Below are 61,076 nucleotides of genomic sequence, written 5' to 3'. Positions count from 1 at the left end.
CACATATTATCTCTGGATACTCTTCTGTGTCACATAGTCTCCTTTTAAGAATCAGTATTTTTGGACGCATACGAACGGGAGGCATCTGTTGTCTTAATTTAGTGGCGAATGCACAGATTTTTTTCTCGACCAGGCAGAAAACATTTTGCATACGTTATGTCACATTGTAACGGGCGGTAAAAATGTCGGTTAACTTTCTCTTAGAGTTTGAAGAAGTGAACCTATTCGTCAGTATGTCAAAATGTGACGTAATTTTGACTTGTTGAAATAATAGCGACATTTCGAAGGTTTCGGGAATAAGCAAAAACTTTCTAGCTTATAAAAAGATCTATCTATTCATATATATACACACATACATATGTACATCGCATGTGTCGATTGAATTGAGAAGTGCCCGAACATTTTGTTTACAAACAAAATAATTTAACTATATACATACTTTACGAGTTCGGATTGAGGAAAAGAAAACATTGTTTTAAAAAGAAAGAAATGGCTAAAAAGTGTCCGGTTCGATCGCTCAGCGACAGTGCTCTGGGAGAGTTGGCAAATCTCATTGTCTCGACACTGGGCTATGCGAAATATGGTCCCGATGTCGACATGGATATTAACATTGTAATGGTAGATATTAATGAATACCTGGAGCTGGCTGGGGCTACGTCCAATATATACCAGGACTTGCTGCGTGTAATCCTCAGTTCCAATTACTTGGATGCTAATATGCGGTTCACATGCCTACAAATGCTGCTCAATTGCGGAGTTTCGTTTTTAGTAACGGAAGTTTTTCCGCTGTCGTACTACGAAAAGATATTACAAGTTATAGCGGCCCAAGGACGGGATTGCGGGGGTGCTAAACCTAAAGGGGGTGTGGGTCAAGGAGGAACACATGTCTATATGTTTGACATAGTAAAGAAGTGTAAATATCTCACCAAACTATATGTGCCCTTTATAGCGAACGACGATTTGCTAGAGGTGATTTCCAAGCACTGCAGCCACTTACAAGTTTTGGATATATCGGGCGAGACCGATATTACCGAAATAGGAATAGAAAGCTTGAGTAAGGGCGTATGTGCAGATCGTCTGACCATAATCGACGTTGGTATGATGGGTGAGGAAAATATTGTTATTCAGATATTGCGCTTATTTTGGAGCATTGCCCGAATGTGGAGACGCTTTCGACGTATTCGTTTGTTGGGCCGTCATTGAAGTTTGTCCACGACAACGTCGACGAGAACTTCCAGTGCAAATTAAAATACCTTCATGACACTTCCACAGATGAGGAAACGTTGCGCGTTATTGTCAAGACATGTCCACAATTGCAGTCATTGTATCTGGATACGCCGAAATCGGGTTGTCTAATTGCCCTCTCTAATACATTCTTGCGTAAGCTCAAAATCTATAAATTCTCATGCTCAGAATTAATGGAGCTATTGGAAACTACTGGCCGATATTTGGACCACCTTACAATGATCAAGGGTAATGGCGAAATCGAATTGGGAGTTTTGGCTAAAATGTGTCCAGGTCTGATTGACTTGGATTGCTACATGATGGAAGGTCTCTCCTACTTTAGTCCAAAACAGCATCGTTTTAGTCGCCTAGAGGGATTGGAAATGCTAAGTAGTCCGATCGCCAATACGGCCCTAAATCTCTGATTTGCAATACGACCCAACTAAAAAGACTGGCAGTAGACAGCGTCTCGTTGACCGATGAAGACGTTGTAAGGTACGATTTGTATTTCCTCCCATGAATCAAAATAAATTGTATATTTAATAGCATATTTATACAGCATCATTTCTATGCACTTGAGGATGTCTGGTTTACTCTGGCACCGAACTTAACAATCCAATCAATACAGGTAATTACAGCACAGTTAATTTGACAGATTCTAGTCGATAAAGCGAATTACAATGAAGTTATAGATCATGCATCGTGAATAATATCTCCTAGGTAAACAATACAGGCAATTATTTTAAATTGGAGCTGTCCTTCTGGATATTTTATTCCAAAAAAACTGTGGACAATATTGACTCTTTTGAATGGGGCTTTAAAGTGTGGAGTGCATTTTGCAATTCTTTATCAAAAATTTGACAAAAAATTGACGTGTGTATATGCCATTGTAAAGAGCTCCCAAATTAAATATGATAGAAAATACTTTATTTCACTATCTTTCCCAGAGTATATGTAAGATACATTGGGTGGGCATCCCTTCCAAAGCGAAATCTGGGAAAAAATGTTCTGCCACTATCTGCAAACAAGTATATATTTTAAGTAATTGTAAATAAGACATTGAGCCAAATCTTTATGTATTATACTAGCAAGTGTCCGCTACTTAGTTAGTGAACATTCTACATAAATAGAGTTAGTTTTACCAATATCCACAATTCCTCTATCTTTAAAGCGCTCCCACAAGGTACTTTCCATTAATTTTGCAAATTTTTGTTTTATTTTATTTTTCAAACAAAAAATACAAAAAGGAATTAACAGAAATCGGTCACACTCTGCAAAAAAATGTATCAGCCGATAGTTCTGCCATACCATGGATTTACCCCAAATATCTATATTTGGTATATTTAGTTATTTTCGTACACTTTCAATACCAATTTCCATTTGTACATATTTTAAAATTGTACGAAAATATACTAAATATCGTGTGTATGGTGTAAAGTAATCCGAAAGAGCTTTGGGTTAAATTCATGGTACAAAATATAATAATTGGGCATACATGGGTTCGGAAATGGCTATGTTTATACGATTTCACATTTAAGTCGCCGACATCCGTAACAAGCACTCCATAACAATGATATGCGGACCATGGTCATGGTAGAATAATACAGGTAACAGCAAGTGTTGTTGTACAACAAACGTAGCAACAACCACATACAAAATTTGTTTTTGTACGTAATCCAAGTGTCATAGGTTCTATGTTCAATAATGTAAACAAAATAATTATTTTTATACCTACACACAAGGTGGTCAGGGTATTATGTCTTTGTGCATTTGTTTGTAACAGGCAAAAGGAAACGAGATAGAACCATAGTTCCTTTTGATGATCTGCATAGAATCACATTTTGAGTCGATTTATGCATGTCCGTCCGTCCGTCCGTCTGTCCATGTATTTTGTAAACAAAGTACGGTTCGAATTTATTGCCCGATCCAGATGAAATTTTGCACAAATCATTTGTTTGGCCCAAGGACGAACCCCATTGGAGAATTGGAGATAATCGGTCAAATTTAGATATAGTTCCCATATATATCTTCGACCGATTTGGCTTTTATTGTGCACCAAATGCGTAATATCTGCCCGAATAGTATGGAATTTTGCACATACAACCAAATTAGACCTGAAAATAAGTAGGCCAAATTTGATCGAAATCGGTTCAGATAAAGCTATAGCTCCCATATATATATGTTCATCCGATTTGTTATTTTAGTCCTCCGCAGCCTTAATATGCACTCTGTAACAAACATATTTGGGGAGATATATCAAATGCAGCTCAGACATACCTTTGCAAAATTTTATCGAGATCGGTTCCGATTTGGATATAGCTCCCCACATATAACTTCGTCCGATTTACATTTTATGTGGCATCAAACGTTTAATGTTTACCCAAATGGGATGAAATTGGCACATACGACCGAATTGAGTCTAGAAGTAAGTATGCCAAATTTGGTGAAGATCGGTTACCCACAGACGTAATATGCACTCCGTAACAACGATATTCAGGAAAATATATCAAATACAACTCAGAAATATCTTTGCCAAATTTTATCGAGATCGGTTCAGATTTGGATGTAGCTCCCATATATATTTTTATCTGATTTCAAATTAATTTTGCACCCAAATAGGCAATACAAGTCCGAATTTAAAGATACAATGCTTTGGCAAGTCCTTTTGAACTTTAAATTATAATTATAATCATAGCGTGTATGATTGAATTCTCCCATAAAAACTTATAATTGTTATGTGGAGCTCTACTAAATTAGTAAAGTGGTGTAGGGTATTATAAAGTCGGCCCCGCCCGGACATTAGGACTTTTTTTACTGGTTAATTAATTATTCATGGTAGAACTGAGAATGTAATGTCATGTAATCGTATGTTTACCATTTTTATACCCTCCACCATACATAGTATGGAGGGTATATTAAGTTCGTCACTCCGTTTGTAACTCATCGAAATAATTATTTTAGACCCAACAAAGTATATATATTCTTGATCAGCGTCTGTCCGTCTGTTGTAATCACGTTACAGTCTAAACGAATTAAGATAGGAAGCTAAATTTTGCACAGATCTCTCTTTTGTCTGCAGGCAGGTTAAGTTCGAAGATGGGCTATATCGGTCCACGATATCGTATAGCCCCCATATAACGGTACCCCCGATATTCGGTATTTTTATGAAGTTAGGCCACATTTTTTAATGGAATGTCTGAAAATCTACACAAGTAGTTCCTTGTGAGCATTTAACCCCCTGAAAAAAGAATGTCTATATAGGTCCACGCTATCGTATATCCCCCATATAACTGTACGCCCCGGTATTCCGGTATTTTGATGAGTTAGACACATTTTTCAACGGAATTGTCTTAAAATCCACACAAGGAGTCCTTGTGGGTACTTTATACCTCGGAAGAGAATTACTCTATATAGGTCCACGATATCGTATAGCCCCCATATAATGGTACCGCAATATCCGTATTTTGATGATTTTAGCCACATTTTTTCAACGGAATGGTCCGGAAATTGTACACAAGGGGTTCTTTGTGAGCACTTTACCCCCCGACAGAGAATTCTCTATATGGGGGTAACGATATCGCTATAGCACCCATATAACGGTACCCCCGATATTCGGTATTTTTGATGAGTAGTCACATTTTTCAATGGAATTGTCTTAAAATCCACACAAGTAGTTCCTTGTGAGTACTTTACTCTCTGAGAGGAGAATTGTTTATATCGGTCCACGATATCGTTATCCCCCATATAACTGTACCCCCCGATATTGGCTATTTGATGATGTTAGCCACATTTTTCAATCGAAATTGTCTTTAAATCAACACAAGTAGTTCCTTGTGAGTACTTTACTCTTGAGAGGAGAATTGTCTATATAGTTTCACAATATCGTATATCCCCCCCTATATTCGGTATTTTGATGATTTTAGCCACTTTTTCCAATGGAATTATCTGAAAATCCACACAAAGAGTTCCTTGAGTACTTTACACCCAGCATGGATTTGTCTTTACAGGTCCACAATATCGTATATCCCCACATATATCGGCACCTTCCTATATTAGATTATTTTAAAGATTTAAAAGAATTTTTAATGGATTTATTTATTTATTTATTTTTTTTTAAATTTTATTTTTTTCTAATTCGTTCCAAATGGTGGAGGGTATTTAAAGTTCGGCCCGGCCGAACTTACTGCTTTTTACATGTTTTTTTTTTCAAATTTATATATTTGACAACATATCATTGTCAAAATCTATATTCATAAATCCATTGTTTACACACAAAATCAGAGATGGGAACTATTTTTTATGCCTTCAAATTTGACAAATAAATTACAGAAATGCAGCAATGCTGGGAATGTTAATTTGAAACGAGGTACCTTTTTTTCATTGTACCAAGTTAAATATTTTAATTTCAAAATTTTAATTTTTAGAATAGTTCTTAAAATATTAATTTAATGCTTTCACATCATCCTCTGAATGTATAGTTCTTTGCTGTAGGTCCAAATATCTCAACGATTCAAACAATCGCTAGAAAATAGTGGGACAAAGCAACCCCCCTTTCAAATTGAAACATAATTAAAGTATTCTACATTTTGCAATTTTTAGGAAACATGAAATATACGACTATGTTACCCAATGTGGTGTCGCCGTTCCTTAACCGCAAAAAAGGTTTTCGCACCATCGCCGTTGGTGTTTTGTTAAGTATAACAGCAAAAAATATGTTCACATTGTCCTTAGATTTTGTATGCACATATCTATTGATCAGTTATAGATACAGTTTTCAAATTTGGAATATTTTCGTCCGATTTCATGTACTTGATGCACCAAACACGCTGTGTATGTCAAATTTCAATGAAATTTGGAATGTGTGATAGAATTTGCTCTGAAAAATAATTAGTCAAATTATGTTGAAATCAGTTGAGATTTGGATAGATCTCCCATCTCCGATTTCAAATATTTGACGCACCAACACGGTATGTATGACCGATTCAAATGAAATTTGAAATGTGTAATGGAATTTGGTAAAAAAAAATAATTTGTCAAATGTATTAAAATCCATTCAGATTTGAATTTAGCTCCCATATATTTTTTCGGCCGACTTTTTGTATTTTATGCACAAAACACTATATGTCTTTCACATTCAATGAAATTTGGACTGAGTTACAGAGTTATATAGAAATTGGTTAGGTTTGGATGTAGATCGCAAATATAAATTCGGTCGATTTCATTTATTGATGCACTAGATACGCTATATATCTCCAATTCAATGAAGTTTAAAATGTGTGACGGAATTGGGTCTATAAAAAATATGTCAAATTATATTGAAATCGGTTCAGATTTGGATATTTTTTTTACTAAGAAATATAGACCCATGGCAAAATTACAGAAGGTAGAACAAAGCTACATCCTAAATACAATTTTTTTTCTTTTGGTTACACATTATATGTGTGTATTGTTTTGAACAAAAATACAAAAATTTCAAATTATTTCAAATTCGGTTGGAAAAGTAAATGTATATTTTCGACGTTAATAGGCAACACATTGTACAATTGTACAATAGGCAACACATTAACAATTCTGTTAAAAGCTTTAAAATAACTAATATCAGAAGGTGCCGATATATGGGTGGATATACGATATTGTGGACCTATATAGACAATTCCCTTTCATGGGGCAAAGTGCTCACAAAGAACTACTTGTGTAGAATTTCAGACAATTCTGAATTACAGAGTTATATAGAAATTGGTTTAGGTTTGGATGTAGATCGCAAATATAAATTCGGTCGATTTCATTTAAATACGCTATATATCTCCAATTTCAATGAAGTTTGAAATGTGTGACGGAATTGGGTCTATAAAAAATATGTCAAATTATATTGAAATCGGTTCAGATTTGGATATTTTTTTACTAAGAAATATAGACCCATGGCAAAATTACAGAAGGTAGAACAAAGCTACATCCTAAATACAATTTTTTTCTTTTGGTTACACATTATATGTGTGTATTGTTTTGAACAAAAAATACAAAATTTCAAATTATTTCAAATTCGGTTGGAAAAGTAAATGTATATTTTCGACCTTAATAGGCAACACATTGTACAATTGTACAATAGGCAACACATTAACAATTCTGTTAAAAGCTTTAAAATAACTAATATCAGAAGGTGCCGATATATGGGTGGATATACGATATTGTGGACCTATATAGACAATTCCCTTTCATGGGGCAAAGTGCTCACAAAGAACTACTTGTGTAGAATTTCAGACAATTCTGAATTACAGAGTTATATAGAAATGGTTTAGGTTTGGATGTAGATCGCAAATATAAATTCGGTCGATTTCATTTATTTGATGCACTAAATACGCTATATATCTCCAATTTCAATGAAGTTTGAAATGTGTGACGGAATTGGGTCTATAAAAAATATGTCAAATTATATTGAAATCGGTTCAGATTTGGATATTTTTTACTAAGAATATAGACCCATGGCAAAATTACAGAAGGTAGAACAAAGCTACATCCTAAATACAATTTTTTTCTTTTGGTTACACATTATATGTGTGTATTGTTTTGAACAAAAAATACAAAAATTTCAAATTATTTCAAATTCGGTTGGAAAAGTAAATGTATATTTTCGACGTTAATAGGCAACACATTGTACAATTGTACAATAGGCAACACATTAACAATTCTGTTAAAAGCTTTAAAATAACTAATATCAGAAGGTGCCGATATATGGGTGAATATACGATATTGTGGACCTATATAGACAATTCCCTTTCATGGGGCAAAGTGCTCACAAAGAACTACTTGTGTAGAATTTCAGACAATTCCGTTAAAAAATGTGGCTAAAATCATGAAAATACGGAATATCGGAGGGTACCATTATATGGGGGCTATACGATATCGTGGACCTATATAGATAATTCTCTTTCAGGGACTCACAAGGAACTCCTTGTGTATTTTCAGACAATTCCGTTGAAAAATGTAGCCAAAATCATCAAAATACAGAATATCGGGGAATACCATTATGTGGGATATACGATATTGTGGACCTATATAGACAATTCCCTTTCATGGGGCAAAGTGCTCACAAAGAACTACTTGTGTATTTTCCGACAATTCCGTTGAAAAATGAGGCCAAAATCATCAAAATACAGAATATCGGGGGGTACCATTATGTGGGATATACGATATTGTGGACCTATATAGACAGTTCCCTTTCAGGGGATAAAGTGCTCACAAAGAACTCCTTGTGTAGAATTTCAGACAATTCCGTTGAAAAATGCAGCTAAAATCATCAAATTACAGAATATCGGTGGGTAACGTTATATGGGGGCTATACGATATCGTGGACCGATATAGCCCATCTTCGAACTTGACCTGCCTGCAGACAAAAGAGAGATCTGTGTAAATCGTCATAGAATTTTACGCTGATCAAGAATATATATACTTTGTTGGGTCTGAAATGTTTATTTTGATAGTTTACAAACGGAATGACGAACTTAATATACCCTCCATACTATGTATGGTGGAGGGTATAAAAATAAACAAAACCAACTATTGCATATTTTAAAGTCTATTTGACACTATAAGACTCCGTTACAGAGTTGCATTTTCCTAGTTTCTTTGAGGTTGAGCAACCTTTCTTATTGAGCCATGCATAGACCAATCTCGTCTTTTGTATAGTACCATTCTAACAGTACAAAAAAGCTACACAACAATTCAATAGAGGCTACAACTATTACGGGGAAGTATGTAGGTTCATATGTATTGCTACCTCGATTCCCTATTCTAGCAACAAAAATGCCGTTCAACTTTAAATATCGCTGTTTCCTGTACGCATGGCATTTGCTATGACAATTAATAAATCCCAAGGACAAACTCTTGATGTATGCGGACTAAATTTGGCATGTTCCTGCTTTTCTCACGTGGAGGTATACCGAGCGATTTGTTTGTTTACGCTCCTGAAGAAAAAATAAAAAAATGTATTTCCAAAGCATTACAATAAATAGATTCTTAAAATTCTTGAACTTGTTTTATTTTTATCATAAACCACAAAATATAGGTATATAAAAACCGAAGTGTAGCGAAGCGTTCTGGGTTTAGCTAGTTTTATATTTGTGTAAGTATGGAGTTGAACTTTTGAGCGCTCCTATGAGAGTAACTGTGGGTTAGACAATGGACTGTTTTTGGAACTGTGTGGTATATGATGTACGGAAAGTACTACATTTGGTAGGGTGGGTAAGAACAGAACTGGAAATATAAATTTTTGTATTAGGATCACAGTGTAGGGTGTAGGTTTTATATAAGTAGGTCGGCTTGCAAATGCCTACTAAACGTGTACGAAAAGTGCACCACACTGTGGTCTGGATATTATGTCTTTGTGCATTTGTTTGTAACATGGAGAAGGAAGCGAGTTAGACTCATAGTTCCATTTGATGATCTGCATAGGATCACAGTCTGAGTAGATTTATGCATGTCGGTTCGCTCGTCGTCTGTCCATGCATTTTTGTAAACAAAGTACAGGTCGCATTTATTGCCCGATCAAGATACAACTTTGCACAACATTTGTTTGGCCCAAGGACGAACCCTTTTAAAATTCAACATTTAGATACAGCTCCCATATATATTTTGCACCAAATGTGTAATATTAGCCCAAATACGACGAAATTTGGCACATATTACCAAATTGAGTCTAGAAATAGGGGTGTCATATTTGGTGGAAATCGGTTTTGATATAGCTATAGCTTTCATACATATTCTTCATCCAATTTGTTAAATTTCTCCTCCACAGCCATAATATGCACTCCATAACAACGATATTCGAAGAATATTTGCCAAATTTTATCGAGATTGGATTAGATTTAGATCTAGCTCCCATATATATTATCTCGATTTCAAGTTTATTGTGCACCTGAATTGAATGGATTTTGGCACATACAAACGAACATAGGCTGGAAGAAAGTGTATCGAATTTGGTTAAGATATAGCTATAGGTCCCATGTACATATATGTTTCATCCGATTTTGTATTTTGTTCCCTCACACCCGTAAAATATTTTAACAACAACGATATTTGGTTCCAACCATCAGATACAGCAAAGAAATGCCTATGCTAAATTTTATAGATTTAGATATAGTCCACATATATATCTTCATCCGATTTCACGATGGAATTTGTAAGAATATCGGTTCAGATACAAGATCCTTCGTCAAGTTTTCCGGCTTTAAATTATAACGATCATAGCTGGTATGTTTTAATTGTCATAAATTCCCCATACAAAGCTTATTATCATAAAGTCGGTCCAGCGCTACTTTGGCCTTTCTTTACTGGTTGGTATTAAGATCACAGTGAAATATATGAAATATATTTATTTTTACTAAGGAAGAAAAATACAAAGCAACATGTATTTATGTACCCATTTTAGACATTTAATTGACCGAAAAGTACGATTTTGTTTAACTGTACGAATTTATCATTTTCACTGATATAAACCTTAGCTTACCTTTTTGGTTAGCAAAGGTAAGGGGAAAAAAGGTGAAACTGCCAATCAAAAGTACTTTTAGGGTTTCAAAACTATTTTCGAGGATATAAATCCCTTTGTCACAAAATTTGCAGTAAAATTCCACTACTTGCTTTATTAGCTATTCAGCAGTTCCTCTTGATATCTGTATATCTGACTCACTGTATATAAACCCCATATAAACAAACTCTCTGTATAAACCCCATATAAAAAATTAATAAAACAAAAAATTAAAATTCAATATACGATATCAAATTCAAAATATTTCATGCAATTTAATCACAAATGATTTTTATTCGCTATTTTATTATACCCTCCACCTTTTTTATTATACCCTTCTCTATTTATTATACCCTTGGAGGGTATATTAACTTTTTCATTCCGTTTGTAACATCCCCAAATGTTCTTCGTAGACCCAATAATGTATATATATTTATAATCAGCATCAAATTCTTTTGCTATGTTACGTTAGAACTTTTTGCAGGGTTAACCTACTTCAAGAAGATTTATTTGAAGTATAAGTAATGGATAAGATAATTTTAATCCAAATCCAGTGGGTTAACCATTTATAAAGGTACTGTAAGACGATTTAACGATGTCCTTCTGTCTGTCTGTTGAAATACACGATACAGGCCACATTATTATTTGATTAGCAGAACAATTTGTATTGTGTCTAGGATGGTTGGTATTGAAAATGAGATATATCGGTCCACGTTTTGCTATATGTATTTTGATGATTTTTGCCATGATTTATCTGAAAATTTGTATTTGTAGGCCATAATGGGTTCTAGCTCCGGTGGCGAAACTTTGCATATGTAGGTCCTCGCTTTGGTATAGCCCCATATAACGGTACCTCCCGATATTTGGTATTTTGATGATTTTTGCCACATTTTTTTCATGGATTTGTCTAAAAATTGGTATTTGGTATAGCCCCATATAACGGTACCTCCAGATATTCGGTATTTTGATGATTTTTGCCACATTTTTTTCATGGATTTGTCTAAAAATTGGTATTTGTTGGTCATAATGGGTTCTAGCTCCTGTGGTGAAACTTTGCATGTATAGGTCCACGTTTTGGTATAGCCCCATATAACAGTACCTCCCGATATTCGGTATTTTGATGATTTTTGCCACATTTTTTTCACGGATTTTACTAAAAATTGGTATTTATAGGTCATAAAGAGTCGTAGTTCGTGTGGCGAAACATTGTATGTATAGGTCCACGTTTTTGTATTGCCCTATATTCGGTATTTTGATGAGTTTGTCACATTTTCCCACGAATATGTCTAAAAATTGGTATTTGTGGGTCATAATTGGTTCTAGTGTTCCATTACCCTAAGGTGGAGGGTATTAAAAGTTGGGCCCGACCAAACTTAATATTTTTTTACTTGTTGGATCTCTTTATGCGATTTTTTTGGATCTCTTTATGCGATTTTTTAGGTTTTATCCTTTTTTGTCAATAGACCATTCCGAATTTGTTTGACTGACATCACTTTCTTTTGCCCATTTTTATGCCCTCCACATAAGTCGAAGGTATATTATTTCGTCCTCAGTTTCTCCACAAATAATTCTTTAGATATCCCCAAATTAAATTCTTGATCAAAGTAGACGCATATAGACGCTTTAAAGTGAATTTTAATTTACCTTTTCAGGTTCTTAGAGAATGTAAGTTCACTATTTGATATGACCCCATGTAGTGGTACTTCTTTTAGCAATTTGGGTTGTTAATGGGCGAGAATTTATCATACGGAAGTAGAAGATCCACTTTTAATTAGATATGTTAGCCGATTTCGAACTCACAAAAAATTGTATATTCTCTAACCCACAGTTACCCTCATACAGAATACATAAGTTGAGCTCTATTCCTACACATATATAAGGTTAAGTATCATGTAGTACTTTTCGTATATTTTATACTACAGGGCCTCAATTATTGTTCTATGAAAATGTGAAATGAAAACTTTTATAAAGAGAATAAATGTCAAATGAAAAATTTTATTTCATATTTTCATAGAACAAGAATCCAGCCACCGGATTCTAAATTCACTCTATATTAAATAATGTACCAGTAAATAAATTCTTTTCGTACACCTTACGGTAGATTTTTCCAAATCCTAATACCAATATTCATAATATCACTTCTATTCTCATGTTATTTGCTAAATTTAGTACCCTTTAGTACCTTTCGTACACTTGGTGTACACATTTCCAGAAAGACCTCTTTATAAACTAAATTTTAACACTTTTTCCATGGCCCCAAAACCAAATAGTATTACATTTTATTCCATTTAGTGTAGTTCTTACACTTAAGACATATTTCCAAAATCACCATTTTATGCCCGACCTACTTTCTAAACTTGGTTTTTATACCCTCAGCCATATGGCTAGATAACCCTCATTTGATACGGTCAAACCCTGCTTCATCAAAATAACGGTTTAGACCCTAGGTCTCTTGAGACCAAATCCTTTTCAGGACATTTGGAGTCGATCTAGCAATGGCCGTCCATCTGTCTGGCTGGTGCGCTCGAAAACTCTCGAAAGGAGTATTTTACTGCACAAAAGTATTGATTCGAATCCTAATATTTTCACCAGTACTACGTTGGACAATACTAAAATGGTTGGACAGTACTAAAATGGACAATATCGGTCCACTCCATCAAGGGTTCAAGATTTTTAAAAAGCAAAATAAGCATCCATCTCTCTTCAAATTTCATACATACAAAAGTGACTTTTGAAGACTATCAAAATTAACAATGGATCTATTTCATTTCCTTCTGCGTGTTACGAACAAATGCACAAAGACACAAAGAAATTGTGTAAAGGATTTAAAAGCATTCGTAGTATTTGGATGTGTCAATGGCAGTGATTATTTCATATAAAACTTCTTCAATATTTTATCTTTTTTGCGTTGTCCTTTAACTGAATACTCTCCACCATTTGGAACGAATTTGGTAATTCTCAAAACAATAAAAAGCGTTAAAAATGCTGTTAAAATCTTAAAAATACCGAATGTAGCTGTTATATTAGGGTCTATACGACGACATGGACCTGCAGGGGTAACTTTTGTCGTAAGACATTACAATATTCAAATGCGAAACTTAACTTAAAAAAATCGATGAATAATGTAGCTAAAATCATCAAAATACCGAATATCGGGAGGTACCGTTATATGTGGGCTGTACGAAGACATGGACCTGCACATACAATCTCCTATCATAGGCTATGGCATCTATTACGAACATTGAATACCAAATTTAAATGAATTCCGGTGAATATGTCGCTAAAATCAAGAAAGTACCGAATAACGGGAGGTACCGTTATATGAGGCTATACGAAGACGTGGACCTGCACAGACAATTTTCTGTCTTAGGCTCTAGTATCCATTTCGAAATTCAAATACCAAATTTGAAACAATTCCGATGAATATTGTCGCTAAAATCATCGAAGTACCGAATATCTGGAGGTACTGTTGTATGGGGGCTATACCAAAACGTAGACCTACATGGCCCATTTCAATATCAAAAGTCCTGCAGACATAATATACATTGGAGCAACATTTTATCAATCTACTTCAATTCGTTCGGAAACTAGAGTGATTTCCACAGACTGACAGATGGACGGACATCGCTAAACCGATATAGACTTTTATGCTGATCAAGAATATACAGGGTGAGATAAAAAACTGCAAAACGCCATAATTTGAACAAAATTAACATTTTTTTAATTTTATTGAATGAAAGAGAAAATGTCGAAAATAGCATCAAATTTTGGAAAAAGTTTAGATTTGTTCGTATTCGTCGTCTTTGACACGAATTATGGGTGGAAGGCCATTATGGGTTGGAAGGCCAATGAAACCGTCACACGTTACACAAATGTTGCTATGCGGTATTTTGGCCCATTCCCGGCGAAGCGCTTGCTTGAGTTGATCGACACTGTGGTATTTTTTAGTGCCAACCTTGCTTTCCAAAATACTTCAGACACAATAGTCCAACGGATTGGTATCCGGAGATTTTGGTGGCCATTGTTTCGCTGGATATGAAGCGAGGTACCTCATTTTGTAACCGTTCTTGGGTGGCGCCTGCTGAGTGCGATGGTGCTGAGTCCTGCTGGAATGTCCAAGGTCTGCGGCCAAAATGTTTGCATGCTCAAGACTTTAATACACTGTTGGATAATTGCACCACAACTGTTCATTGGGAAACATAAAAAATATTTGAATAAAAACTAATTTATGTTACCATGCAAAGTTCTCTAATTTATGTTACCATGTTTTTTTATGTTACAAAAATAGGCTTTGCTTTTATATGTAATCAAATCGTAATCAAAAGAAACAAGTAAAAACATTAAGTTCGGCTGGGCCGAACTTTTAATAACCCCCACCTTAGGGTAATGGAAACACTAGAACCAATTATGACCCACAAATACCAAGTTTTAGACATATTCGTGGGAAAATGTGGCAAAAATCATCAAAATACCGAATATCGGTAGATACCGCTATATAGGGCCATACAAAAGCGTGTATCTATACATACAATATTTCGCCAATGGAGCTAGAACTCATTATGACCAACAAATTCCAATTTTTAAACAAATCCGCTATAAAATGTGACAAAAACCATCAAAATACCGAATATCAAAAGATACCGTTATTTGGAGCCTATACCAAAGCGTGGAACTATACATGCAAAGTTTCTCCACCGAAACTAGAACCCATTTTGAACTACAAATACCAATTTTTAGACAAATCCATGAAAAAATGTGGCAAAAATCATCAAAATACCGAATATCGGGAGGTACCGTTATATGGGGCTATACCAAAGCGTGGACCTATATATGCAAAGTTTCGCCACCGGAGCTAGAAGCCATTATGACCAACAAACACCAATTTTCAGACAAATCCGTAAAAAAGTGTTGCAAAAATCATCAAAATACCGAATAACGTTATGTACCCTTATATGGGGACTATACCAAAACGTGGACCGATATATCTCATTTTCAATATTTGACGCTCTACGTCAAATAATGTGGGCTGTATCGCGATTTCAACAGACAGACAGACGGACATCGTTAAATCGTCTTAGAATTGATTGAACTGATAAATAGAAATGGATAAATTAAAAGAAATATTAAACCCTTTGATGGAGAAAGATATTTAGTGTGGAAGTTTAGAGTTAGAGCGCTGTTGGAAGAAATGGACGCATTGAAAGTTATAGATTGTGAATTTCCGAAAGAATTAACATCAGAATGGATAAGAAGTGAACGAAATGCAAAAAGTGTAATCATCGAATATCTAGGCGATTCTTTTCTTGGTTTTGCAAACACTGCTATCTTTAAAGCTAAAAGGCAATATATTGTTGATGGATCATTTCTTGATATTCGATGACCTGATTACTGAGTTAATGGCATCCGGGGCTAAAATTGAGGGAATGGACAAAGTAACCCACTTGTTGTTGACATTGCCATCAACGTTTGATGGCGTCATAACGGCGATTGAAACATTATCGGAGGATAACTTAACATTGGTATTTGTAAAAACTCGATTACTTGAACACGAGATAAAATTGATAAACGATGATCGAGTCACCAGTGGAAAAGTTTTACAAGCCATTGATAACAATCAAAGATACAATAACAAGGTCTTTTCACATAGTTTTAAAAATAAAAGTAAATTGAAATCATACCAGACTTCTAAATCAAGTGTGAAGTGCCATTTTTTGGTAAAAAAAGGACATATAAAAAAAGATTGTTACGGATATAAAAACAGTTAAATTAAAAAAAAATCGATAGTGGAAAACAGTTCAAACTGCAACAACCCAAATTGAAAAAGGATTTGCATTCATGATAAGGCAGCACTTGAACACTGCCCCAAAAGGCAATATTTCTTTTTATTGGACTCCGGTGCCTTCGACCACATGATAAATGACTCAAGCTTGTACACAGATTTTATTTGCCTTTCCCATTAAAATTCCAATTGCTAAACAAAGAGAATTTATATACACAACCAAGAAAGGAATAGTAAAGCTGGACACTAAAGATCAAGAGCAAATCACACTGGAAAATGTTTTATATTGCCAGGAAGTTTCTTACTTACTATCCGTCAAGAGAATGCAAGATGTTGGTTTGACTATTGAATTTAATCCTGGGGTTTTTTAGTTACCAAAAACCGACAAGTTGTTATGGATAGTAAATATAAGAATATTATTCTAACTGTAGATTTTGAGCTGTTTTCAAGCATTTACACATCAAGAACATTAAGAAAGAAAACTATCGAATGTGGCATGAAAGATTAGGGCATGTATCTAAAGGTAAATTTTTGGAAATAAAAACAAGGGCATGTTTAGTGACACACATCTTTTGGAAGATGCAGAACCTGACTGTGATTTATGCGAAACTTGTATAGATGGTAAGCAACATTGGTTGTCATTTAGTAAAAATAAAAACAAAGAACATATAAAAAGACCTTTATTTATTATCCATTCGGATGTTTGTGGTCCGATAACGCCTTCATGAATTGATGAAAAGAACTATTATAGCTCATAACATATTTAATAGCTCGTAAGGCAGATTTATTTTCTGTTTTTAAGTTTTTGTAGCAAAAAGCGAATCTCATTTTAATTAAAGGTTGTAAACCTCTATGTAGATAATGGTAGAGAATATCTATCTTCTGAAATGAGATTATTATGTTCAAAAAGGAATTAGCTATCGTTTAACAGTTCCACGTACAACTCAACTAAACGGTGTGTCCGAACGGATGATAAGGACAATAACAGAAAAAGCTCGTGCTATGGTGAGTGGAGCTAAATTGGATAAAGTTTTTTGGGGTAAAGCTGATCTAACGGCAACTTACTTAAACAGACTTGCCAGTAAAGCGTTGGGTAAGGAAACAAAACACCTTATGAAAAATGGCACAGTAAAAAGCCAAGTTTAAAATATTTAAAGGTTTTTGGTTCAACGGTGTATGTGCATAATAAAATACGAAAACGAAAATTTGATGAAAGATCATCAATGGGAATATTCGTTGGATATGAATCAAATGGATATAAAGTCTGGCATGTGGAAAGTTTTTGATAGCTAGAGATGTTATCATGGATGAAAGGAATATGGTTAAATCCAGGAATGTAATTAAAGAGAATGTTGAACCGGAAAATGTGCTAAAAATCCCGAATGACAGTACGGATAGAATTCCAATTGTCCCGAATGATAGTACGGACATAATTTTGCCTTTCCCGAATGATAGAACGGAAGTAAGTAAAAATGTACTGAATGAAAGTAAGGAAAGGAAAACATATGAATAGTCCATGGAACATATATCAAATAAGGTTGATCCAGACGAAACTGGTGTGGAAGACTTAGGGACAAACCACAAATTTCACACACAGAAGATGATTGTTTTTATCTTAGAATGCGTGTTAGATATTTAAGCTCATTCTGATGTGCCGACATTTTTTAATGAAATTTAAAATAGAAACGATAGAAAACGCTGGGAAAAAGCAATAAAGGATGAGCTTAGATCACATTTTGAGAACGAGACATGGACTCTTGTATCAAAACCTATTGGTAAGAATGTAGTTGATTTTAAATAGGTTTTTTCATTGAAACATGATGAAAAAGGAAACCCAGTAAGATACAAGGCTAGGCTTGTTGCTCGAGGTTTTACCCAAGAATACTTGGTTGATTACGATGAAACCTTCGCTCCTGTGGCTAGAATTTGCAGCTTTCGCATTCTGATGGCTTTTTCAAACCAATACAATTTAAAGGTACATCACATGGGTGTAAAGAGAGTCTTTCTGAATGGATTATTGAATCTATATGAAAATTCCAAAGGGATTGAATTGTGGGGATAAAATTTGTAAACTAAATAAGTCAATTTATGGACTAAAACAGAATGCAAGATGTTGGTTTGAAGTTTTTGAAAAAGTCCTGAAGGACATAGGATTTGTTAACTCGTCAGTGGATCGCTGTTTATACATTCTTGATAAGGGTGATACGTTTGAAAATTTGAATGTGTTATTGTATGTGGACGACTTGGTAATTGTAATCGTTAATTTTAAAAGATATCTAATGAACAGGTTTAAAATGAAAGTTTTATTCGAAATCAAATATTTTATAGGTATAAGGATAGAGAGAAATGAAAATACAGTATATTTCACTCAGTCTGCATATATAGAGAATATTTTGAGTAAATTTAAAATGGATGACTCCAAGCCTGTCAGTACCCCACTGCCATGCAAACTGAATTATGAAGAACTTAACTTATGAAGAACTTATGACGCACCATGTCGTAATCTAATCGGGTGCTTAATGTACGTTATGTTATGTACGCGGCCTGATTTAAGTACGGCAATTAATATATTAAGTCGCTATGTCAACAAGAGCAATAAAGAGTTATGGCAACGGTCTTAAATGGGTGCTAACAAGGTAGATTTAACAGGTAACCTTAAATGTCAAAATTGGCATCTAAGGCGAAAACGTACATTCGCCATGACATTTTTGCGGCAAATTTGTTTCAACCAATCAGAAACGAGGTGTTTGGTTAACATTTTATGTTATGTGTGAAATTAAGCCAACAACTGCAATATCTTCATCGGAAAAATACCACTAATATTCCAGCCAATGTTGGTAACCGGAGGTTACACCGACTCCAGCACATGGCACAACAGTAGCAAGTGTTCCCGATCAAATGGTTTTAAAGAAAGAACATAGCACCAATATCGCCACCAGTAACAGCCCTTTAAGAATGCCCAGCAATCAAGCTAGTAGCCACTTGGTGGATACCAAACCTCTCTTGGTAGCAGAGCCGATGCAAATTCTCCAAACCATACAAAGACTTTTCACAGACCACAGAAGGCGGGAAGAGCTGGGGCTAGTGGAAGTTTGGATAAGACCAACTGAGTCATAGCTTTCGTGAAAAGCTGGAGCGGCAAAGTAAAATGGCTATACAACAGAGTCAGGCAGTAAAGGGCTAGCATGGACCCATACAAATCAAAGGGGAGGATCCACGAATGCTGCAAGCCTTCATGACAGCGGCTGCTCCAGCCGCCGGTTCGTCTGGGCCACCTGGAAATGTTCACGATAAATTACATTTCAAGGCCAGTGCTGAACATAATCTCAACAACTAGGATTTGAATAAAATTGCACCACATGGCATGGATTCACCCGCCGGAACACTTTTTCATTTTCTTTACTAGTAATTCACTCTAAACTGCTCTTAAATTTTGAAATATAAAAAAATACTTTTATTGAAGAAGACATAAAAAACTTTGTTTTTGTGTTGCATTCATTTAGGGCGAATTCAGCATTACAAGAACTTGTTTTGACATCTATAGGTGCCGTCAGCTTGGGTGATGCGACTACTAGTAGATCTACCTTGGGTGTTAAGATAGCTTTGATACGACAGTCACAGAGACATATTAATTGGATATGTAGATTCTGATTGTGGTGAAAGTGAGATTGATCGGAAGAGTACAACAGGGTATTTGTTTCAAATGTTTGAAACATTTCTAATCTGTTGGAATACAAAGAAACAGAACTCCGTAGCAGCTTCATCAACAGAAGCTGAATATATGGCTTTGTAAGGGAAGCTCTATGGTTAAAATCATTAGCGTGCAGTACAGGCCTATAAGAGTTTACGAGGAAAATCGAGGCTGCATAACTATATCAAAATATCCATCATGTCACAAACGATAAAAACATATTGATATTAAATGCCATTTTTTCCAACAGATAAACAGATAGCTGATATATTAACGAAACCCTTGCCAGCTGCTAGATTTCTGGTATTGAGAAGTTATCTCGGCTTGGAAAGCAATATGTAATTGTTGTAACGTTTAATTCATATTTTGTTTGTTTGGGTCTGATTAGGTTTTTCTGGGGTTTCCTAATCCTTACAATGAATGTTGGGCATTTTTATATTTTCCCAGAAATAACAACTTGTCACATCGTGTACTATTAACATACCCATTATTTTAATATTTTCAACTTGTAATAATCAATATATTTTTGCATAACAGGCCTATTCTGTAACTTTTATCGATTGAAAAGTTGTTAAAATTCCTTCTGTTATTGTAACAAAGACTTAACAAACACATGAAGTTTTTGGGAAAAAGAAAAGTGAGGAGAGTAGCCTTATAGGTTAGGTATGTACCTAAGACAAGTAAAACTTTGCCACAATTTTTACAGGCCTGCCCGACGTAGATTACAGAAGGTAGAACAAAGCTACCCTCAAAGCTTTGGTGCCCTCATTTGTCAAAATATGTACACATTTTGCGTATGTGTGTGTATTGTTTTGAATAAAAAATAAAATAATTTGAAATTATTTCAAATTTGGTTGCAAAATGAATGCAAATTGTCGACGTAAATGGTAACAAAATTTAAAATTTTGTCATAAAACGGTATTGTCCTACTATTTTAAATTCCATCTTGTGGAATAACCAAGAAAAGTTGTTAAAATTCCTTCTGTTGTTGTAACAAAAACTTAACAAACACATGAAGTTTTTGGATAAAAAACAATGAGGAGAGTTGTTTAAAAGATACCGAATAGCCCTTTTTTTGTTGTAGCAAAAACTTAACAAACACATGAAGTTTTTGGATAAAAGAAACAATGAGGAGAGTTGTTAAAAATATACAGAATAGCCCTACAGGTTAGGTATGTACCTAAGACAAGTAAAGGTTTGCAATAATTTTTACAGGCCTGCCCGACGTAGATTACAGAAGGTAGAACAAAGCTACCCCCCAAATACAATTTTTTCTTTTGGTGCCCTTATTCTGTCAAAATATATACACATTTTGCGTATGTGTGTGTATTGTTTTGAATAAAAAATAAAATAATTTGAAATTATTTCAAATTTGGTTGCAAAATGAATGCAAATTTTCGACGTAAATGGTAACAAAATTTAAAATTTTGTCATAAAACGGTATTGTCCTACTATTTTAAATTCCATCTTGTGGAATAACCAAGAAAAGTTGTTAAAATTCCTTCTGTTGTTGTAACAAAAACTTAACAAACACATGAAGATTTTGGATAAAAGAAACAATGAGAAGAGTTGTTAAAAAGATACAGAATAGCCCTACAGGTTAGGTATGTACCTAAGACAAGTAAAAGTTTGCAACAATTTTTACAGGCCTGCCCGACGTAGATTACAGAAGATAGAACAAAGCTACCCCCCAAATACAATTTTTTCTTTTGGTGCCCTCATTCTGTCAAAATATATACACATTTTGCGTATGTGTGTGTATTGTTTTGAGTAAAAAATAAAATAATTTAAGTGTTTGTTTTCTCTTTCGAGACGAGCTTAATGATCTAAAATTTGCAGTGAAAAGGAAAGCCAGATAGATACTATCACACACTCACCACTATGCGACGACTCACCAGAGCCATTAACCCGTCTTCCTAAAGCAGCACTAAAACAAGTGTATGCATTGGAAGCAATGTAGTTGTTGTGGACAAAAAAATCCATCACTACAAAAACAAAACGTTGCTGTGAAAAAGATCTGCCAATAGAACTTGAGTCCAACCTGGAGAGTTTCTAGTGTATAATTCGCATATGCTAATTTGCAATAAGTTCGAAATATATACTACTTTCCAGAGAACGGCCCTTGTAATTTTTGAGTTTTCCTGTAGGCAAAACTCAAAAATTCAGCCGAGCCTGGCTGTGGGATTTGAACCGTTGACCTCTGTGTGCAGCCAACTAGAAGTTGCCGTCTCTACGTTCAGAGCCATTAACCCGTCTTCCTAAAGCAGCACTAAAACAAGTGTATGCATTGGAAGCAATGTAGTTGTTGTGGACAAAAAAATCCATCACTACAAAAACAAAACGTTGCTGTGAAAAAGATCTGCCAATAGAACTTGAGTCGAACCTGGAGAGTTTCTAGTGTATAATTCGCATATGCTAATTTGCAATAAGTTCGAAATATATACTACTTTCCAGAGAACGGCCCTTGTAAGCCATCATCCACATCAAATATGCCTGATGAGCCGCTTAACCAACGGCGAAACGCGTCGCATAGTGGTGAGTGTGTGATAGTATCTATCTGGCTTTCCTTTTCACTGCAAATTTTAGATCATTAAGCTCGTCTCGAAAGAGAAAACAAACACTTAAATCATAAAACATATGATCTTCGCTTTAACAAGGCAAAACTCAAAAATTCAGCCGAGCCTGGCTGTGGGATTTGAACCGCGGACCTCTGTGTGCAGCTAACTAGAAGTTGCCGTCTCTACGTTCAGAGCCATTAACCCGTCTTCCTAAAGCAGCACTAAAACAAGTGTATGCATTGGAAGCAATGTAGTTGTTGTGGACAAAAAAATCCATCACTACAAAAACAAAACGTTGCTGTGAAAAAGATCTGCCAATAGAACTTGAGTCGAACCTGGAGAGTTTCTAGTGTATAATTCGCATATGCTAATTTGCAATAAGTTCGAAATATATACTTTCCAGAGAACGGCCCTTGTAAGCCATCATCCACATCAAATATGCCTGATGAGCCGCTTAACCAACGGCGAAACGCGTCGCATAGTGGTGAGTGTGTGATAGTATCTATCTGGCTTTCCTTTTCACTGCAAATTTTAGATCATTAAGCTCGTCTCGAAAGAGAAAACAAACACTTAAATCATAAAACATATGATCTTCGCCTTAACAAGGCAAAACTCAAAAATTCAGCCGAGCCTGGCTGTGGGATTTGAACCGCGGACCTCTGTGTGCAGCCAACTAGAAGTTGCCGTCTCTACGTTCAGAGCCATTAACCCGTCTTCCTAAAGCATCACTAAAACAAGTGTATGCATTGGAAGCAATGTAGTTGTTGTGGACAAAAAAATCCATCACTACAAAAACAAAACGTTGCTGTGAAAAAGATCTGCCAATAGAACTTGAGTCGAACCTGGAGAGTTTCTAGTGTATAATTCGCATATGCTAATTTGCAATAAGTTCGAAATATATACTACTTTCCAGAGAACGGCCCTTGTAAGCCATCATCCACATCAAATATGCCTGATGAGCCGCTTAACCAACGGCGAAACGCGTCGCATAGTGGTGAGTGTGTGATAGTATCTATCTGGCTTTCCTTTTCACTGCAAATTTTAGATCATTAAGCTCGTCTCGAAAGAGAAAACAAACACTTAAATCATAAAACATATGATCTTCGCCTTAACAAGGCAAAACTCTAAAATAATTTGAAATTATTTCAAATTTGGTTGCAAAATGAATGCAAATTTTCGACGTAAATGGTAACAAAATTTAAAATTTTGTCATAAAACGGTATTGTCCTACTATTTTAAATTCCTTCTTGTGGAATAACCAAGAAAAGTTGTTAAAATTCCTTCTGTTGTTGTAACAAAAACTTAACAAACACATGAAGTTTTTGGAAAAAAGAAACAATGAGGAGAGTTGTTAAAAAGATACAGAATAGCCCTACAGGTTAGGTATGTACCGAAAGACAAGTAGAACTTTGCAACAATTTTTACAGGCCTGCCCGACGTAGATTACAGAAGGTAGAACAAAGCTACCCCCCAAATTCAATTTTTTCTTTTAGTGCCCTTATTCTGTCAAAATATATACACATTTTGCGTATGTGTGTGTATTGTTTTGAATAAAAAATAATATAATTTGAAATTATTTCAAATTTGGTTGCAAAATAAATGCAAATTTTCGACATAAATGGCAACAAATTTTAAAATTTTGTTATAAAACGCTATTGTCCTACTATTTTAAATTTCATCTTGTGGAATAACCCCGAAATTCTTTTCTTATTTCGCGGGTTTTTCCCAATATAAGAATTTTGTAAAAAAAAATTAAAACAACAGCAAGCCAACTATTGCATATTTAAAAGTCTATTTAACACTATAAGTCTCCAGCACAGAGTTGCATTTTTCTAGTTTATTTGAAGATGAGCAACCTTTCTTATTGAGCCATGTATAAGTGTATTTTTAATCTTCCCAAAATACGTTCAGGGATGTCAAGTGTATGGTTTTCCCGCCAGATGTAGTGATTTTTAACGTACAAAAATCATTGATTTAAAGTTGTAGCCTAGGTAGAAGAATACATGCAGTTCCATCGACACTGCTGCTGGGACAATTTTTGGAATGAAAAATTATTCAAATTTGTAAAAGTTGTTAAAAATTCATATCATAAAAACTTCCGATCGGCATTGTATGGGAAAACAAATACAAATGTACATATTTTTGAATCACTAAAAAAAATAACTGACATTTCTAGAAATGTTTGAATGTTTGTATTAAAGGCCTGCAAATGCGACATATTTCTCTATTTTTACCACGGCTAAAAAACGTTCGTCGTGTTATGCCCTGTTTGATCAAACGCATAACAATACGTGACATCCAACGAAATGTTCGATGCCTCGTCATGTCGGTCAGACTCAAACCCATCTTCATAACACGCATTGACCAATAAATGAGGACGTTTAATAGTGTGTCATACAAATGTGTTTTTTTCAAAAATTAGCTACAAACTGATACAGTTATCAGTGAAAACGGGCATTCACATAATAAGTAGGGAAACCAACGCTACCCGCTTTTATGAATGCGATATGAATTCTTAGTAAAAATAATAATTGTCTACTACTTTATGATCAGACAATAGTATCGTTTGTATAATACATATTAAAAATCAGATTTTAATTTAAGCAGAGTTTTATTTTCAGAAGAGCAAGATTATACAACTGTTTTGGAAAACTTGTTTTAGCAACGACCGTAACGATTACAAGTTTCATTATTAAAACTATTTAATAAGAATTTATATAAAATAAAAATATATGTTTAATACCTTTGAATTAATTTTAAATAAGTTAACATTAAATCTAATTTTGTTAACGAAAAAATTGTAAAATAAGAATTAGATTTTAAACTGGATGTATGTCTATTTAATTTTCTTTCTTTATAATGTTTATCGTTCTTGTCCATTTTCTTAGTGGTGTTTGGCCTTAGTCACCACCATAGAATCAGAAAAGTAGTCTGACGAAATAATACCATTACTTTTTTTGGTTAGTGAAGATTTTGGACATATTTTCAACTGAAAACGAAAAAAGTTTTCGCACCATCGCCCTTAGCGATTTGTTAAGTGTAACAGCGAATATTTATATTATTAGCCAAATCAGCTGGGATTTGCTGCTAACTATAATAATTACCTTATTTCAAATATTAATACCAAGATTTGCATTTTTGTAATTAGCGTGATGTAAATTACAATTTCAAATTTAACTTAATTGAAACCCGGTTCCCATCCCTGATTTGTGAATATACAAAGGATTTATGAATATACATGAGATGTTCTCAGAGGTATAATTGTAAAAAACGTGTAAACATAATTCTACCATAGGTTTAATCTCTTACGAAAAAGTCAACCGATGACTTACGCCACATTAATATAACCACCATGTACCACAGGTGTTTTTTGAAATCGTAGGCAAATGGATAGAGTTAGAACTCAACAACTTAGTATCTAATATTATTCACGATTAGCTAACAAGCAAGTTCTTGCTACTATTTATGTACTCAGAAACATCTTCGAGTGGATGATTCGAAAATATAACGATTAAATTATTTAACCACTTGTAATACAGAAATACTAACTTTACTTATTGCCCTCGGAAATTATTAATAGCAAATATCTTTTTAATAGGTGTTAATGAACGAGTGCCCCGAACTGCAATCTGTGGGACAACTGAGCGGATGGGCTCTATCTCCCGATGACTTGGCACTTCTTCGAGGACTTTTAAAAAGCGGAAACTCCAGCCTCGTACTAACGCCGAATGGATTTTTCCCATAAAATGTACCTTTTCAAAATAAAAATTGTGATTTTGTTTATGTTTGCAAAAATAAAATAAATTATAAAATAATTTTTAGATTTTAATGACTATTTACATATTATAATATTTCAACAGTTGTATTTGTTCCCATTACGGCGTTTTTTGTACGGCACGATGTACACGTTTGAAGTTTTCCACCACAATAGTGGAATAAATACATTTATGTGAATGTTACCGAAGTACATCGAGCGTTTAAATCTTCGAAATTAAGCAAATGTTTATATCCGACCAAGTTCAGTCTAGAAACAAGTACAATAAATTTGGTGAAAATCGGTTCAGATATAGCTATAGCTCCCATATATATGTTTCATCCGATTTGGTGTTTAAGTCCCTCAAATTCAAAATACACGATACAAGAATAATATTTAGTGCTAGATATCAGATACAACCAAGAAATAACTGTTTTTAATTTTATAAAGATCGGCTCAGATTTGGATAAAGCTACCATATATATGTATATCATTATCCGATTTCAGGTTTGTTGTGCACCAAATGGCTAATATTATCGCGAATTTAGCCTAGAAGCAAGTATTTCAAATTTGCTCCCATACATATGTTTCAACCGATGTGGTTTTTAAATCTCCCACTTTAGAAATATGCACTCTACAATAATGATATTTTGTACCAGATATCTCATAGAGCTCAGAAATGCCCATTTTTTACGAGAGCTCTACTAAATATGCATTGTGGTGTAGGGTATCATATTGTTGGCCCGCTCGACTTTTGACCTTTTCTAACTGTTTTTTCATCTATTTGAGACATAATGAATGAAATTTAATTCATTTCTTTCATCTACCGAGCTATGCTCTAACATGAGATGGCACTTAATACTGGATTTTAATAACATAGACAAAATTTATGTATGTACATATGGAGGCATACTGTCAAAGTTATATGTCCTTCTTAAAGCAAATCTTGTTAAACTTTTAAATTCAGTTTATTCTTTTATTGCAATATGAATCCCATATTGTGGATAAATATTCAGTAGAGGCCTTAACAGTCTCTCAAAAAGTATTTTTAATGTATTAATTGAGAATTCCTCAGAATTCCGTTGTAATAACCCAAACTAGGAATTAATTTTCGAGATCGTATACTCCATATGATGTTTAAATGAGAGGGTAGGATCGAATAATATAGTTAAGTTTTCTCTAGTGAAATCTCTAGCAAAATTGAAATTGAAATGTATCCCTATCTTTTCGAGTTAAGCAATTAACATATTATGCGGCAATTTGTCGAATGCCTTGCTAAAATCCATGTAGAATATATCCACCTAACTACCTTTTATACCCTCCACCATACTATGAAGGGTATATTCATTTTGTCATTCCATTTGTAACTCATCGAAATAATGATCTTAGACCCAACAAAGTATATATTTTCTTGATCAGCGTAAAATTCTAAGACGATTTAGCCATGCCCGTCTGTCCGTCTGTCTGTCTGTTGTAATCACGCTATCTTTCGAACGAATTTTGCACACAAGTTTATTCGGTGTTTTGAGGATTTTAGCGACATTACTCACCGAAATTGTTTCAAATTTGGTGTTTGAAGTTCGAAATGGATACTACAGGCTAAAGCAGAAAATTGTCTATGCAGGTCCAGGTCTTCGTATAGGCCCCATATATCAGTACCTCCTTATGTTCGGTATGTTGACGATTTTAGGTACAATACTCACCGAAATTGTTTGAGATGTCGTATTTGAAGTTCGTCATGGAAGCTACAGCTAATAGGCCATGGAATAATAATCCTACATAAACAATGTGGTAGGAAACTAAAAAAGATCCGTGTTTCCCGAACCGGAAATTTTTTGGAGAGTTTATTAAGTAGTTATGTCTGAAAATGATCATTTGTATACCCTACACCACATAGTGGTAAATGTATTATGTCTGAGCATTTGTTAGTAACAGGGAGAAGGGACCGAGATAGACCCATAGTTACTTTTGAGGATCTTCATAGAATCACTTTCTGAGTCGATTTATGCACGTCAGTCCGTCCGTCCATGTATGCTTGTGAACAAAATTCAGGACGCATTTATTATCCATTTGAGATGAAATTTTCCAAACATTATTTGTTTGATCCATGGACGAACCCTTTTGAAATTGGTGATATTCGGATCAGATTTAGGTATAGCTCCCATATATCTTCAACCGATTTCGGGTTAATTGTGCACCAAATGGTTGTGGTCGAGAACGGCTAATATTTGCATACACCTCATATACATGTCCTTAATCCGAGTTCAGGTTTATTGTGCAAATAATGACAAATATAAGCCCAAATCGAGTGAATTTCGGAACGTACGTTTCCATTTTGTCGAACTCGTCTCTGATATATATATTTCTTTAACACAATTCTTCTCGAATTGATATCATGCACTCTATAGCAATGTTGTTGGATATGACAGATTAAACTGTCTCCGTCAAATTTAGTGAAAATCGATTCAGAATTGGAAATGCCTCCCATATATTAGTTTTCTCTGTAACCCAACTATAACTGCTCTAAAGCCAAATGTTGTTGAGCTCTACTCAATATGCATAGTGGTGTACGGTATCATATAGTCGGCCCGCCCAACTTTTGACTTTTCCTTACTGGTTTCTACTGAACTCTAATTAAGTTACAATTAGTACATATTTTTATTACATATTTTGAGTAAGATATTGTCCCTGAACTCAGGTTTCAAATATTGTCCCTCTTTTTAGAAAATAAAAGTGGGTAAATTAAAAAAAAATAGGTTTAACAAAAAATTATTATCTTTCTATGTTGCTATGGTAAAATTAAGAAGGTATAGTAATTTCAAATAAACATTCCCATCTTTGCCATTTCTGTAATTTACCTTGTCAAATTTCGCTGCATAGATAATAGGCTCCCATCTCTGAATGGATGGATTTATAAATACAATTTTTTTTTACAATGAGATGTTCTCAAACGAATATATTTTTTTTTAAATTGTAAACACATGATTACATGACTTTACCTCCTTATCCTACCATGTATGTTACTCTTTCAGGGTCAGTAATTTTTAAACATTTAAATTAATTTGAATTAAAATTAAAGAGTCTCAATATTAGATTTGCAAGTTCATTAAATATTTATGAAGTTTTGTTCAGGAAACTCCATAAACCAAAATATACTTCAAAATATTCTAAAAAATGTCGATGTCTATAAAATCAATTTAATGAATATTATCTCTTATAAAGTCCTCCATTTGGTTAAGTAAATGAATTTCGGTTGGTTTTTTTAATAATTTGTACGTGCTATTAATAACATTGAGAATATACTTCAAAAAAGACAGGTATGTTTTATTTATTTCGTTCAGATGATCAAGAATAATTTGGCAACGTTTAATGCTGCTTTAAGTTAAAATTTGAGACAATTTGTGTCGATCATTAAAATATCGTCATTTTTGAGTCAAAAATCGGAAAATCGGCATTTCCTATTTTTAGGGTAAGTAATAGCATGTTTCCATTGAAAACCGAACAACGTTGTTCGCTCTCAGAATTAGGTACACGAATTAACCCGTTCATACGGCACGATTCGTAATTCATAGTAAAATAATTCATTTTTTCAAAAATTTTGTTTGTTGATTTGAATGGGAATTTATACAAAAATACATGAAATTCTCACTGATATGAATAGAAGAAATTATTGTTTTTCTTCCAAAGAATAATTATATCATTAATTTTACAGTTTTCATTCATGTTTTCAACTTTTTGTATTAATTTTGACATTTTGAACATATTTTTGTATTTTTCTATTTTTAAATTTTACTGGAGAGACACTTGTCAACATTTTTTTCTGCCGATACAAACATTTTGAAAATATTGCCTCTTTTGTTTGCAGTTTTCTATGGAAATTTCAACTCGTGGACAAAATGCGTACCTCTAATGAAAGAGAAAACAAAATGTACTTTCGTTTGAATGTACATACGCCATTCAACATTGTAGTTTTCATTCATAATTTTCAGTCTTCCCAAAAATTTTTAAAATTTCATTAAAGTTTTTTAGTTTTAATTTTTAAATGTCATAATTTATTTTTTCGATAAATGCTCTCATTTTTTAGGGATGGGACATACATTTTCGTTGTTCTGAGAGTGATTTGATTTGAACTATGTACAAATATGAGTGTTCGCTCAGGAAATTTTGTGTGAAGAATTAAGTAGTTTTTTCATAGTTAAGGGCATGGTAGAAGAATATAGGTAGACGCGTCGACACAGCTGCTGGGACAATGAACTGTCAAACCAATTTTAGAATTGAAAATGTTGAATGAAAAATTATTTAAATTTGTAAAAACTGTTGAAAAACGCGAATTATGATAGCCTCCGAATGACGTAGTATAAGAAAACATATAAAAATCTACTTATATTTGAAAAAACATTTACATTTTTTTGACATATCAATGCTCCCAAGCGTTGATGCATCTACCTGTATTCTTCTGCCATGGTCTTGTTCTAACTTAATCGTGACATATATGATTATGCTACATTGCTTGAATGAAAAGGCAGAATGTTTAAAGTGAAAACAGATTGAAATTATGAGAGAGGCTTGCTCACGGCCTCAAATGTTACGAACAGAGCGAGAATGTCTGTAAATAAATAAAGGTATAAAAGCAAACATAAGAACTAAATAACAAACAAAGTTCTGTTAAGTAATTGACTAACAGGGATCATAGTAGTCTATGGAGATTATTTAAATGACTATTACTAAAATGTAATTTGTATAAATTGTATCACAGGTTTGAAATGCGATTCTAAGTAAATCGAACGCTCAGGTACAGTTTAGAGCTTATATATATATATATATATATATATATATATATATATATATATATATATATATATATATATATATATATATATATATATATATATATATATTAGTAAGTTTTCATGGGTTTCGAGTTTTTACACGAATTTCTTCTGGTGGTTTTGGATATACTTACAAAAAGGCACAACCCTGGACGTGTTGTATATGTAAGTATTAGGAGATGAGTTCTAGCGTTTTGTAAGGCGTTCTTGGGCGAAATGTTGTGTGCGTAAATTAAGCAGTCGTCGGCATATAAAATCGCTTGAGAGCCTTGGCCGATATGGGGGAAGTCATACAGGAAAATATTGAAAAGGTAAGGGGCTAAAATACTTCCTTGCGGCACCCCACTGTTTACTAAACCCGTGGCTGACGACGTGTTTTTGATATTAATTAAAAACTTTCGTGCAGTGAAAAAACTTGCCATCAACTTGACCAGGTATGGGTCTATACCAATTTCGATTAACTTGTAAAGTACTCCTGTGTGACATACCGAGTCAAATGCTTTTTGTATGTCTAAGGAAATCGCTACAGTAGACACTTGGTTCCTTAGGTTTGATGTTATATCACTGTGGAGCTTTAGAAGCGCGTGTTGTGTGGAATGGCCAGACTTGAACCCAAATTGGTATGCTGAGATTGGACTAACTGGTAATTCGTTTTCCATTTTTTCTTTTAGGACCGACTCAAATAACTTCCCGATGTTGGACAATAGTGATATTGGACGAAAATTGCTCAAAGTGTTGTCATTAATTATTTTCTTCTTTATGGGAATATTTTCGCCAATTTCCAGAGTGATGGGAAATATCCATTGTTAATGCAGTTGTTGAAGAGACATGTAAGCAGATTTATAACATTATCTGGGAACTTTTTAATGAGAAAATTGGAAATCTCATCAGGGCCGCTTGATTTTTTACAATTGATTTTAGTAATTGCGATTTTTATCTTTTCAGGATTGGTAAAGTGAAAAGAGTCTGGATTGTTTAATTAATTGAAGTTATCATCAAATGAGTAGATGAGCGGTGGAACGGCGTTGATGCATGCTGTGACTCTAGAGCTAAGATCATCTACAGGATTTGTGGGCACATTTTCTTGAAAAATTTCAGAATAAAATTGTTTAAAATTATTAGCAATTTCGGAAATTTCCGTAATGGTTTCATTTCCTATTTGAAGTTTTTCGCAAAATGATGATTTATTTTTGCCGGTAAGTTGAGCTACTTTTTTAAATGCTGGTGGCCCGGGTTTGATAGTTTTCAATCTATTACTGAACGCCTGCGCAGATTCAGTATTGATTAGATTTTGAATGATAATTTTAAGAAGTTGGATTTGCTTAGAAAGCATAGTGTATTTAGGGCTTTTCCTATTTCCAGTACGGTGGTAAATCTTCTTTAGTTCCTTCTGCCATCTATGTTTAACTTTGAGAAAATTCTGAACTTTATCGGAGAAAGGCGGTTTATGGATATTTAGGGCAATTTTTTGTGAGTGGTTGTTGTGAATTCGAAGAAGTTCGCAGTTAAAGTCTTCGATAACATCGTCGATTTGTCCATTTGATAGGTTCCTATTAATTGGCGGCATAATTTGCGTTGACATTAAATTTAGCTCTTGTCGAAAATTGTTCCAATTTGTGTTTTTATATGAGGTGAAAAACTTTGGCTGTCTCAAAATTAGATATGTGCAATAAAATGATAATGCCAGTTTAATGGGAAAGTGATCGGAGAAAGTTGGCAGCGTTTGTATATTGCAGTTTTGAATCCCGGGTTCGACCAAATGAGAGGAAATTAGAAAGTGATCCAAGAATGAGGAACCATTTGGGAACGATGGAGTGGAACCACAAAGACGTGTAACCTCTAGTGAGTTATCAGCCAACCATGCGCGCACCTTTTTGCCATTAGAATTTTCATGTAGATCACCCCATGAGTTACTTTTTGAGTTGAGGTCACCTCCAAGAATAAATCCATCAAAGTTTTTGCAAAGTTGTAGCAATTTGTTTAAATCTGATCTAAGAGAGTTTACTGGCATACTGCAAGGAATGTAGACAGAGCCAATGAGGTATTTAAAGGTGTTGTTATTTCTCAATATTTCTATTTGAATGAACGACGTACCAATACCGACGTCGTTAAAAGGGATTATGGAAAATTTTATGTTTTTTTCGCAATTACTGCAATTCCAACAGAAGAGTTGTCATATATAAAGTTATAGTCATTAATCCACATTTTCTTGTTGTTCCGCAGATGGCATTCTTGAATAAAAGCAAAATCTATGTTCTCACGATGGAGCATATTTTCTAATTCAAGTTGTCTACTAGAATCAACTAGTGAGCGTACATTGAGTGTGAGAAATAAAAAGGATCTATGGTCCATAGATAGATTTTACTTTTGTGAGAAGCCTTAGGAATTCTTGCTTTGCTTCTGCCTTTGACTTTTTTTGGAAGGTGTTTAGAAATATTTCAATTTCTTGTTCTAGAGAAAGCACTTCGGGCTCTAGAAATAAATTGGCAAGTTCAAGGAATTGTTGTATTAGAGGTGGCTTTTGAGAAGTTTCTGATCCCTTTACAGGTGTTTTAAAATGACTGGCAAACGTCTTACCCGGAGATAATATAGACATGTTCAGTGCTCTACTCACGTTATTTTGAGCGATCGATTTAATTTCCATTGCGTTGGCGACTTTTTCCGTCTGGCTGCGACATAGGCTTTATAAGACGGACAACCTCTCCAATTAGCCGGGTGGCCTAATTTACCGCAATTGACGCAGTAAGGTTCTGATGAGTCTGTAGCAGTTCGCTGGCACTCACCGGGAAGATGTTTTTGGTCACATTTAACACATCTATATGGACAATTGCAGTTGCGGGAGATGTGCCCGTGGCCTTGACATCTGCGGCACTGAGGATCGCGATCTCTTTTCTTCGGTTTTTCCCATTTGATAATTTGTATTTGTATTTAGTTCTTTTATGTGTGTAATCTCACTAGCTTTTTTCCCTGGCAATAAGGATACCAAAAATAAGCCAGTGTCAATGTTTTTCTTTATAGACATTGAGGTTTTGAATTTTGAAACATTTGCCACTGTGTCAGGAACTAGACTGTCCAACTCTTCTTTGATTTCCTGTATGTCTGAAAATGCGTGGAGATCCCGGATCAGAATTGAATCTTGTTTCAGCTCTATTGGCGTGAATGTATAGGAGTCTATGTTTTTTTGCCCTCAGTATAACCATCATAGAAGCATGAACTTTTGGATCCGACAGAAATATTTTGCTCTTTGTCTTGTTTATGTTTTTAATTTTAAAAGAGGATTGAGGAATTGATGCTTTAAGCGACTCAATCAACGTCATCATATTTACATTGAAGACAAAAATTGGCGGGCACCAAGACATTTTTGATTTGTGTCTCCCATCTCTGGTTATGCGGGGTTTTGCGTTGTCATTGTTTTCGGCAGGAGCTGCCGAAATTTCGAAATTAATTAGGATCATCAGGATTATGACTCAATAATCGTTCTCTTAGGTCGGCAATATTTATGTTCACTGGTGACTGCACATTTCAAGACGTTGTCTTTTTCTTTCATTTTGATCGCAGTCTTTAGGTTGTTTGTTTGTTGTTGGTAATGGCGGGAATGAATTTGAAGTTAATGCAATAACTTCGGGTACGTCGTATTCCATATCAGGAAGAGTGTCAGGCATCTCCATTGCAAATTAATGCAAATCTGATGCCTGCAGACGGTTAAAAAATACAAAAATAATTTTTTTTAATTACAGCTTTAATCAGCACGTCTAATTTTTAGGGTAAAAAATCGTCAAAATGCCGATAAATCGGCAAAAATGGCAGCCCTGCTGGGGACATTTTCTCAGTAACTCATCTCTCAAAATGTCTCTCTCATTGCGCTCTCACATAATGAACTTTTGGATAAACGAACAGATTCCAGTAAAAACGTGAGTAAACTTGTAAACGAACACTCCTATTGATTTTTGTTTGACATTAAATTTGGCAAGCAGCTAATCTTGAAGGTCCCCCTTATAATTGAGCTATGTTTCAATGTGAGTGACATTAAGAATGAAGAAGAAGACCGCAGAATTTATGTTTTTTTTTTTCAAGAAGTTCAATTGCATAAAAACGTCGTAGATTGCAATATAACAGGATTACGAAAATCAGCTATAGAAAATGGATATGGTAGTTCAGGATCCCAAAAACATACCGTGTAAAATAATCCAGTTCAACAAATGAAATCATAGAATACAACCTAATGTTATTTTTTTAGTGGAATTGGCAGGAGCCGGGCAGCCGGAAAAATGTGTCAAGTGTGAAGCAGATCTCCAAAAGTGGTTGCGTTCCGAGGCGTACTATGATTTGATTGGCTTCATCAATGGAATAAGTACGGCCATCCAGGGAAAAAAAAATCTCAGATGATTTATACATTTCACCGCAAATGGAAAAGTTATTGGGGATATTTGAGAAACTTAACAGTATGGTTGATGAGACTCCACCTACTGATCAACCGCAACGTTTTGGAAATAAAGCTTTCCGCACATGGTCACGTAAAATGAATCATGTAAGCACCATGATATAGGTTTGCTTTCATCCAGAGTATTCTAAATTTTTTCGTAGGAAATATTTCTCATACTTCAAAGCTGTATACCGAGCGAAAAGTGCACTCTTGTAACAGAATTGGGGTTTTATCTTTCGGAATCGTTCGGAAATTCAGTCCGCATCGACTATGGCACAGGTCATGAACTCTCATTTATTTTCTTTATGTGTTCCTTGTTCAAAGGTGGTATATTAGAGGAAAAAGACAATGTTTCCTGTGCTCTGCGTCTATTCAACACGTATTTGATATTTGTGCGACGTCTTCAAAAAACCTATAGAATGGAGCCTGCTGGTAGTCAGGGTGTGTGGTCATTAGATGACTATCAATTTGTACCATTTATTTGGGGCAGTGCCCAACTTGCATGTAAGGCAATTGCGTTTATTTTGCTATACTATTTTTTTATTATTTGGTTATGTATTTGTAGGTAAGAGCCCAATAACCCCAGAAAAGTTTTTGGACGATGAAGTTATAAATGCAATGAAAAATGATTACATGTTCATTGCCTGCATAGATTTTATAAAACAGGTAAACAAGATATTATAATCACACAAGGGCCTAATAACTATGACATTGTATCATAACATTGACCGTTATTGTAACGCAGGTGAAAACGGGTCATTTCGCAGAACACTCATATCAGCTGTGGAGCATATCCGCAGTTCCTTCTTGGGCCAAAATAAACTCTGGACTTGTTAAAATGTATCAGAAAGAAGTGAGTATAAAACGAATAAATCGTAATATATGTCTCAATAGGCAATTTTCAACAACCTTATATATTATGCAAAAATATACTGCTACGAAAAAATTGTATATTGACATAAAGTTTAAAATAGGAACCGTATCTAGATCGGTCACATGGATAAGGTACCAACGAATTATAATATATATACATATAAATATATTTTCAGATTTTGTCGAAATTCCCTATAATGCAGCACGTTCTATTTGGAAACTTAATGACGTTTAACCCTGTCAAACCTGGAACTACAATATCAAGTGCACGATTGGGATTTATACAACCTGCACCCCCACCCAACAAGATGGTCGCAACGAATAGCCTTGTTTCAGAAAATGCAGTAGTCGAAGACAAAAAGGTTGAATGAATTTCATTACTATGTTATGTATAAAATTGGACAAGGCCCAAGTTAAAATTCTTCAACACAATGATTCGATGGTTACTTTAAAACTTGTAATACGAATTACAGATTTGAAAACTTTGGTACTAATATTAGCTGTATGTATTCACAATATCTTAATATATACATCAATACAATTTTATTTCTTATCCTTTTACGCTATTATATAACTAACAGGCATGTTGCAGAATCGAATCGGAATGGTTTGCATTCCGTAATTCAAAATCGTTTTTTTTTGTTTCACTTCTTCGGATTCTGTACGAATTGGTGAACTACGAAAATCTCATTATTCAGTGTGAATATTGCAATATTAGAGGAATGAAAGATCGAATGTATTATCAAATCTAAACAAACCGCATTATTAAAAAAACACTGTATAAATAGTATTTGTGCAAATATTCTGTTTAAGATATTTTTTGGGAAAAGAAAGCTTTTTTAATTTTTACGCAATGCAGGGAGTTTTTTCAGTAATTGAGGCGCAAAATAATGAAGTAATGAATTTTAGAGATGTTTCGGGCTCCTTACCCTACCCCAGTGCATTTTAATAACGAGTTAGTTTTAACTTATGTATAAATTCCTGTGCTTGCCCCTTAATAAATAAAACGTTAATTAACATTTCAAAACTCATTTACAAAATATCTCCTTTTTATCTTTGCTTCAACTTATCATTCGTAAGGCCAGAGTGTTTAGTTTTCACAAATGAATTATTTGAATTGGAATAAAAAGTTGGTTTCAAGAAAAAATGGTGCGGCAACATCAGCAATTAAAATTTGTTATTTTTAATAAACATATTAAAAAGGTAAATTTAATTATGTATTTATTATTAAAACATTTTTATCACTTGAAAGTGTTTTAAAGTTACAAATCCCTACGAAAATACAAAATCCAAAGTGTTTTCAAATTGAAAGAATGCTTTGTTTTCTGAAGAAGCTAAATAGGGAATTAAAATCTCTTTCTTTTGGAATTCGTTCCTGTGACATGCCTGGCAAATCTGTAAAAAACAGGAACCACTCGAAAGATGCTATTTTTATCTTTACAACGATATCAGAACTGCTTAAAACTATTTTTAAATCTCATACGAGGGAATATAGAAAGACTTGAAAGTCAAACTGTGCTAAAATGTTCATACCGCTCATTTACTCGGAGTGGCATATTTGAAAAAAAAAAAAAAAACGTTTTCATGTTGCAATTTCTGTGAAATTTACCTTATCTTTCTAAAAAAATTCATGTTGATATCTGTAAAACCCAAGGAGTTGCAGCTTTTTCTACTTGTATGCTGGCATAAATCTATAAAACAGGATGTTGAGATAATGAAGCACCATAATTCTGCCAACCATGTTTCATATTGCAAATCACCTATATAGTCCATGTAGTTATGTTGCTTTTATTGTGATAATCTCAGTCTTGAAATGGGGTTTTCTCGAAACCCTATATGACACTCTTTGAACAAATGAGCGATATGTGTATAAATAAGGATAAATGTTATCAAATATTCGGCTGATTTTAAACTCAAATTAAACAAGGCAACTCTTATCTATTTAATACTAATAATAATTCAAGGGATATTTCACTGTAAAATCTATATCTATAAAAGAGGAAAATGTATGTTTGTTTGTTTGTAATTTATGGACTCGAAAACCGCTGAACAGATTTTCTTGAAAATTTCCAAGTATACTACAACATCGCCTGAAAGTAACATGGGCTATACATTTCTTTGAAATTCAACTTGGATCTGGAGATATAGCATCAGAATCGGAGGTAATTATATTGAAATCGGTACAGATTTGGATATAGCTCCCATATATATTTTCAGCCGATTTCATGTATTTGATGCACCAAACACGATATGTATGTTCGATTCCAATGAAATTTGGAATATGTAATGGGATTTTGATCAGAAAATAAATTTGTCAAATTATATTGAAATCGGTTCAGATTTGGATATAGCTCTCATATATATTTTCGGACAATACGTATGTCCGAGTTCAATAAAATTCGGCATGAGTGCCTAAATTTGGTACACAAATAAATTTGCCAAATTATATTAAAATCGGTTCAGATTTGTATGTAACTCCCATATATATTTTCGGTCGATTTCACATATTTAATGCACCCAACTCGATATGTATGTCCAATTCCAAAGAAATTCAGAGAGACGAAATCTGGTGCCCAAAAAATGCCTACTTCTAAAGATGGAAGTTTCCTGCACGCTTGACATTTGCTATGAAATTAATAAATCCGAAGGATAAACCCTTCGTATATGCGGACAAAATTTGGCATGTTCCTGCTTTTCTCATGGTCAGCTGTTCCTGTCATGTTCACACGTTGGTAGACCGAGCTATTTGTTTATTTACGCATTAAAGTATTACAATACTTTTTTTTTGAATGCATACAAACTGAAAGGAGTTTCGAAGCGCATCGGGCTCAGCTTGTATTCCCATACTATTTAAAGGATTATTAAAAAACATTTTGAAAACATTATATGGAATATATTTAGAGATATTCAAGATAGTATTATATTTTAATTTTTCGAAAATACTGAAAAGGTTCACTTAAGGTTGTAAATAGCTTGGAAGCTTCATACGCATAAAGAGCCAAGTAGTAAAGAATGACACCAAGATAAATATGAATCCCATTGATGACAACAACAATCTATTTAGCTTTGTTTTTCCAAGGGCGTTGGAGCTCACATCCATAATTATAAATCCAATACCGCCAATTGTGAATAGAAAACTACTCGCTAATCCTTCCATAATATATTGACCATTTACACGATATGGCATAAAAGCCACGGGGCGCGAATGACCGTTTTCGTCAACTGTAGCACCAACGCTAGGCGGCTCCACAATAACATCATATATAATACCTAAAATAATATAAGTTATTTCCATGGTTTTCCTCATATCTCAATTATTTACCTCCGGTTACAAGAAAATATGAAACAAGTATCCAGCTAAAAATAAAAAAGGGTGATGGCTTTGGTAATTGGAATCTCAATTTTAAGTTTGGCGGAACGAGCAGATGGAAGGGCAATTCGTAGAATGACTGCAACATCACAAAATCCAAATGTTTATAATACGCTTTTAAGTTTAAAGTTATCCTCAAGTGACAAGTGTTCGTTCGTAAAATTTTATGAAATTGGCGAGTCTTACAATGTATATATGTGTATAATTTTGATTGTTGTTTTTTATTCTTTTTCACACAACTCTAAAATTCAGTTTTTTAAGGTTCAGAAACGCGTATATCCGCCCCACAACAGATACGTACGAGATAACAATAAGCGGCGTAAAAATTTCTTCTAATTTTCAAAATATTTTTAATAATTATTATAATAATATAATATTATTGAATATTCAATATTATTACTGCCGGTATATTATTATTGGCATTATATATTATCAACACTACGTCACTAAAAAGAATACAAGAATACGGAGCCATGAGGATATGAACGCAGTCTATGGTCAGGGATGTAGAGATCGGATAATCCATCTTTAATAGTTATGTTCCAGAACTTGAAAAATGGAGCAAGTTGAGTTTAGGGGCTATGCTCGGATCATTTTGAAATTTTTACCGCAGGTAGGTATTTGTAACCTGATTACGGCAATGTAATTTTTTTGTGGGGGAAATACCCGGTTATTCGACCCAAAAGTTCGAATATAACATCCGGTTTGTATCCGGTTCTACGTAACCGATATCAATAAAATGGGTATCATTTGAAAGCTTATGAAAATACCTATCCAACAAGTGGTCATATGACGGGGTTGCTGGAACCGGTTTCGGAGAAATTTAGGAAAATTTGCATTTTTGTATGAGTACTTTTTGAAAAACCTATAAAAACTCGAAAACGGACCCATTATAGGGTCTTAAAATCTATACACTATATTATAGCTAACACTATTGCCTTTCCAAAATGGTGTCATATGTGTTGATATCTTTTGTGGTTCCGTGGATATAAGAGATAGAATTCATTAAATTATATTTTTCTCCAGTCTAGATGCATTTGACTTTGACCTTTATAGCTTTTTTAAGCAACCGGCCTTCGGCCGGGGCGTAAGATTTTCTCCTCTGGGGTATGTCCAACACCGGCTACGCGATCCATAGTTTTTCTAAAAATTGTACATTTTGTAAGTAGCCGGCCTTCGGCCGGGGCTTAAGATTTTCTCCTCTAGGGTATGTCCAACACCGGCTACGCGATCCATAGTTTTTCTAAAAATTGTAATTTTTGTAAGTAGCCGGCCTTCGGCCGGGGCTTAAGATTTTCTCCTCTAGGGTATGTCCAACACCAGCTACGCGATCCATAGTTTTTCTAAAAATTGTAATTTTTGTAAGTAGCCGGCCTTCGGCCGGGGCTTAAGATTTTCTCCTCTGGGGTATGTCCAACACCGGCTACGCGATCAATAGTTTCCTAAAAACTGTAGTTTTCGAAAGTAGCCGGCCTTCGGCCGGGGCTTAAGATTTTCTCCTCTGGGGTATGTCCAACACCGGCTACGCGATCCATAGTTTTTCTAAAAATTGTAATTTTTGTAAGTAGCCGGCCTTCGGCCGGGGCTTAAGATTTTCTCCTCTGGGATATGTCCAACACCGACTACGCGATCCATAATATTCTAACAACACCAAATTAAAAACAAAGCAGATTAACAAGAACGTTAAACCCGACACAAAACTTGGGTTCACTCAAACTGCTTTCATAAGTAACGACTTTAAAAGTCAATATCTTCGGAACTACAAAAGATATCAACACATATGACACCATTTTGGAAAGGCAATAGTGTTAGCTATAATATTGTGTATAGATTTTAAGACCCTATAATGGGTCCATTTTCGAGTTTTTATGGGTTTTTATGGGTTTTTCAAAAATTACTCATACAAAAATGCACGTTTTCCTAAATTTCTCCGAAACAGGTTCCAATTACCCCGTCATATGACCACTTGTTGGATAGATATTTTCATAAGCTTTCAAATGATACCCGTATTATTGATATCGGTTACGTAGAACCGGATATAAACCGGATGTTGTATCCGAACTTTTGGGTCGAATAACCGGGTAACCGGGTATTTCCCCCACAAAAAAATTACATTGCCGTAATCAGGTTACAAATACCTACCTGCGGTAAAAATTTCAGGTCAATCCAAGCATAGCCCCTAAACTCAACTTATGCCTGAAAAATTATTACAAACAGTTTGTTGAAGTTTACAAAGGACCGTAGGGTGAACAACAAAAGAAATTTCTTTGCTTTCTTACGAAAAAGCCAGCCGAAAACATAATGGTGAGGATACATAAAACGTTTTTTTTTATTGGCTTAAGTCATCGGCCGGATTCTTCTAAAAAAGAAAACAAAGGAGCGCAGAACCGACATCGAAGCAACAGCCTGTTTTGTAAAAAAAGTTGCTTTCACTCGAATCGTTCTTGTTCAAACGTATTCGTTTTAATTTGTGTTTTTATAAATATTTTGGAAGCTCTCGTCCATTCTCGAAAAGCTTTACGCCAGGGCCTCATTAGCGATATCAGGGCCACCAAGGGTGGGATGAGGTTGACTTGAAAAGGAAGAAGCATTGTTTTGCGCATTCACTTTCCCATATACGCCACCCCTATATCACCACGCTGATTCTTTTTTAATAATTGCGTATTATTGCACTTATCTAAATTTCCCTTTTCTGTTGTATTTAGACCTTGGATTTTCACTAATTTTTTTATTTTTGTTTTCTAGTCGTATGTCTTTTTTAATGATGTTTTTTTTCTTTTTTGCGATATTGTTTGCATAGTAGATAATTTTTTTCTATTTTCGTTTTTTGAATTTTATTTTTTTTTAATTTTTTTGAATTTGAGACTATTTATATTTCAGTCTTTTACTTTTTTTAATTTTTTCAGTTAATTTGTTCTCATTTTGTAAAAAATGTCTTGAAGCGCTGTTTGTAGCTTTTAATTTAATTTAATAAATAAATAAAATCCGAGGCATAAAAAACAGGGGAGTACATTGATATGGACTGCAAAGATTTTATTATATATCCAAATATTTTTCTCATTTAATTTTGATATGCAGCGTAAGAATTGAATTGTATTTTTCAAAATTGTTTTTTTTTTTAATCAAACTTAGACTCGTCCGCATATAACTCAACTAAAGGCGTAATATGTACTACAATAGCTTTTGCTGCTTCAAATTCTAATTTATTGTGTATTTCTATAGACTCATTCATAGAAGCAACAACTTCATCATTAATATAGCTAATATGTCTTCAAATTTAAATTTTTTATATGAATAAGCAGATTTTCTTTTAGGGTTTGCAGCAACGCTCGTATGTGGTTGTACATGTATGAACCGAGCGTGTATATACCACACCTTGAGACTTGAGGCAACAAAATATTTTGAAAAATTATTGCGTGGCGTGATATACAACCAGTAGCAATTTCTATGAACTTTGAAAATACACTTGATGCTTTACGCAATTTTCTGTGGTAAGAAATGGCATCGCATATGCTCATAAATGTAGTTGCCCCAATTTCATTCACTTCTTTAAAAATCCGAACTACGATATTGTTCATAATATTCTAAAGATTTTGGCGTCGGTGTTTGTGCAACGCCGATCAGTAGGGGTGGATCCTTACTTAAAAGACGTTGTAAAAGAAATACATATGCTGTGGCTTTACCATTATTATGTATAATATTTACCTCATCGAACAACAATGTACAAATCGGGTATTTTTTTAAAATGTCTTTAAGAATATTTTTTGTTTGTATGTCGAAACCCATGTGACATTTAGGGAAAATGTTTTCTATAACATTTGATGGCGGTATCGACCATTTTTGTATGTTTCTTCGGTAGTAATAAAAATGAGAGTATCCTAACACCAGTGTAATTTGTTCCACGAGTAATTGTGGGGCCGCGGATGAACTAAAGCATACATTTTCATCATTCCCTGACATTAAAAATTCTCTATTGGAATCCTACAATAACTCATTTGAAGAAATTTAATTTTCAAATGAAGCTTCTAATTTATCATTTACAGATTCTATTGTTCGCATACTATGCAAAATTCGTGCAGCTTCTTCTTCATCTGCAATATTTCTGTTACTATTAACTTCTATTGGAGAATTTACAGCCAGTTCCACGATATCGAAATAACACGTTCGCACAACTTTTACACGACAATCAGCTGATTTCCGTTCCACTAAAATCCATCAGAACGAAAATTTGCACGAAAATCAAAGCGAACGAAAACGTAAGCGTTTCAGTGTAATTTTGCGTTCCACTATCTTTTTTCTTTCGTACGCATGCGAACACAAATGTCAAAATCAATCACTTGTGTGTTTGCTGTCGTATGATAACAATTAAGGAAAATTGTTTTAACATAAACATTGCTTGATTTAAAATGGAAACAAAAATGTAAGTAAAAATAATAAATGCAATTTAATATGTGAACAACAAATATATATTTTTTATTTTCTCAATTCCAGCACGAAAAAATCATCAACTACACAGCTGCGGTCACTAGTTGAGTATATGGAGGAGAATCTGAGTTCGCCAGAGGAGTGCCAATCTTTGGAAGCAGCAGAAGAAGTTTTAAATCTGGGCGGATTTGGGTAGTTCTGCAACCGGGCACCCACTTCTCTTCCATCATATCCAAAAGAGCCCGAAAAACTTCCTTCGACACACGAAAATTGGCCACAAACCTAGAAAAAATCATTTTTTATTATTTCGAAAATGTAAAAATACAATAATACTTACTGGTTGTTAGGTACTTCAAATAAATTCGAAGCATCTCTTAAATGCCTCCGTGGCACATTTTGAACCTCCTCCACATCATCCATAAAAAATAGGGCTACGGAAATATTCGTCCCAATTACGGTTTTCGTTTCTATAGTCGTCGTCGACTTTATGTGCAAGTCGCCCTCACCGTCGCTTCGATTCAAAAATGGTATTACGCTAAGGCATGGAAGCGACATCGACAGTTTAAAATAAAAGTTGGCAACAACTAAAAAAGGCGTTGGCAACAATCCCTTGTTATTGACAAAATAAGATAAAAATTTGTTTTTATTTTGAATTCTAATTTCGTCTCTTTCGGAAAAATAAAAAATATAGTGAAACAATGAATATTATAAATGCATTACATAGCTTAAGTTCAAGTGAGGATGAAGTGGAGAATGTATTAGTAGAGCAGCGGCGAGTGCTAAGCCAGCAAACAAATATGTTTGCATTGCCTGACTCTTGACTGTGTTGTTCCAAAAGTTTATACTGCTCTTTCAAGAATTCAATAGTTTCTTCTTTCCTTGATGATTTTTTATCATTGTTTTTTTTTTTTGGGCGATCGAGAATTTTGGATAGTAGTTACATCAGTCTCGTCATCAGCATTCTCCACTGGCTCATTTTCATGATCTATAACGTCTGTTACAATTATGTTTTCCGTATTTTTTACTCCAAATGCACGACCTGGTGCATTCAGTAACTTTTGAAACTGCATTACATTCGCGAAGGACTTCTCCCAAAGCGACAAAGTCATTTGCTTAAAATATCACCTCCAGTGCTGCTGGCTTCACCCTTATTGTGCACAATTGTTTTTTAGTTTTACATTTTTAATTTTTCCAAACCTAGACGAACTTTAGAAAACTAACTAATAAAAACATACAAAAATAATTTTAACTTTAATATACTTCTTGCCAGTCTCTAATCGGTGACCGTTTACATTTAATTTTGTAGCAATGGATTCCAATCTAATTTAAAACCCTTTGGCAAACATGGTTTTTTTTATTCAATTCGGAAACTAACATTTCAAATTGTTTTGCTGTTGTTATTTTCTTGGTCAAATATCAAATACAACAAGTAAAAAAGTAGTTAAGTTCGGCCTGGCCGAACTTTTAATACCCTCCACCATGAAAAATGTAAAATTAAAATGGAATAATTAGTTTCCTTTCGATTTCAAAAGTACTTAGCTCCATCGCCACGCCAAGGCTTATTCCTTGATGGAGTAGTTTATGATAATTAAGGTATAAGATTTTATCTAAAATAAAATTAGCCAATTAACATAAACCGAACATATATGCATTTCAATATAATTTATTATATCGAATATATACAATATAAAAATAAATCTAAACAATTCATAATTGCATTATATTATGAAGAAACATAAAAATGTATATGAAGTTAAAGATAAATAATTGAGGATAAATATTTGTTGTATGTGAATCGATAATGATTATAATATCAACGACATACGTATAAATTATCATCGCGTGATTATTATACCATCATGATGACTATGTATAGTGGAATAACTTTTACAGATAATCCCATGTGGCGCTATGTTAGTAAATGCCCAATCTATATGAGTTCCGTGCTTAGTTGTGCCAGAATTTCTATCCAAAAGTGGAAAAAATCCTTTGCTTACTAACAGAGTTTCCGTTAAATTCTGAGTACTCCGACGACAAATGTTGAAATCGCCAACTATAATAATTTTGTCGTTATTTTGTAGCAACAATTCTTCTATGGTTTCAGCAAGAATTTGACGAAAGGAACTCTCTGCAAAATTTGCATTTCTATACACTATCATTAGACATATACCTTTGTATTTCAAAACGATGTACTGCAAAGTCTTACATGCTTCGGAAAGATCCCTTTTCATAAGAACGCTGATATCATTTACAATATTAGATCGACTTAATGTTATGATACCTCTCTTATTTCTGGTTCTTTCTTGAGGGTCTTTTACGCAGTCAATTCTGGCAATTTCAGAAAATCCCATTAAGTTGCAGCTTTTGTTTGGGAAGGACCATGTTTCCACCAAAAAAATAAAATTAGAATTCGTAATTGTATAATCTGTACAAATATCTTCTTTATGAGCGTGAAAACTTTGAATGTTTTGGAAAAATATTTTGAAATCTTTCTCAACCAATTCGAGAAACTCAAAATGAAGATTTAATTGTTTGGTGTTCCTTAACTTATCTAGTTCTATTTTAACTGGGTCGGAATCCTGAAACGATTTCGGTGGAATAAACGGTCCTACTATGGCAACATAAAGGGCGGCTCTGGTCATCCTACTTTGTGTGTGCACAGCAACCTTTGCGTATGTGGCACCTTGACTCTTGTGAATAGTGATTCCTTCTGCTACAACCAAAGGAAATTGACATCGTTCAATACAGATTTTATCATTTCGTTTAAATTGAAATGATCTACTACACTTCTCAACTGGTGTCCAAAGTTGTTCGGAACGATGAGGCTTCCTTCGCCGTGTTTCTCTACCAACAGTTTCATCTGAAAACAACAACCAAAGAAGTTTTGGGTTGGATGATTCCCGTTCAAATTCTATCTCCATTAGAACTCCACTAGCTCCATTGACTAAGCCGTCCGATGTGTTAATGTTTATTGTCATCATATACTTTGCTGATTGTTTTAATGTCAGCTCCCGGCATAGTCCTTGAGTCTCTGAAGTTTTCAATTTTGTAACTTGGTTTAAGATGTTTACGGTTTGTGCAGGATTTAATGAATCACATTTAACAACGTCGCGCGCTCTTGATGCGAATGCTTCAGTAGGTATTTGGTGCAACTTCTGCGCATTGTAGTTATTTGCTTCTTCGTTTGATACAAACAAATGTATTGCATCCATTGGTATATCACTTGTGTCGCTTTTAATTCTGGATTTCATTATATCGACGTCTTCCTTTGTCATTATTCCATCAGACATTCTGCTTAGGGCTTGAGCGAACCTCAAATCTTCTCTTTGTCGCATTATTTCTGTCAGTTCATAGAAATGGAATAAATCCCATAATGTTGAACCTACTATAATTCCATACGGGTTTGCAGAATTGTCACTAAAAATCCACCTATCGCCAACTGGTGGAAGTTGTTTAAAATCACCAAATGCCAAAATAGAAATGCCACCAAACGCACTGGTTGTTTTAAAAATCTGCTTGAGACGAGCATCCAAATATCCCATCATTCTAGAACCAACCATTGAAATTTCATCGATAATTATAAGCTTTATATCGCTTAATTTTGTCAATATTGAATTGACGCTATCGCTGCTTAGAGGGCGCAGTTCGCCTGAGTACTGATTAACAGGCAGTGAAAACAATGCATGTAAAGTATATCCTCCAATGCCAAATGCCGCTTTTCCAGTTGGAGCTGTTAATAAGACCTTTGGTAAGTCGGGATTTACTCCAGGAATACTATTTATTCTGTGTGTAATTGATTGATAAATTGCTTTGATTAAACGACTTTTTCCAACACCAGCACCACCACCAATATACTCATAAAATATTTTATTTTCCACAACATTCTGCAGAATATGATGCAAATACTTTCGTTGCTTAGAATTTAGAGTCCTTATGTCATTCAGAAGATTGTTTTCACTTATTAAAGAGGGTAACTTTATAACTCTTACATCGTTTCTTGTGTCAGGATCATTATTTTCGAAACCAAATATATTTTCTTCGGGGTTTATTTCTGGTACAGCCAAAGCACGAAATTCTTCATCAAGCATTTGAGTTGCTGCATTGTTATCGTTTACGTTAAATGTGGCGTTGTGTTCATCTTGTATTTGTAATAAGATTTCGTCAAGTTCACCTTCCGTGTATAACTCAAATTGTTGCCTATTTAATTCTATAGTTTCCTTTAAAGCAAGACATGTACTTTCATTGTCGTTCTGTAACAAATCATCTGCTTCATTTCTCCAGGGCAAATACAGCATTACCAATGAACGAAAGTAATCTTCTCTGTTTGCATCGACATTGAACTTTGGAAAACTTACAATAGCCGCATTGTTTCTTTTATATACGTATCCCGAATTATTTTTTAGTCGAAGGGGAGCGCCAACTTGATCTAAATTTGTGTCATCGTTCTCAAAAAAATCATCTTCATCCTCTTCATTGGAACGAGATTTTCTCAATCTTCGTGAATATGTGTAATACGATGCAAAATAAGCCAAACATATATTTTCTAATATATCTGGACGTTGTATGTAATGATCCAGAATGTTCGCTTTGAAAATATCAGTTGATTCCCTTTCGAGGTTTTGCAGTTCTTGCCTTGATTTTAGCATCCGAACTCATTTTTCGGGTGGGAAAGTATTCACATAAACCTCTGTAGTACTACATTGCGACATACTCATACCCAGTATATTGTAAGATGCCTCTTGAGCGGACACTTCGGAGGCGTTAATAAATTTGTGTCCTATATGCTGAAGTCTCTCTTTGACAGAATAATTTCCCTCTCGTATTTCATGCATAGTTTCTTGCAGTAATCGGGAAACACCCCTATTGGACTTATTTATATAATTTACAATATAAGTGACACATGCATATGCATCTAGAACGAATTGTATGTCCATATTCGATTTTTGCATTGTTAGGATTCTTGGATTGAATGCATTGATGGATCTGTCTTTGAATGTTCTTTTCAGAAATATTTGAGGCTTTTTAATTGAAGATCTTAGTGCTAAAATGTATTCGTCCCTATTTAAATTAATTCTTCTGTCAGATAAGAAACTGTCAAATTGCTGAAGTTCATTAATATCTTCATCTGAAAGATTTGCGTTGAGCAATGTATGAATTTTGTCAAAATTATCTTTGTGTATCTTCAGTATGTCGAGATCTGTGTCTTCGGGCAGTGGAAACAGTAAGTCTGTGGCTGGCATTGGAGGGTGTGGAATGTGGAAACGACAAAACTTTTGACCCCTTATTTCTCGTTGACATGATCTTGTGTGATTGTGACGTTGGACGTTAATAATACCTTCGACATCTCTGATATTAGAATCTGTTGAAATGAATTTATCCACAAACTCTATAACGGGTGGGAAAGATGTAGTATCTGATATATTTAACTGAGGTGCATTGTTCAGCCAATATATGCCGTGCAAATGTGGAGATCCTCGCTGCTGAAACTCTATTCTCCAATAATATTTAATAACGTTATACTCATCGAATATACCACCATAAGATTTGAAATGTTTGAATAAGTGCCTAATTCGCTGATCAAAATATCGAGAGCATGTGATAGGGTCCTCCCGTATGAGATCATACTTTCTTTGTGTAGAATAGGAATTGGCTTCTTCCTCCGAAATCTCTGTACCTTCTAAAATTTTTACAAGAATTACAATTAATTCTGGCCATTGAGATTCCGCAGCAGACAATGTTATGAAAAACGTAGGTAATCCAAATTGCCTAATCATTGACAAAACTTTTTTCTTTTCACTTTCCCAGTGAGCTGGTGAAGACCGAATGCCCTTCAGGACGTGATACCCGTCATCATGTTGCACTAATCTAATAATCGTCTAATACATCTGCAGCTGTAAATTGTCTGGCTCCCATTTTTTTTCTCAAACACGTTGATATGCTATTCTTAATACGTGAAAATTCTAGTTTTTTATATGAATACAAAACTTTATCCACGCGTGCGCAACGCCTATCAAATCGTCGAACCTCAGACTTTATTACTTTCCCAACAGTGGCAGTGCAATTCCTTTTGATACCACAGTAAATGGTAGGGTAAGAAAGTTCTTCGGAATCCTCATCAAGCAGCATGTCTAAGGGTCTTTGTCCTTCACCAGGGGCTATTGAAATACGTTGTAAGGGTATATTTTCCGCAGCTTGATTATCTAATAATGTTTCTTGTGGATTTAGCTCTTGAACTTCATCCTCTAAAACATTATTATTTATCAACTGAGAAACCAAGTCCTGATCATTTACATTTGAAACAAAATGAATCTGCTCAGTTGAACTCATATTACTTAGCCATTCACTTGAAATTTGAATGTTATGTTTTCTATACAATTCCGTATTCACTAGGTATGAAGCTGCCTGAAAAATTTTCGCCGGGCGGATTGTTTCTGTCATAAAACTGTGTTCATAGGCAATTCTTCGCTTCAGATATACCTGAACCACTTCAGTCTGATCCGTTGATCGTGGAAGAACATTAACAGTTGTTGCCAAGTGAATAGGCACATTGACCACAGCACCTCTTACGGCACATTGGCGGTTGTACCCAAGAGAAACAATTCTCATAAATGGAATTCTTGGGGAAACAAATCTTTCTTCTAATGGGGTCAAACCACTTAAATCATGTGGGATGTCTGGAAAAGATAAGCCTTTTGAAAGACAAATGGTTGGAATTTTACCGCCACTAACAATCTTATGACAAGTACTACAGAATTTGTACTTATCATTAGCGGAGGGAAATTTATCAGAGAGATAAAATACTTCTCTTAGATTGGGAAATTTTCTTAAGAAGGCACTTTTTAGAATTAGTTTAATTTGGCTTGGAAACCAAAGTCCCCCACAACAAATGCAAACTTCCGTTGGACCATGTTTAATAACTTTAAAAAACTCACCGAATACTCTTGAGCGATGACGTGCGCGATCCATTTCCAAAACATTTATTCGTGATTCAGGGGAAAGTTGTTGTCTCACATTGGCGATCCTCTCTGCTTGCCGAGCATTTTCATTTTGGCGATTAACCGGATTCATTCGGTGAATAAGCACACGACAATTTCTAACATGTATTTGCTGACTTGATTGAATACGTGATGTACGTCTTTGGTGCGATCTTCGTATAGTATTCCTTTGTTGCTCTAAATACCTGTAGTTATCGTCCTGCCGGCGATGAGAATGTTCAAGCGTGTTGCGCTGTTGTTCTTGCATTCGGTAGTTTTCATTCTCTCGATGTTGTTGGTGACTTAACGCATCGCGCTGCCGTTCAATATACCGATAATTTTCATCCTGTCGCCGAATGGAGTGCTCTATTGCGTTTCGTTGTCGTTCTATCAATCGGTAAGATTCATCCTCTCTATGTTGTTGATGACGTATTGCATCGCGCTCCCGTTCCAAATGCCTGTAATTGTCATCTTGTCGCCGAATCGAGTGTTCCTGTGTATTCCTTTGTTGTTCCATCAATCGGTACGCTTCATCCTCTCTATGTTGTTGGTGACTAACTGCATCACGCTCTCGTTCCAAATGCCTGTAATTGTCATCTTGTCGCCGAATCGAGTGTTCCTGTGTATTCCTTTGTTGTTCCATCAATCGGTACGCTTCATCCTCTCTATGTTGTTGGTGACTAGCTGCATCACGCTCTCGTTCCAAATGTCGGTAATTTTCATCTTGTCGCCGAATCGAGTGTTCCTGTGTATTCCTTTGTTGTTCCATCAATCGGTACGCTTCATCCTCTCTATGTTGTTGGTGACTAAGTGCATCACGCTCTCGTTCCAAATGTCGGTAATTTTCATCCTGTCGCCGAATGGAGTGCTCAAGAGTGTTTCTTTCTTGTTCTACCATTCGGTAGGATTCATCCTCTCTATGTTGTTGATGACTTACTGCATCACGCTCTCGTTCCAAACTCCGGTAATTATCGTCCTGTCTGCGAATGGCGTGCTGAAGCGTGTTTCTTCCTTGTTCCATCAATCTATAGGCTTCGTCTTCTCTATGCTGTTGGTGACTTAAGGAATCCCTTTCTCTTTCGAATTGCCGGTAATTTTCATCCTGCCGACGAACTGCATGTTGGGAAGTGTTACGTAATTGTTCGACTCTTCTATTGAATGAAGACCTCCTCCTTTCTCGATGATACACTCTATCCCTCGAACGCTCTTCTTCCCGAAAGTCTACATTCTGTCTTCTTGTAGACAATGCACTTGCGTTTCTTAGCAGATCCATGGGATTTCGTTCACGATAGCTATTAACACGAGATGCAGTCAATCGTTGACGCTGCTGAGCAGATTGTTTGCGTAGTCTAGGCATATCACTGTTTCTTCGACTAAATTTATTTAAACACTGTTCACACACTATTCGCACTTCTTAAAATTAATAATAATAACTTTTAGTGCGCGATTATAGAACCGTTCTTTTCAAGTGACTGAGAAGTACTGATATTTAAGCGAACCATCCACATACCAATTACATATTTTGTCTACCTATGGAATACTATATTTAATATATTGCTACCTGTTTTTTCTATATTGATATTTAGAATAAACATCAAGGTGCAATATTCAGGTAGAATATACCTTTTAGGAAAACAATCATTATTATAAAATAGTGTAACAAGTTAAATATTTTCATATAATCAAACAGGTAATAAAAGCATATTTATTGGAACAAACAAGGTAATAAAAGTTTATTTATTGAAACAAACAAAGTAATAAAATGAGCCCTTTATGAAATAAATATTTGCAAATTTACATTGCAGAATATTTTAATCTCCCGTGCAATAATTGAAGTTACACTACCTGGGGTTATATGTACTTCTCTGCAAGGAATAGTAAACCAAGTAAACAATGTATAAACCATTTTAATTTATTTTCAAAATTTGGCAGAATATAATATCAAGAGGTAGGGCATTTTGATATTTATTTTTTAATATCCAGATAAATCAACACTTATAACATCAAACTGCAGAATATCAAACCGTTCTAAAAATTGTATATTCAAGCAAAATTCTGTCATAATTCTGGGTACTAATTACGAGCTTCAAGTACATCATTATGGTCAATTCTTAAAAAAAACCTAAACGAGAGCGATCTAAAGTCGGGAAGGGCCAACTATATGATTTCCTACACTACCAAGATATCCCACAGATGAAGATGATTCTTTTGAAAAATGTGGCTAAAATCATTCAAATACCGGAGATTAGGGAGTATCGCTTTATGAGCGGTATAATATGGATCAACTTTGTAATGCAACGAAAAATTGCAGACAATTCCGTTAATAATGTAGTTAAAATCATAAAAAATATGGAATATCTGGGGGGTATTGTTATATGGGCGCTATACGTGGACCTATTTAGACAATTATATTTTAGGGGTTAAAGTACTCAGAAGAAACACATTGTGTGCATTTTCCGACAATTCCATTGGATTCCACTTAGCTACAATATGTTGGTGACATACGATATCGTAGACTAATATACACAAAATTTTCCAGGGGTAAAGTACTCAAAAATAACTCCGGGAGGTACCGCTGTAGGAGGGATTACGATATCGTAGACCAATGTAGACAATTCTATTTCTAGGGGTAAAATACTCACAAAGAATACCTTGTGTAGAAATTTTGATAATTGCATTAATAAATGTGGCTAAAAACATCATATTATCGAATATCGGGGGGTACCGTTATATGGGGGATATACGATATTGTGGACCTATGTAGACAATTCTCTTCCAGGGTGTAAAGAACTCATTGTGTGGGTTCACATAATTCCATTGAAAATGTGGTTAAAATCATCAAAATAACGAATATCCGCGGGTACAGTTATCGGGCTGATTACGGTATCGTACACCTATATAGAAAAGTGCCTTCCAGGGGGTAAAAGACTTGTAAAGAACTCTTTGTGTAAAATAATAATTCCAATAATAAAAGTGGCTAAAATCAATCAAATACCGAATATATGAGGGTACCGATATATGGGGACTATACGATATCGTGGACCTATGTACATAATCCTCTTTCAGTGGGTAAAGTACTCACAAAGAATTCCTTGTGTAGAATTTCAGACAATTCCATTGAAAAATGTGGCTAAAATCATGAAAATAGCGAATATCGGGGGGTACCGTTATATGGGGGCTATACGATAACGTGGAACTTTATAGACAATTCTTTTCCAGGGGGTAATGTACTCACAATAAACTCCTTGTGAGAATTTTCACACAATTCCATTGAAAAATGTAAAAATCATGTAAAACCATCAAATACCGAATATCGGAAGGTGCCTTCTATGGGGTATATACGATATTGTCGACCTATGTAGATAATTCTCCTTTAGGGGGTAAAGTACTCACAAAAAACTCCTTGTGTAGAATTTCAAACGATTCCGTAAAAAATGTGGCTAAAATCATAAAAAACCGAATATCGGGGGTACCATGATCTGGGGGCTATTCGATATTGTGGACCTATATAGACAATTCTATTTCTGGGAGTGAAGTACTCACAAAGAATTCCTTGCGTAGAATTTCAGACAATTCCATTGAAAAATGTGGCTGAAATCATCAAAATACCGAATATCGGAGGGTAACGGTACCCTATATATATATATATATATATATTATTTTTTAGGGCGTTATGTACTCACAATGAAATCCTTGTGTGGATTTTCACAAAATTCCATTGAAAAGTGTGGGAAAAATCATCAAAATAACGAATATCGGAAGGTGCCGTTATATGGGGAATATACGATATTGTGAATAATTCTCTTTTAGGGGGTAAAGTACTCACAAAGAACTCCTTGTGTAGAATTTCAGATGATTCTATTGAAAAATGTGGCTAAATCATAAAAATACCGAATATCGGGGGGTACGTTATATGGGAGATATACGATATCGTGACCTATATAGACAACCCTCTTTCAGGGGGTAAAGTACTCACAATGAGCTCCTCGTGTAGAATTTCAGACAAATCCTTTTAAAAAATGTAGCTAAAATCATCAAAATACCGAATATCGAGCGGTATCGTTATATGGGGGATATACGATATCGTGGACCTATATAGACAACTCTCTTTCAGGGGGTAAAGTACTCACAAACAACTTCTTGTGTAGAATTTCAAACTATTCCATTAAAAATGTGGCTAAAATCATCAAAATACCGAATATCTGAGGATACCGTTATATGGGGGCTATACGATATCGTGGACCTATAAAGATAATTTTCTTTCAAGGAATAAAGTACACATAAGGAACTCCTTGTGTGAATTTTCAGACAATTCTATTGAAAAATGTGGCAAAAATCCTCAAAATACCGAATATTGGGGGGTACCGTTATATGGGGAATTTACGATATCGTGGACCTATATAGATAATTCTTTTTGAGGGGGTAATATGCCCACAAGGGACTCCTTTTGTGGAATTTCAGACAATTCCATTGAAAAATGTGGATAAAATCATCAAAAAACAAAATATCGGGGGTACCATTATATGGGGTCTATACGATATCGTGGATCTATGTACATAATTCTCTGCTAAAGTATAAAGTACCCATAAAGAACTCCTTGTGTGGATTTTCACACAATTCCGTTAAAAAATGTGGCTAAAATCATCAAAATGCCGAATGCCGGGGGGGGGGGGGGGGTACCGTTATATGGGGGCTATACGATATTGTGGACATATATAGATAATTCTCTGCCGAGGTATAAAGTACCCACAAGGAACTCCTTGTGTGGATTTTCAGACAATTCCGTTGAAAAATGTGTGTAAAATCAGCAAAATACCGAATATCGGGGGGTATCGTTATATGGGGGCTATATAGGACCTATATCGATAATTCTCTGCCAAGGTATAAAGTACCCACAAGGAACTCCTTGTGTGGATTTTCAGACAATTCCGTTCAAAAATGTGGGTAAAATCATCAAAATACCGAATATCGTGGGGTACCGTTACATGGGGGCTCTACGATATCGTGGACCTATATAGATAATTCTCTGCCGAGGTATAAAGTACCCACAAGGAACTCCTTGTGTGGATTTTCAGACAATTCCGTTGAAAAATGTGGGTAAAATCATCAAAATACCGAATATCGGGGGGTACCGTTACATGGGGGCTATACGATATCGTGGAGCTATATAGATAATTCTCTGCCGAGGTATAAAGTACCATCCAAGAACTCCTTGTGTGGATTTTCAGTCAATTCCGTTCAAAAATGTGGGTAAAAGCATCAAAATACCGAATGTCGTGGGGTACCGTTACATGGGGGCTATACGATATCGTGGACCTATTTAGATAATTCTCTGCCGAGGTATAAAGTACCCACAAGGAACTCCTTGTGTGGATTTTCAGACAATTCCGTTCAAAAATGTGGGTAAAATCATCAAAATACCGAATATCGGGGGGTACCGTTACATGGGGGCTATACGATATCGTGGACCTATATGGACAATTCTCTGCCGAGGTATAAAGTACCCACAAAGAACTCCTTGTGTGGATTTTCAGACAATTCCGTTGAAAAATGTGGGTAAAATCTTCAAAATACCGAATATCGGGGGTACCGTTACATGGGGGCTATACGATATCGTGGACCTATATAGATAATTCTCTGCCGAGGTATAAAGTACCCACAAGGAACTCCTTGTGTGGATTTTCAGACAATTCCGTTGAAAAATGTGGGTAAAATCATCAAAATACCGAATATCGGGGGGTACCGTTATATGGGGGCTATACGATATCGTGGACCGATATAGCCCATCTTCGAACTTGACCTGCCTGCAGACAAAAGAGAGATCTGTGCAAAATATTAGCTTCCTATCTTAATTCGTTTAGACTGTAGCGTGATTACAACAGACGGACAGACGGACAGACGGACGGACAGGGCTAAATCGTCTTAGAATTTTACGCTGATCAAGAATATATATACTTTGTTGGGTCTAAAATGATTATTTCGATGAGTTACAAACGGAATGACAAAGTTAATATACCCTCCATACCTTTTTTGGTGGAGGGTATAAAAAAGTTACAATATCAACGTCCACTAAAAAATACAATGTCGTCACAATTTTTTACGGCGACAGATTTTCTTAAAAATCGACTTCACGTCGACTGTTGTATCGACAGTTATAATAGCAATCATTTGTCGCTATCGACAAAAAACGACAACCCTAATATCATTATTGTCGCTTCGACTTCATTTTGCGACGCCGACGACAACCATAATAGGGCCGATTCATTTTTTTTATTTTTTAAGAACACAAATAGTTTGAACACAATCACTAGAAATTTTATTTTGTTTGTTTATTTACAATTTGTTTGTTTACAACTGAACTGTCAGTTGAGACAGAGCCACTGTTGCTTTTTTGCGTTTAAATTAGACATTTGGCGCTTTTTTTGCCTTATTTCGCGATTCATTTTTTCAAAAAATATTTAGCAACACTGAATCACGTAAGGCTATGCGAAAGAAAGAACGAAAGTTAGTGGAACGCATTCTTATACGAAAGTGAGTGAGTAGCCTCCGTTCGCACAAATTTTCTTTCGAGATCGTGGAACAGGCTGTTAAAGATTCCATACTAAGGAAAATTTGTGCTGCTTCTTTTTCTTCTGCCGTGTATGTGCCATTATTATTTCCGCTATTGTTATTACCATGGTAGAAGAATATAGGTAGACGCTTCGACACAGCTGCTGGGACAATGAACTGTCAAACCAATTTTGGAATCTAAATTGTTGAATGAAAAATTACTCAAATTTGTAAATATTGTTAAAAAATGCATATTATAACAACCTCCGATTGGCGTCGTGTAGGAAAACAAATACAAATATACTTATTTTTGAGGAAATATTTAAAAAATTTTGATACATCAATACTCCCAATCGTTGATGCATCTACCTGTATTTTTCTACCATGGTCATTACTAACAACTGTATCTGTTCCAGAACGGCACTTTATGAGTGTTTATTTATCATGTTTCTGTTGTAATGTTGACAGTTATCAAAGTTTCCTCTATTCTCTCTTTTGACATTTCCGAGGTTATTTGTCTTTGGCAGTTAAAAGGAGAAGTCGAAAAACAGCGAAATAAACGCGCGCTACTGTGTTCTAAATAAAATTGTTTTCTTTTGCGTTAACCGCAAGGCTCCTTCTTTGACATTAATACAGAACAAATTCTTTATTTCGCATTTTGTTTGGTTTGTGACGCAAAAAATTGTGTACTTTGCTGTGTGTGGAAAAAATATAAAGCAAGTTTGAGGTTGGAAAGATGGCACCACCTGTTCGCCCACCAACACTGAGAAGCACATTCAGCGCAGACACTATTACATCAGATCAGCCTGATCATGAAGCCCAAGTGGATGTAAGTAGTGAAGTCTATGGAAACACACAAGCAACGCCAAGAACGGAGACAAATAACCAAACTATGTCATCTGCCGTACATAGTGGAACAAAAAAGCCTGCATCTAACAACAATGTAAGTGATAATAATGCCATCACAGAAACGCCAAAGGGGAACGTTTCAAGCCAAAAGAAGACTGTTTCCAAGCCAGGTAATGCCATGAAAGCTACAGAGCCAGGCGCAAGTAGCCAACAGAAGGAAGTGGATAATTTAGCTGACATCAAAAAGCAAATGGCATATCTAAAACGACAACTTTTGGAAACAAAATCTCAACTATCCGAGAGTCAACGCCAATGCCAGCAGTTTGAGGTTATGTCCCAAAAGCCATCAGGAGAAACGGTAAGTGACCATAACCTAAATCCTATCAACGTGTCCGCCATTGATTTAGCAAACACAACAACAACTATGCCGCCAATTAGGCAAGCCGCACATACATCGACATCAACAGTCGCCATTACAACGCAACCGCCACCCGCTGCCAATGTCAACGTCGAACAAACTCCGACGCAAGCTGCAACAGATAATTTCTGCGCTTCTTTGCCGCCAGCAATAAATACAAATTTATCGCCATGTTCTACAAATATTAACCTCAGCCAACAACAGTATAGAAATTTGTATGGTACAGAAAATGGAGTCCGTGAGGTCATGGCTCATCGGAAAATTATTGATCTGTCTGAATTCACCGTCGTTTCTTAAATCTCAGCTTGCAAGAAAAATGGAAACAAATTAAACAAATACGTGCCTGCTTTTCTTGTTTAAATATTGTCGCCGTAGTCGATTATGCCCTATAGAAGGTTGCCAACGTAAGCATAATAAACTACTACATGAGGGTGCCCCCTGCGTACCAGCTGTTAATCCGTCGAATCCTGAGCCAGAATATCAACAAAATGTCCTCAGCTGTTCTTCTAAAGTTAATAAAAAACTACTTTTTCGTGTATTGCCAGTCACACCATATGGAAACAATTGTCGTATGGATGTATATGCTCTCTTTGATGATGGATCATCTATAAGCATGATGGTCAAGGATATTGCTGAAAGAATAGGAGTGCAAGGAAATAGTTGCTCTTTAAATATTCAGTGGTTCGGAGGGAGGTCTGCTAGGGAACCTGTGACGTCATTCAATGTGAAGGTGAGTGGAGTAAACAAAAGGAGTTGCCACCTGATGAAAAATGTTTATGCAGTATCAAATTTAAATCTTCCAATGCAAAGTTTGACACAAAAAGAGATTGAAGCAGCATTTAAATCAAATCCAAATCCGCCAGTGAAGCCATATTCGAATATCGTGCCAAATTATTAATCGGTTTGGATAATGCCTTTTTAGGGTTGCCAACATTTACTAATTTTAAAGATTTATCGGGCCCATTTGCTTGCAGCACTGAATTGGGTTGGGTTGTTTTTGGACCCTGTAAATCGATATCGCCATCTAAATCTTCGTGCCTTTTCGTAAATGTGGAAGCAGATCAACATGTCCATAAAATTGTGGAAGATTACTTTAACATTGAAAACATGGGTGTTCGAGCAGCCCCTTTAATGGAATCTGAAGATGATACAAGGGCAAAAGAAATTCTTTCCGAGTCAACAAAAAGAGTTGGAAATAGATTTAAACGGATTATTATGGAAAAATGAGAATGTGAGTTGCAAGATAGTAACACTATGGCACTTAGGCGACTAGAAGGAGCCGAGAAGAAATTGAAAAGGGACTAAAATTTGTATGCTGCTTATACAGAAGTAATAAATGGATATATAGCCAAGGGATACATAAGAGAAGTCCCACCCGAAAATATCGACCTGATATCAAACAGAAAATGGTACTTGCCACATTTTGGAGTTATTAACCCGAACAAAGAAAACAAAAAGTTTAGATTAGTTTTTGATGCCGCCGCCAAGGTAAATGGGACTTCATTAAACGACAATCTATTAAAAGGTCCCCAATATATTTCATCATTGCCTACAATACTTTATAATTTTCGACGTGGGAATATTGCAGTGTGTGCTGATATTAAAGAAATGTTCCATCAAGTGATAATGCAGCCAAGTGACAGAATATCTCAAAGACTTTTGTGGAGAAATTGTAACCCTGACGTGCCGCCTGTTGAATATGAGATGACAGTCATGACTTTTGGAGCCGCCTGCTCACCATGTTCAGCCATATATGTTATGAAGATGAATGCTAAAGAACATACTGACTGCCACCCCAGATCAATAGAATCGATTTGTGAACATCACTACATGGATGACT

At 35.0% G+C, this 61,076-nt stretch overlaps 3 protein-coding genes and 1 pseudogene across 3 annotated transcripts; 2 read left to right on the top strand and 2 right to left on the bottom strand.

Moving 5' to 3' along the window:
* The first annotated feature begins 349 nt into the window (after positions 1-349).
* Positions 350-26,587, top strand: LOC131805965 (uncharacterized; annotated as a pseudogene).
* Positions 26,588-35,365: 8,778 nt separating this feature from the next.
* On the top strand, positions 35,366-37,197 carry LOC101893822 (serine/threonine-protein phosphatase 2A activator). Its single transcript, XM_005187758.4, is given in 7 exon segments — positions 35,366-35,532; positions 35,593-35,732; positions 35,734-35,883; positions 35,940-36,282; positions 36,344-36,444; positions 36,524-36,631; positions 36,828-37,197. Coding segments are annotated over 7 exon segments (1,074 nt in total). The 5' UTR covers positions 35,366-35,495; the 3' UTR covers positions 37,023-37,197.
* A 2,325-nt stretch (positions 37,198-39,522) lies between these two features.
* On the bottom strand, positions 39,523-40,484 carry LOC101893996 (putative oligosaccharyltransferase complex subunit CG9662). The gene is made up of 2 exons (XM_005187759.4): positions 39,974-40,484; positions 39,523-39,921 (listed from the first exon to the last, which is right to left on the bottom strand). The coding sequence occupies exons 1-2, from the start codon at positions 40,107-40,109 to the stop codon at positions 39,608-39,610; spliced, it is 450 nt and encodes a 149-aa protein (XP_005187816.1). The 5' UTR covers positions 40,110-40,484; the 3' UTR covers positions 39,523-39,607.
* Positions 40,485-44,529: 4,045 nt separating this feature from the next.
* Positions 44,530-52,985, bottom strand: LOC109613456 (trichohyalin-like). Its single transcript, XM_059129774.1, has 3 exons — positions 51,379-52,985; positions 44,784-45,030; positions 44,530-44,728 (listed from the first exon to the last, which is right to left on the bottom strand). Exons 1-3 carry the CDS (start codon positions 52,775-52,777, stop codon positions 44,530-44,532), a joined length of 1,845 nt encoding a protein of 614 aa, XP_058985757.1. The 5' UTR covers positions 52,778-52,985.
* Between the last annotated feature and the right edge of the window lie 8,091 nt (positions 52,986-61,076).

The sequence above is a fragment of the Musca domestica genome, unplaced genomic scaffold (assembly GCF_030504385.1).
Source record: "Musca domestica strain aabys unplaced genomic scaffold, Musca_domestica.polishedcontigs.V.1.1 68, whole genome shotgun sequence".
Lineage (NCBI taxonomy): Eukaryota > Metazoa > Arthropoda > Insecta > Diptera > Muscidae > Musca > Musca domestica.
Note: the sequence above shows the minus strand (reverse complement) of the source record. Positions and strands in the feature narration are given on the sequence as shown.

What these genes read in the sequence shown, in the direction of transcription:
- LOC101893996 (XM_005187759.4), bottom strand. Translation starts at nt 40,109, where the DNA reads ATGTTGCAGTCATTCTACGAATTGCCCTTCCATCTGCTCGTTCCGCCA. An exon ending in ATATTTTCTTGTAACCGGAG is followed by an intron (nt 39,922 to 39,973) that starts GTAAATAATTGA and finishes ATATTATTTTAG; the next exon opens with GTATTATATATGATGTTATT.
- LOC109613456 (XM_059129774.1), bottom strand. Translation starts at nt 52,777, where the DNA reads ATGCCTAGACTACGCAAACAATCTGCTCAGCAGCGTCAACGATTGACT. An exon ending in TCATCGCTCAAGAGTATTCG is followed by an intron (nt 45,031 to 51,378) that starts GTGAGTTTTTTA and finishes CGCCTTTTTTAG; the next exon opens with TTGTTGCCAACTTTTATTTT. An exon ending in TTTGAAGTACCTAACAACCA is followed by an intron (nt 44,729 to 44,783) that starts GTAAGTATTATT and finishes GATTTTTTCTAG; the next exon opens with GTTTGTGGCCAATTTTCGTG.